The 72,089-nt window shown below is 41.7% G+C and overlaps 3 protein-coding genes across 10 annotated transcripts in view; 1 reads left to right on the top strand and 2 right to left on the bottom strand.

Annotated features, from left to right (window-relative positions):
• Positions 1 to 1,303, bottom strand: part of PPP4R2 (protein phosphatase 4 regulatory subunit 2) — a 44,161-nt gene extending 42,858 nt beyond the window's left edge. Inside the window, exon 1 of the mRNA XM_042451347.1 lies at positions 1,022 to 1,303. Coding sequence (XP_042307281.1) covers positions 1,022 to 1,055 — 34 coding nt within the window. The 5' untranslated portion in view covers positions 1,056 to 1,303. The remainder of the gene's footprint in view (positions 1 to 1,021) is intronic.
• Positions 1,304 to 17,095: 15,792 nt separating this feature from the next.
• GXYLT2 (glucoside xylosyltransferase 2) lies at positions 17,096 to 52,850 on the bottom strand. Of its 2 annotated transcripts, none has more exons than XM_042451706.1 (7): positions 52,209 to 52,850; positions 32,358 to 32,550; positions 31,974 to 32,105; positions 24,479 to 24,730; positions 22,985 to 23,108; positions 21,892 to 22,064; positions 17,096 to 19,632 (listed from the first exon to the last, which is right to left on the bottom strand). In XM_042451706.1, exons 1-7 carry the CDS (start codon positions 52,505 to 52,507, stop codon positions 19,600 to 19,602), a joined length of 1,206 nt encoding a protein of 401 aa, XP_042307640.1. In that variant the 5' UTR covers positions 52,508 to 52,850; the 3' UTR covers positions 17,096 to 19,599. The 2 variants fall into 2 exon arrangements, with proteins under 2 accessions (XP_042307640.1, XP_042307639.1); XM_042451705.1 differs by having other exon boundaries at positions 17,096 to 20,078; positions 52,209 to 52,849.
• Positions 52,851 to 67,065: 14,215 nt separating this feature from the next.
• Positions 67,066 to 72,089, top strand: part of SHQ1 (SHQ1, H/ACA ribonucleoprotein assembly factor) — a 104,015-nt gene continuing 98,991 nt past the window's right edge. For 2 of the 7 annotated variants that reach the window (XM_042451702.1, XM_042451704.1), the window contains exons 1-2: positions 68,807 to 70,842; positions 71,119 to 71,302. In XM_042451702.1, coding sequence (XP_042307636.1) covers positions 71,160 to 71,302 — 143 coding nt within the window. In that variant the 5' untranslated portion in view covers positions 68,807 to 70,842; positions 71,119 to 71,159. Of the gene's footprint in view, positions 67,204 to 68,802; positions 70,843 to 71,118; positions 71,303 to 72,089 lie in introns of those variants that run through there. The other 5 variants (XM_042451698.1, XM_042451700.1, XM_042451699.1 and 2 more) reach the window with 5 other exon arrangements.

Genomic DNA, 72,089 nt, shown 5'->3' with positions numbered 1-72,089 from the left:
TCTGTCCAGGAGGAATTCCAAAAGACCCTCCGTTCTGATCATGACTAAGAAGGATGAAGGTACTGTGTATCTATATGAGTGTTTTTAGTTTTTCTTTGGTCACATCCAACACTATTCTTCAATGTTCTCCATTCTGAGCATAACTTAGAAGCATGGATTTACATTTCCTTTCTATGAAGTATCTTGGCTTTCTCTTTAGTCATGCCCTCCCTTTCTCTTTAAGGTCCTCCATTTTGAGCCTGACCAAGAAGCATGAGTTCACATTTCTGAGTGTGCTTTTTTAGCTTTTATTTGGCCCTGTCTTTCCTTTCTCTTTAATGTCCTTTTTTTGAGCATAACTAAGAAGCATGGATTTACATGTCTATGAAGTGCTCTGAGCTTTTCTTTGGTCATGTTCTATATTATCCTTGGGCGTCCTCCACTCTGAGCCTAATTAAGCAGCGTGGGTTTTAATTTTACAAAGCGTTTTGACTTTTTTTAGTCATGTCCTCCCTTTCTTAATGTCCTCCTTTCTGATCATGACTAAGAAGCATGGATTTACATTTCTGCGAAGTGTCCTTGGGCTTTCATTTGGTCACGTCCTGCGCTGTCCTCCATTTTGACCAGGAAGCATGGGTTTACGCTGAGACAATGAAGCCTTTTGACCTTTTTATTCTTTCATTTAGCCATGTCCTCCCTTTCCTCTGGAACGTCCTCCATTCCTGATCTTGACCAGGAAGCATGAGTTTACATTTCTGTGAGTGGTTTCTGCTCAGGTCCTCCATTCATTTTCTCTCGAATGCCTTCCCTTTTGAGGTCCCTTGTCCTCCTCTGCATGTCTCTCTGTGTATATATATACACACACACACACATATAGATCCATATCCATACACAGTCACCTATATATATAGATACACACACATATATACATACATACATATATACATATATATATACACATAACCCCTCCCCAAAAAAAACCAGAAGCCCAGAAGGCCTGCCCCATTCCCCTTCCCCCTTCCAGGCCCCCCAAATCCTCCACCTTTCAGCGCCTCCTGGAGCCTCTCGACGTCCATGGTCTTCCTCCTCCTCCTCCTGGGGCCCTCTCAGGGAAGAAGCCCTCCAGGTGCCCCTGCGCCTCAGCCACCCGCGAGGGCCAGCAAGGGCGACCCAGGAGCCTGTGGAGACGGAGACGGCGGAGGGAAACAGAGAGAGACTGGGAGACACAAACACAGAGAGAGAGAAAACCGAGCGGCCGGGCTCAGCAACCTTCCAACATGGCGCCCAAGCCGTCGCCGTGCGCGCCCCCGAGGCCGCCTGGCTCCAGCCTCTCTACTAAGCCTCGCCTCTTCCCGCCGGCCGCGGGGAGGGGGGCGCGCGCACGCACGCAGAATCGGGAGGTGACGTCACGGCCCGAGGAGGAGTCGCTGCTCTGGATTGGGCGACAGGCTCCGCCTCTTTCCTTCCTCGGTTCGCTCCGCCCACTCCCAGTGACGTCATGGCCCGGCGGCTGAAGGAGTCATTGCTCTGGAGTGAGCTGCAGGCTCAGCCTCTTTCTTTCCCCTCGGCTCGCCCCGCCCACTCCCGCTGACGTCACGGCGTGGCTGAAGGAGGCGTTCAACCCGGCTTCTCCATTTCCCCCTCCTTCGGTCTGAGGGGAAGGAAGGGAGAGGTTGGGTGCTACAGCTCATCCCTCCATAATTAGGGCTTTGATATTTGCGTATTTGATTATATGTTCTCTCTAGGAATATCTGGGTCCTCCTAGATTGCAACTCTATGGTCAACTTCAACTAAAAGTTACTCTGAAAGACCTAGAGAGAACACTGCAAGGCCTTTGTAGCTCCTCCAGTGCAGTTCTGTGGTCAGCGTCTGTCAGACATTGAGCATAGAGTTGCACTGGAGGACCTGGAGACTCCTAGAGGGGCGTCCTCTCAGGTTAAAAACATGTCTTAGTTATTTGCGTTTTTTGCATATTCGCAGGGGTCCCATAGCCCTAGCCAATATGGAGGGACAAGTCTAATCCAGTTTGACACCACTTTGACTGCCCTGGCTCAAAGCTGTGGAGGCCTGAGAGAATTGTAGTTTGTTGTGGCGCCAGGGCTCTCTGACAGAGAAGGCTAAATGCCTCATGAAGCTACAAACCCCAGCGTTCCTTAGTTATTATTGAACCCTGGCAGTTAAAGCAGTGCCAAACTGGATTATTTCTGCAGTGCGGATACAGCGTACGTGCTTCAGTTATTTATCCCCAGGCAAGGAGGTCTGCTTCTCTCGCTCCTCATCCTCCCTTCCTCTGCGCTGGAACAAAAGAAAACAAACAAAATGACAAAAGTTATTCATTTTGACTACAACTCCCAGAATCCCCAGCAAACAGAATTGTTCTGAGAGCTGTAGCCTGAAATGTCATTTTTGACCAACCCCCCAATTTTGTTTCTGTGGCCCTTTTCCGGGACGCGTCCTACATGTCCACCTTCTGTCCAGGAGGAATTCCAAAACGCCCTCCATTTTGAGCATCACTAAGAAGAATGAGTTTACATTTATATGAGTGCTTTTATTATCATTATCATTATTAATAAGAATAAATAATAAATTTTATTTATATCCTGCCTCTTCCCATAGGATCAAGGCAGCTTACAGTCGCAATAAGATACAGTACAGTAATACAATAATAGAATCCAATACACAAAATACAATACAACTGATAAATTCATACAATATAAATAAATCCCCCTCCCCTCCCTCCTTACATATACAACATAATTTCTAATATAACAATAATGAAACATAAAATAAATCATTAAAACCATTAATTAAAAACAGTCGAGACAGGAAGAAGCGGGTGTGTTAGGTAACCAATAGGGTGGACCCTGTCGCATGGACTTACATTTCTATGAAGTGTTTTGAGCTTTGCATTTAGTCATGTCCTCCCTTTCTCTTGAATGTCCTCCATTTTGAGCCCAACCAAGAAGTAATTAGGACATCTGGTTGCCCTGGCCCTGGTTGGCCTGTCCACCTTTCTCCGCTTTTTCTCTCTCACACAAGAGGAGGGTGCAGTTGCAAAACCCTTGCAACAAGGGATGTTGGAAGCATTTTCAAGCTTTTGCCCTTACTATTTACTTGATAGGAACGTTTCCACCATCATCATCACTGATTATTCGCTTGTAAATGAATAGATGCAAGGGACGGGGGGATTATAGTCAAATGTGCCTTCAGCAGCTGGACACAAGATTACTTTGATAATCCTGGTAAACTGTAACTCGGTGTGTGTCGTGTGCCTTCAAGTCGTTTCCAACTTACAGAGACCCTATCATCGGGTTTTCTTGGCAAGATTTGTTCAGAGGTGGTTTGCCACTGCCTCCCCCTGAGGCTGAGAGTATGTGACCTGCCCAAGGCCAAGCTGGAAATTGAACCCTGGTCTCCAGAGTCCTAGTCCAAGACTCAAACCTCTAAACAGTTTAATTTCAGGGTTGTTGTTTTTTTCATCATAGTTGCAACACAAAGCTTGCTGCTCTTCTTTTAATGGTGTGGGCTACTAAATGGTAACCCTCCTATTTCTTTATTTGAGGTTTGTGTTTATTTTTGTACCCATTTTCTGACAATGCTGTCAAAGGGCAGTGTTGGAGAGCAATGCAGTTGGACATAACAGCAGCTAACTCACAGGCTGGAAAGTTGCGCCATGTAAACATTTTGTACTGATACAAAGATTGTTCTGTCCCTATATTGTTAATACAGGAGGATAATACGTCAGGCCCCAGTCTGTCTGCAGTGATATAATCCAAACACAGGTTTACCACTATGCCCACTGTTGTTTAAGAATTAAGCCTTAGTTTGCCCACATGTATATACATAGTGTGGAATTTCTAAAATTACAGCTACAGAAAGAGCAGTTTGAGAGGAGATCATATCTCTTCATAAATAAATGATCTTAATATGTAAATTGGCTCGCAAATGGACCGAAGCGTGTGAGGGTGGAATGTAGCCTCGTAGCATCCAGCAGCTGGACGCAGTAAGATTGCCTTGATAATCCTGGTAAATTGTTAACTAGGCAATGCAATTTCAGTTTTTTTCATCATAGGGCAACATGAGGTTTGCTCAACTTTTAAAAAATCCTACTAGCTGCTGAATGGAAATCATCCTATTTCATTATTTGAGGTTTATGTTTACTGCCATCCCTTCATAATAGCGGGGAATCTGTTCTGTGGAACTTCAGGTCCTGTTGTTTCTTATGGTTGCAAGACATACGCGTGGCCACTGGTGCAGCTGTGTGCACGCTCATTCATTAAAAGCAATGGGGCTTACAGTCCATGGAAGCTCAATTCCACAGATAATAAGAGCCAACTATGTTTTTGTATCTATTTTCTGATAATACCATTAAAGGGAGGTGGAGGAGGGAAATACAGTTGAACATGATGATGTTTAAGCAGCCAGCTCACTTGCACAGGCAGGAAAGTTGCTCCATATAATCATTTTGCACAGGTTTAAAGATTATTCTGTTCCTGTATTGCAACAGCGACTGCTGAAGGGTTGTTTTGTGTTAGGAGGATAATAGGTAAGCCCCCACATTCAGTCTTCAGTGATATCATCTATGCACAGATTAACACTATTGTTGTTGTTAACTGCCCTCGAGTTGACCTCAACTCATGGCAAACCCATGAATGAGATGTCCCAAGTGAGAAAGGGTGCTTTCCTGCTCACCCAGGAGCTGCACTGGACCCTAAATGGGCTACAGCGCCCCCTTTCTCGGTGGCTGCTGGTGGGGGGGCAGGCATCTTGAGGCCTGAAGGCTTTTGAGGGGATGGTTGTCTCAGCAGCAGTCTGGACAGGCGGGTGTCGAGGGCAAGACAGTTGCCCCTTTAACACTGGGTGACACCAACCTCAGCATTGTCTCGGCTTCCAATTTTCTGACTGCAGTCTCCATTCTGGTCAATGTTTGATCAAAAGTATGGGAACTCATGACTATTTCAATTTTCTGTAGAATGAATTCTTTTAGATGTTCTCTGTTCATTATTTTGTTTTCTTAGGGCCCATTCAAACTACAAAATAGCCCAGTGTGGAAACCAGGTTATTTCCATGGTGTTCATAATAGCACCAAGTGCACTCATTGCATTTGGGGGAGGGAGGCTGCCTGAAAACCACTTACCCTGATATATTTGATACCATTTCCCTTGGCTTAGCATCGGAAGGCATATTTATACATTTATACATTTTTTGTTTTCAGGTTAGAACTATTTGCAGCAACAGAAGCAGAATGTCGTCACCAACAGTGAAAACGGAAGTGGAATGACAAAGATGTACATCACTTGATTGACATTAAAAAAACCAGCAAGAACAATCAAATGCATTCAAAATGGAGGCTCCATTTCAAATTGAGATGATGGCAGTGTGAATGGCAATAGGGTTGAAATGCCACGGAGAGATTCGATCTTGGTAAATGTAGTGGGAACTTTTTTCCACCATCATCCAGCCTCAGAGGGGGAGAGAGGCAGGCCAGCTCCATCAGGCGTAACCCAAAGTAAGAAGAGCTCTTTCTTCTTCGTGGTCTCTGCGAATCACAATTGCCAAGACCATGGCCCCAGGGGGAGAGAAGAATGATCAACTCAATCCCTTCCACACCACCATTCCCTTCTCCTTTTGTTTCCTGTCTTTTTAGATTGTAAGCCTGATGGCAGGGAACTGTCTAAAAAACTTTTGTAAGCCACTCTGAGAGCCTTTGTTGCTGAATGGAGTATGAATACTACAAACAAACAAACAAACAAACTTTTGTTTGTTATCGCATCACCACAAAGATTCTGTTTCTCCGTCCGTACTGAGTTCTGTCGGCATCCTCTTGTTCTGAGTACAGGTTATGCATCAGGATAATCAAATGTAATAGTACTCCCATTACTACTTTGTGAGCATTCATTGGCGGGTTACACACCGCCATTTAGTACGTATTCTATACATACTAGGGTTAGGAAGGGGCGGTGCTTCCGCACCCCCCTAACCCTAGTATGTATAGAATACATACAAGATGGCAGCGCCTTGTTCATACGGGCGCCGCCATCTTTATGTATCGGATGCTGTGCGTCCAGACGTTGCGCGGCATCTATGACGTCGCGAGTCCGCCCCAGGCGCCTCGCGACGTCATAGAGGCACCGCAAGAAGAAGCTCCAAAATGGAGCTTCTTTTTTGCTCCGCGCGGGAGCCGCGCGGTGTGGCTGCTGCGGCTCCCTCACGGAGCAAATGGCGCTGGCGGGAGACCGCCTCAAAGTGGCGGTCTATAACCTGCCATAGTTTTTCATGGTCTATGCAGTAAAAAGCTTTTCTGTGATCAATGAAGAACATGCAAGTTTTCTTTTGTAACTAACTAGTGCACTCCATTATCATATGTTTGCAATGTGCCTCCTTTTTTCAGATGCCCCTTGCACTTCTGGAATTTCTCATTCCATGCATGGTAGGAGTCTTTTCTGCTGAATTTTGAGCATGACTTTGCTTGTGTGGGAAATTAGTGCAATAGTCCTGTAGTTACTGCAGTCTTTTGTATCTCCTTTTTTTGTGAATACATATATGAATGTATATTGATCTTCTAAAGTTTGTGGGTCACTGCTTTGTTTTCTGTATTTGTTGCAGATTTTAGTTAGAAATGAACTTGATTCTGTGGATTCTTATGTTTTAAGAATAAAGCCTTAGTTTCCCTACATATATGCATAGTGTGTGCGTAATTTTTAAAATGATAGCTGCAGAAGCTGGAGTTTGACAGCAGATCATATAAGTACACTGCTCCCTCGGGTTACGAAATTAATTCGTTCCGCGGCCGCTTTCGTAACCCGAAAAGCCTTCGTAAGCCGAAATGCCATAGGCGCTAATGGGGAAAAGCCGCGATTCCGTGCGAAAAAGCCGAAAAAAGCACCAAAATTTTTTTCGTAACCCGAAAAACATTCGTAACCCGGAACAATTATTTCCTATGGGATTTTTTCGTATCCCGGAAATTTCGTAACCTGGGTATTTCGTATCCCGAGGTACCACTGTACCTCCATATTCGCAGGGATCTGTTTCAGAACCCCCCTCCCCCAGATATGAACATGCTCAAGTCCCATTCATTTTAATGGTATGCACACCCCTGCTAGTGCGGTTGCATGCATGCAGCGCCATGAACAAAAATGGGGGCTTGCTGTCTGCAGATGGTTAACTACACTGATGCCAAGTCCACCGATAAGGAGGCTGAACTGTAAATCAACTTTGCTTAATATTTAAATCCTCCTAACAATTCCAAATGTGTTAGACTGGTTGTTAATATTCAATCATAAATGGAAGGCAATCCAAATATTATTTTGCATATTTGAGGACTCATCAAAGTCCCAAAATTAAACCGTAATGTGCCTTAGGGTCTAATTAATTATTTCTTACAATACAGGTCTTGTTACAGGGATGATAAAGTCCTCTTGACCAAAAAAAATGAACAACAGACAGCCAACATTCCACAAGTGACCACATGCCTAGCATGGTAAGTTACCACATCTTAAATGGTTTCTTGCACTTAAGGACACACACAAAAATCAGTTTGTGGGAATAAACTTAGGTTAAGAAACTTTACTTGACTGCAACCTTCTTCAACTTTTAATTCCTCATATAGAACAGTCTTTTCATGCAGAGCTTTCAATTAGTAAATTACTTCAGTGAAGGCTCAGGCTTTTCATTAATAGCATAACAATCATAGTTTTGTTTTATGCATTTTCCTTTTAGTAATGTCATTTTTTAAAAAATTCAGTTTTGATACTATGATTTCCTCAATCCTTTCCCCTTCTAGTTATGTGCTGTTGACTACCTAGTTAGAGTTCAAATAAATCATTTTAAAGGTCCTTTAAATATTCAGCAGTCACAAAACTGGGAACTAAATTTTTCAAAGCATAAGAATCTTCAATCAAACTGCTTTACTTTTCTCAGATTTTGAATATAATTTTCACTGGTCGGTTTTATTCACCAGGGAAATTGTTTGTCTCAAGAATTATCTTTATTAAGCCCGAACATTAGACTACAGGTTTAATTCATAGAGACAGCTGCACACTATCTTTATTTCTGGCTTTTCTTGTAATTCGTGGGTAAAATTATAATACAAAATATAGGAGTCAACCCAAATGTTTGTGGTTGTTTGCATTGGTTGCCTCTCATATTTAAGTAGAAAACAAAGTTGTCACTTTTATACTCAAGATTCATTGGTTTCATTTACCATCATGAAAATGGAAAGCTGAACCTGAAGATCTGAACATTTTGATCTATGTAATTTTGAATCTGATTTCCCTCTGGAGAAACATGATAACCAGAGCTGCTGTTTTTACCACACACACACACACACACACACACACACACACACACACAAAACTGGGGTAAATCCCTCTTGACCTGAACAGTTTCACCATTCTTCGTAACACTGATCCTGACCAGTGTCACAAAATCTCATGTAAACGAACAAGATTTATAGCCACCTTGAGCATTCTGCATCAAAATGCAAGAGAGAAATGAGATAAACAGAATGGCTCCATGACAACAACTTAAGGAAAAGCTCTGCATCACCTGGCCCATCCCACTAGGTAGTGTTTTCAATAATAAGAGTCTATTTCTATTGTGAACATAACAGTTAAGTCTTGTAGAATATTAGCTCACTGAGCTCTCACTCACCTTCATTGACTGAACTGTGATTAAAAGGATGGGAGACCTGTGGTGAGCTTTGCTCTTACTAATGAAGCTCCAATTAGATATTTAGTGATCTTTGACCTGTACTGGCCTAGGGCAATTTTGTTCAAAGAAAAGCATTTGCTTTCATCATGTACACAGATTGGATTAGGTTCATTCTGAAACAATCCATTGCACCCATGTGATTTCTGACACTCTGCCTGCAGACATGGAAACAAGTAGTTTTCAGCATCAGGGTAGAATGATATTCGTACAATGAAGAGTTTGAGAATGTCCCAACTCCTCCCAGGTGCTGTCATGTGCTGGGCTATCTTCCTGTAATAGGTTACTAATGTCAAGTATCAGCTTGAAGCCCAACTCTTTCTTCACTTTTGGGGGGCAGTTCCCTATCCCCCATTCATTCCTCTCTTACACAATTGTAGTAGGAAATGGAAAAACAGTGACGAATCAATTGTCCTTAAAGTATTAATATACCTCAGAAAATGTATGAATACAATGAGAGTTAACACCCCCTCTCCAGAAGATAACTTTTCTTTGCTGCTATGGGCTATTATCATAGGATTGTAGTGACGGCAAGTTCTCAGACAACCTCCAGGCTGATAAGGCAGAAAAGAGAGAGAGAGAGCAGGAGCTTTCTCCTCCTCCTTTTTAGTTTTCAGAACAACAGAGCCAATTTGTCATTCCGTGGAGTAACTGACAAGCCTCATCCATCTTTTAACATTTTTCCTGATGGCTGTGCATATTATATTATGTCTCAGTGATGTCCAATAAGGACAGGAAACAATTGCTCTCCTGGGGACAAAAGGAGTGTGACATATCATTAACCAATCAAAGATCTTCTTAATCCAGCATAGTAACTTTAGTTACTGCCAGCCCTTTAATGGAACGGGGAGGGGGGAATATGCAGAATGGTAACAGCTAAGAGTTGCTGTTCAAGAAAAAAAAGAATGACTTCTTTGATCTCATGCAAGTGGTTTCGCTTTTCTTTGGGTCTTGGATGATATGCCAAAATCACCAGCAAATTAACAGGATTCATAACTACTGGTGTTATAATTTCTGTCTAGACTGAATCTCCATGGCTATTACACAAGAGACGTAGTTTTCCCCCTTTGCAGAGAGCTGGCCTTCCTTTGTCCTTGACTGAGGCTGCTTGCAAGTGAGGATTTTATCATGCAGAAATCCTTGCTCACAGGGAGTGTGTGTCTCCACTATACCATTATGTCAGTGTCATTCCACTGTCTTGTGAATTGACCCTGAGGGATCCTGGGATTTGTAATTTGATGAAGTACCTAATTGTTGTTGTTAACTGCCCTCAGGTCGACTTCAGCCTCTAGTGACTTTGTGAATGAGGCATCTCCAAGACCTGCTCAGATCCTGCAGACTTAGGGCTGTTCCCTCTTTGATTGAGTCTATCCATCTAGTGTGTGGTCTTCCTCTCTTCCTACTGCCTCCTGTCTTTCTGAGTATTAACATCTTTTCTAATTAATCATGTCTTCTCATGATGTGCTCAAAATATGAAAGCCTCATTTTGGTCACCCTGACTTTTAGGGAGAATTCAGATCTGATTTGTTCCAGGACCCATTTATTTGTCTTTTTATCCACCCACTAATATCCTTAACACTCTTCTCCAGCAACACATCTCAAGTGAGATCATTTTTTTCCCTATCAGCTTTCATCACCATCCAGCTCTCACACCCACACATGGTTATTTTGGGTTCATCTTCACATGATTCTTCTTCCCATGTGTCTATTGCTTCCATCGTCTTTTTACTTTATCTTGGTCATGTATTATGTTCCTCTGCTGATTGTAAAGCATCTCTCCCTTTGGTATGAAATTCCCTTTTATTTGACAAGTTAAATTGTGGAGGTCTTTTGTTGTCCTCTTCTATTTCTCTGCAATGATGATTATAATAATTCTCTTTGCCCCTACATACTAAATGCTGGACAGTTGCATTCACGAATCTAGTTCTGCTTCTGTCTCCCTTTCCTTCTCATCTGTGTCTTATTGTTTAAATTATTTTTATTCTGTCATTCACTGATTCCTCTCTTTCTTTTTGGCTATGGATAGCATCTTTCTACATTTATGTACCTGGACTCTGTCCATGGTTCATCTGGTTCCTTACCAATTAGGCTCAATAGTGCAAATCAGGGTTTGTTTGTTTTTTGCATTATCTTTAAACTCTGCTAAGATGTCCTTCAGGTCATATTTTGGCAATATGGTTGATTTGGTGTTCATCTTTAGTGTTACTCTATTTTTTTTATATTAGCAGTTGATAGTCTGTGCCACAATTTCCTCCTGGCCATGTCTTTGTGGAAAAAATGGAGCTTTTCTATCTTATGCTCCCAATTATATAGTCCCTGATTTTGTATTGACCATTTGGTGAAGTCCAAGTGTACAGTCTCCTCTCTGGTAGTATGAAGGTGGTATTTGCAATGAATAAATTGACATTGAAATAAATTGATGGCCTATCAAAACTCTATCAAAATGTCTCATCAGCTACAAATTCCTAGATTCCTTATGATGGAGCCATAACAGTCAAAGTGGCATCAGACTGATATAATGCAGATATACCCATAGTGTTTTAGGAAGGGAAGGACAAACAACATTGTCTTTCATCTTACATGTTTTCCCACCACAGTTTCCATTAATTACTATTTTTTTAACCATAAAAATCCATTATGCAGGGAAAGTACATGGTTCCTTTTCATCAGAATTATAGGAGTCCTCCATTGGTGGTTATTTGAGATTTTGGATCAAAGTTTCGGAGCAAGAGGTGCATTTCCTTTTGAGTTCCTGGATAATTTGAGATGTCTCAAGCAGCGTAGAATAAAACCACAAGTAAAATTGGCACCAAAGATAAAACAGTGTAAAGCGCAGAATGCATCTTCTTGTTGTGTAAAGAACAACATTTCAGCACAATGTGTCATGTTTGTGACCAAAACAAACTCAGTCAAAACCTATGTGTCCCATCCTACCCATGTGCATAGCTGGACCAGGAAACATAGGTCCTTATCACATGGGAGGGACTTATGTTGCCAAACTGTTGCAGAAGCGCAAAGGTGAGATAATCTGTCGCGCTTCTAAAACATAATTGAGTCTTCCTGCTTTCCTTCCGTCGATGAAGCGTGCGCAGAGAAGCCATTTTTTAAAATAATGGGCTATCCCATTATTTTTTTAAAAAAATGGCTTCTCTGAGCACGCTTCATCAACAGATGTGAAAAGGTCCATAGAAAGCCCATATGTGGCCTATTTCTCTTCATGGTTGCAGGTGGAACTCCTCCATATAATCCTCACACACACACCCTCCCCCAAAAAAGTTGAGGAAGTTTCCAGTTTAGCTTTTTATCAGACATGCTAGTTTTCTTTATACAGGATTATAATTGTTACATGGAGAAGCACTGGATGACAGTCTCCATATGGTGCCTGATGTGATGCTACTACCATCTTGGAGGCTTTTTCTAAAAGCCCCTTCCTAAACTGCAGATCCTAGAGTTTCATAGGAAGGAACCATGGCAGTTCTCATATGAGCGGTCTAAATAACCAGAGCTTTATCTAATTCTCTGGAGACCAGGGTTCGGATCCCAGCTCGGTCATGTAAACCCACTGGGTGACTTTGGATAACTCACACTCTCTCAGCCTCAGAGGATGCCAATGGCAAACCCCCGCTGAAGAAATTTGCCAAGAAAACCCCTGATAGGTTTGCCTTAGGGTTGCCATGAGTTGAAAATGACTTGAAGGCATACAGCAACAAATATCTACATTATTATTCTGAGTTCAAAGTGTCATTTTGTGTGTGTGTGTGTGCATACAATGTGGGTGTTTCCCCCCATCTGACTATTTGCCCAATTTAGGTCTTCTTTTCCTCTCTCTAAAACCCCCCCCCCCCCCCCCAGTCTGAGAGACATGTTCATCTATCTGCCCAAGGTATTTTCTTTCTCCTTACAACAGGGCAATCTGTCTTCCCATCTCATCCGGATAAAGAGTATCATGCAGTTATCCAGCAGCAATTAATTTCCCATCTTCCTATAGTATATGAAAGAGATGGGCCTTGACAGTTATAGACCTTGATAACTTAATCTCCAGTTGATATTTTAAATAGTTTAATAAGGATAGATTAACATTTGGAGCAATAGCTCGTACAATGAATGGAAGAGGGCCAAATTTATGTTTCTCTAGTATCACAAGTCTGGGAATGTTTCAAAGGCCTGTCATGTACCTCTTAAGAGCTGAGAATAGACAAGGCTAGGCAGTAACTAACAGAACTTTCCCAAGTCAAATAACAGCAGGAATGTGAAAGGTGGAGAGTAGCTTCTGACTAATATCAAGGACAGTTTTGATTTCATATATTCCACCTAGTAATAAAGAAGATGCTAGCTATCAGGATGCTGAATGGTGATACCATCAATTCACCTTTTTTAAAAGCACAGAATGCCATTGGAAATCAGCCATTAATTCTGATATAACATCATAATAATATAGTAAATACAGGTTCTCAAAATGTAAATGGGTTATGCTTCAACACTTCCCCCCTAAAATGAAAGAAGTCTATGCTGTATGTTTGCAAATGGTCTATCAGATTTTGCTTGTGAATTCTTTTCCCTTGCCCTGTTCTGTGAATCATTTGTTTACCTTCTCTTGTAGTCTACCAGTAAAAACATTTTTATTGCATATTTAGTGAAGTGATTGCTTTATATCTAACAATTTTGTGGGTCATCTTAGGCAGTATCAGCTAAAAGCATTCAACAGGAGTCTTTTTATTCATTGTAGAAAAGAAGAGAGGCTACCCGAGCTTGAAGTTTGCTCAAATGTTCATTTATTTACATGATATGCTTAAAATTTTAAATGACTTTGATATGCACTGTAATTACCTCCTTAGGAGCTATAAACATTTGGTGCATTTGTCAAATAAAAGTATGCAAGATGCTTAATTGACATGACATTGATTGCAGTTCCTTACCGACATTCTAACACTTTTGCACATAAACACAATAATTGACATTTTACTATTACCAAATTGCATTTCAGCTTGTATTGAAATCAGTATCATTTTGCCACATCTAATCATAGAGCTACATAGAACCAGTTTACTAGACACTAGTAGAAAACATTTTCAGTACTTCCCCTCATCAAATACCTTTAAAGAAACAGTTCAGGAATCATTTCCAAATGTTTGTGCTGAAGGAATGAAAGTGTATGATTGGTTTCTTAAACACATTATATAGAAGTCTTAGATCCAGATAGGAGATATTTTAGGCAAAATCTGGAAGAAATAAGAGTAAAGTATAATTCTATTGTCCAGGGAAAAATAAGAGTTTTAAGTTTTTGCTTGGTAAGTCTACATCAAGCAGTTCTGAATTTAAAATCCTATGAAGTTGAAAAGATTCTAGCTTCATATACTGAAACAATTTAACTGTGTGAGAAACCCTGTCCAGAACAACATAGTTGTTGGCAATGTTTGTTGTTGCAAAACTTGCTCGATTTTTCTTAAGATCTCTTGAGCCTGAATAATAAATCCCTTTGAGACAAGGTTCAGACAAATATTGAAATCAAACATACCTGCAGCCTGATACTATGAACAGTTAAGCACATCTAAGGTTGATTTTTTTTTGGCCATATCTAACCCTGCAAACATGTATCTATATGAACAAAAATAAATTTGAATATGTAAATAAAATTAGAACTGGTTTTAAATGATATTCTGTAGGCATGACTACAAAAGAAATGGCCACTTTATGTTACCTGTGTTACAGATGATCATGTGGCTCAGTTTTATCTTTTTCACCTAGCCTAATGCTGTCTGATCTGTAACTGGCAACAGCGCTTGAAGATGTCACATAGATCCTTTCAACTGGAGATGCCTGGAATTGATCCTGACACCTGCTCCATGCATGAGCTATAAGGCCTTCCTCAAGTGAGCCCCTGAATGCTGTACAACAGTGCTATACAAAGTGGTCGTCCATGGACTAGTGATAGTCCACTCAAGTGTTGGTAGGAAAGAAAGAAACTATTGTAGTCAGTGGGCACAAATATGGTGCTGGTTCCTGGTCAGTTGGGAAAACCCAGTAATTTCTCTTTATAAGATAGCTTAAGCAGCACTGTTGAATAATGCATTCACTGATTATATTTAATGCATCATGAGCTCATTACAGCACAAATGGCTAATGGGCAGGTAGACGATCAGTATAGCTTTACTACAGGACCAACCACAATTTATTTTGAGGGCACCTCTTCCTTCTCGGGTGCAATAGATGGGAAACCCTTCTGATGAACTTCTTCTAGGGCCAGAATATACCAATAGCATATATGGATGAGAAAGATGACAGAAAGATGTATATATATTGTTATTTAAAAGAAGTGGCAGTTATTTTTAAAGAAATCAGCAACGAGTATGATATGTTAATAACAAGCTACAATTAAATTTGAAATGCGATATAGTACCAAAGGTTGTTATGTATAAATTATTATACTTAAATGGAGAAACATTTAAAAAGCAGGGCTTTTTTAAAAAAAATCTCCTTCAGATATTAATGGGTCAAGCAGATGGGACAAAAAGAATGGTCACAGGCCGCTCCCTGCTAGATCACTCCTTGTTCAGGGTGGGACTGCACCAACCAGACACCGCAGTCCTGACGTTGGCAGCTGCGGCAATCCGCAATGGACCACCGGCAAGGAGTGCTTCTTTTATGCTCCTTTTGTCACTGGGTTTGGGACACCTTAGGCAGCCACAGCACAGCTTCGGACCAATCTGGGCGCATGTATCATCTGAACATCACACCCTGGATCGACTGAAGGTGGCACTTTTGGCCCATCTGTTTCTGGCCTGTCTTCCCATTGTTGGTAAAACACATGCATAAATACAACGTAGAACAAAAACTCTTTCTTGCATAATGCCATTAATACTATACAGAAAGGTTTTTACATTTAACTCCTTCATATATCAGTTAGAGACACTGGAAAACAGGTTTCCTTGTAAAAACAAACAAACCAAAAATATAATAATTTCTGTAAACAAATGAAACACCATGAGATAAAATCAATAAAATGAAGTCTGTTGCTTTCCTTATTATGTAGTGACCAGCCCATTTACTTTCCTATAACGGAATCAGTGGAACTCAATTTTTGAACAGGAAATTTGAATACACAGAAATACAGGTATGTATTCGGAAAGAGAAGGTAGGTGACCAGCATTGGTTGTTTTCAGATGGTCTCACCCTTGTGTTCACATCTAGGGTTTGAACTCGGCGTTTCAAAAATTTTATTACACTGGCCCAATTCAAATACTGGGTAAATATATGGTACAGTTAGTAGTGTAAGATCTACAGTTCTCTCTGTGATATGGACATCAACTCAAAATATGGCAATTTCAATTCTTGTAACACCTAGATTCACATCAGTTTTATTCTGAGATGTGGGTATGTTCTTGGGATACCATATCAAATCTTAAGGTAGATATGAAGTGTATCAACAAGAAACATCTGTTTCAGAAAAAAAGCTGCATAAGTCCTGGGACTAAATGGCACATCAGTAACTGCCAAAAGAAACCTGCGTAATTATATTGCATTTTCACACCTCTTACAGGACAGCTTGCACAGAGAAGCAAACTGAATAATTTGCCTCCATTGGAAAAATATTTAAATAAACTCTGGGATCACTGGCCTGATACCAATTCAGTGCTTTTCTAGTAATATCTGTCAATCAACTTAATTTCTAGACAGATCTACTAATATCTTTCAATCAATCAAGTTCATTATGGCACCTACACACTTGATCAGTGTGGGTTCTAACACTATGTGTGTTCCTAATGACCTTATGTCACCTATTCTCTCTCTTATACAACCTTTCTGGCTCACTTCTGTGGTCTTCATCATTCACTGATAAAACGTCATATGCACTTGCCACACAGATTACCTTACCATCAAAGTAATATTCTACATGGGTCCTAGGACTCCCATTACTATCAGACACATTAAATCTTGTCCAGAAATTCAGTTATATTTCCAAGTGCCTATACTTAGACAATGAGTAATTACATGCAGAAAGTACTGTAGGATCTCTTATATTTCTGTATTAATTTTAACAGGCATATGCTCTTGGAGTCCTAGGACTCTGTAGAATAGAACACATCACCATCAGACACATTAAATGTTGTTCAGAATCTCAGTTTCTGTATATACTCATGTATAAGTCTAGAAATTTAGGTCAAAAATTGACCCAAAAAATCTGGGTCGACTTACAGTATCAATGTTAAGTACTGTATCTGAACTCTTATTTAAAAGAAGGAACCATCCCCTGGTGATAAGCAAGAGTATAATTTGTCCTGGAAGCACTGAACCCCTGTAGTCTCTCATCCATCCAGTCTTAAGAATGAGCACAAAGAGTTATGTCTGCTGGAATTTTCTAAGTTCTTTGACATTGTTTTGCTTTGCTTCATCTTTTAGATCTGTCACTATATGCCCCTAAGTTTACCTCAACTTATCCACAGGTCATAGCAAAATACATAATTTTGGCCCCAAAACCTGCCCTTGACTTATACATGTTGTCGACTTCTAGTCTACATATGGTATATTTCCAATTACCTATACTTAGACAGTGAGGTCAGAGAGCAATTACATGCAGAAAATACTGAAAGTGGCAATCTAAACTCACTGTGTTCACTGTATGTATAACTAAAATTCTGAATGACATTTTCATGCATCTGAAGCAGTATGGTATGCAGCCATAAAAACTTATATCATCATAAATGTGCTAGTTTGCAAGATGCCATAAAACCCTTGGTTGTTTTTACTGCAATAGACTAATAGAGTTAACCCCTTTAAAAAAAATCAAATACTAGATTCCATATTTTCAGGCAAGACTGCACTGTGACACTTCTTTCCCCCTATCTGCTAACAACTACATGGGACAAATTTCTGAAGAAGAACTCTGTTAACCTATTACAAAGGTGACAAAAGGTGCAGTCCCTCACAGATACAAGCACACTGTAAACCTGTTGCATTGTGACACCTCTTTCCTCCACCCTACTAATAGTTATATGGGGCAAATTTCTGAAGATCAGCTCTGTCAACCTATTACAAAGATGACAAAGAGTGCAGTCCTTCACAGAAGCAAGCACACTTTAAACCTGTTGAGATTAGCGAATTTAAGAACACTTAGCTCTGTGTGGTATCATAATCACAGAGCCTCATGTCATCCTAACTACAGTTAAGGCCAGTCTGCACAACACATGCCCTGACTTTGTCCCATGCTGGTGTGGCAACGTGCATTGCACCACATGGCAGGCAGTGTCACAGCACTCCTCTGGCACTGTGTCTAGATGATGCAGCGCCAAAGGAACACCAAAAATCCACGGGGTTGGCAGCTATGGTGCCCTCTCCGGGGTGCAAAAAGGAGCCGCAAAAAGACTCCTTTTTACACTGCGGAAAGGAGAGATCAGGGCCGTGGCATGTAGTTATTGCGGCCCTGATCTGGCGCTAAAGGGGGAGGCTTGTTGAGACCCTGAATCTTCATAAGGAAGAAGAACTTACTTGATGCTTTACATGATCTTACCCATCCATGTTAAGGAAATAGCACAAACAGTGCCTGTTTTCATTTGCTATGTAAACACTTGCAGAGAAAAATTGTACTCCTCATCCCCCCTCCCTACCCATGAGGTAATAAATTACACAAGGTGATACTACTTAGTTGAAACACTGGAACTTATTAACACTTGCCATACATTGCACCACCACTCTTGTTGTGCTGTATTAAAACAAGCAAACTATAAGAACCTTAGTGATGGTGTTATTTTAAATGAAATGGTTGCATACGTGAGTTCCTAAAAACTACCAGCTTAACTTCCTCAGATCTGTCCAAGTTCCTGCAAATGTTACTTTTATCCATGCATTATCCCACAGGATGAACATGTTGCCAATATAAGAAGTAAACATGACTATTTAGAAGGGTTTTTTGGGGAGGCACATTGGCTCCACAGGGTCTTTGGAGGGCTGTACTGCTCACACGTCCATTTTCAGCCTTTCTTATGATTCCCAATGGATTTTGCTTTTTAAGTGCATCTTGCAGCATAATGCAGACATACTGGAAGAATGATAGAGTTCCCTTCATTTTATGTTTCCCAGACTCTAATTAATCATCAATTACTGTTTTGGCATGATTGCTACTGCAAATCTGTTTTCCTGTGGCTAACACTAAGACAGGTCCAATTATGAAAGTGTGAACCATTAAATTTGGTGGTCCCAATGGAAGACAAATGCTAGTGTGAGAAACAACCAGATCCAAAATGCTATAACATCTTAAGAAAGAAGAGGGTATTAAATTAGAATGCATGTATTTCTGTCCTCTGCCATAAAACTTAAGTGATCTCTTATATAATCATAGTCTGCGCAATTACTTTCAAATACTAAGAAATGTCTTTGAAGATGACAGTAGTCTTTTTACAGAGCTGCACAGAAAAATTTGTCATTCATCAAATATTTGTATTAGCCTACTTCAAGCCATTCATCTTCCTGGGCAGCAGAAAGTTAAAAACATGATTTAAGCAGGAATCCTATAGCCATCTGTCTGTAATTCCCACTGAGCTAAATGAGGTTTACATCTGAGTAGATATTTGTAAAATACCTCTGTTAAGGTACTAAATCAGTAGTGGGCCAATTGAGGCCTGCGGACCCACTTTTGTAGCCTCACCAGTCCCTCAAACCCCCAATTTTTTTAAAAAAATCAGTACTATCTTCAAGCAATTTTTGCCCGCAAACCACACAAAAAGCCCTCCAAATGTGTTAATACACATCTATCTTCATAAGCACACCATACCTGTTGTCATTTTGAGAGGGACTACAGAGGAAAATGGAAGTATATGGGCTTCCTGTGAGGGAGGGGGTGGCCTGTGGGGAGATCTACTGGGGGGATTAGTCCCCTGTAGTTGCCCACTGATGACCATCTTCATTCTGAAATGCCATTTATTTCAGTGGGATGCGTCCAAAATCAGTGCTCTGTAATTATCAAAGTTAAAAAATAATCAGATTATGTTATCAATAATTTCCAAAGTGTCTGCTGAAATCCAGTCATGTTGATATTCATTCCCACCAAGCTCATTAACTATGTGTGAACCATTAAAACCAAACAAAGAATACCCTGCCAGCTTTGATTAAGTGGCAACTATCTCTCTCAGCAGACATATAAGACTGCCTCTTTAAATATGCTTCAAGCAGGCTGCATGAAACTATGAAAATTGTATCAAAGTACATTGCTCCATTTACAATCTGAAGTTGGCTCCAACATTGACGATCACTCGACTTTCATACACTTTCTTCATAGTTCTCTCAATTTGTTTCAAAAAAACCTGTGGAATTCGCCCACATAAAGTATGTACAGTATCAAGGAATTTAGTGTGGAGAGGGTAGTACATTGATTGGAAGAGATTGTCTTCAAAGGAAAACTAAAAACAAAACAAAACAAAAAGACAGACAAGATTAATTTATCATTGCACTACTTAATTAAAAAAAAACCTAGTCCAGTGAATTATGGTCTTTTCCCCAGTCATACCTTCAGCCTAATTTTCTCCTTCCACTCTGGTGGTATTTTCACACTAGCCCTGTGTTGTACTAAAGAAGCCCAAGGGATTGTATTATTGCTAAACTACTGAGATTGTAATGTTGCTTTTCACATTTCAGGTTTGGCCCCATAATTTTAGCAATCTTTCATGCTACAGCTTGACCACATAGGGACAGCTGGCTGCCCAGAACCTCCCCAACACATTTCTCCACCCTTTATCCTTATCTGGCTATTTTCTGGGAGGCTTTTGCCTAGCCTATATTATATTTTATTTAAAAAATAAAATTACCCACTAGAGTGATATTCCTTCAACACTCTCCAGTGGCTTCTCTTGCTGCTACATCACTACAGAGATGGTGTGGCATTCCTTCTACACATTCCAAGGGCTCCCTTGCCACTGTGCCACTACAATGGCAGCAGCTTCAAAAGAAACAAATATACAAAATGGAAGAATTGGGGGAAGGCTTTGTCAATGGTCCATCCTTCCACCAGCAATCTTTCTGGAAATAAGGCAAGATGGGAGAGGTGGGACAAACCCACCTACTACATGTCCTAAATCCACCTACGTGATCCCCAAATTGGCTATTTGAGAAAGTGATCTTTCATAACAGTAAAAAATACACCATCAGGAGATTATCATGACCTTAGCTAACAAACTGATTGGTTTTTGGGGGGGGGGGGTATAAAGATTACAGAAGGAGGAAAACAGAACAGCGACACTGTGTGAAAAGGCACCCTGTTTGCCAATGTAACCCATCTCTGTTCCACTATAAAAGCCACATGTAAAAATGACCTAACTATTGGCTGTCAAGAGCTTGCAACACTTTTACTACCACAGTACTGTATTTAAAAATTAGGTCACAATGGCATTATCTCAAGCAAGATAGTTTTGCTCATATTGAACTGACCTGGGGCTATTCTGTCCATAACCCAGGAGAGCAAGTAGGAGCTTGTCAACAGTGTTGCCAACAAGCCTCAAAGATATTCCTCAGAATGTTTTACCAAAATATCTGGAATTCCCCAATATTTACCATAATATTCAGTCAAAATCCCCAGAAAGAAATTAATTAAATTCCCTGGATTCCGGGGAATTCCCCGGAAATTGGCAACGCTGCTTGTCAGGCTCCTGGGCTACCAAAATCCCAACCTCCTTGTGAGAGGTTCAATGTATTATAGTAATTAACAGAGTCAAATTAGAATTAGGGCTACTCAGTTTCAAAGCTCTACTCAGCTATGAAGTCCAGTAGGTGATATTCAGGCAGTCACTATCTCTCTGTTTAACCTACTTACCTATTTTTGTGAGGATAAAAAAGGAACATGCTCAAGACTACCCAGATTCAGAAGACTTGTGACAAAGGATTTTTGAGACATAATTTTGGGAGAAAATAAACAATGAATAAATAGTAGTAGTAGTAAATGTTATTGTTATTATTATTTTCCTGAAATGTGTTGGACAAATTTTAATAAACAGAGGCACTCTGAAATCACATAATCTTTCTTGGCATTGTTTGTTTTTATTGCCATTCTTTTCTTCATTCTCTCTCTCTCTCTCTCTCTTTTGTGAGAAGAGAAGACTATGTATGCTGCCTTTGGCTCTTTGGTAAAAAACACACACATGAATGTAATATCATCCAGTGCACTATATCACATGTTATAATACAATATAAGTCTTTGCCCTTTGGCAGAGCAACACTTACATCACGTATCACTTCATAGAGGGCTTTGAAAGTAGGCTGTTTATCATCATGGTAGACACCCCTGTTCCCATGGAGAATGGAAATGCCTTCCTCCTCTGCTCCTTTACAGTTACTGCCATACATACAGTGGTCTGGCCGATAGTTCCATTGGCAAGGAAACAGGTAGAGACATTCTGGAAAACCCATTTTGGAAAATAGATGAGAAGCGGGGGGAGGAGAGAAAAAGTTTTAAAATGTGACATAAAACAAAACAAAACTCCTACAAATATAATTAGAATATCTGAATTATGCAGTACAAAAGCTACAGCTCAGTCAAACATGGATATGTTTAATTGTAATACTTTTTTCTACTTACATAATTTAGCTAATGTTTTTGGGAGTGGATGAATAGGAGACTTTTAGAAAAATATGGACTGGGATCAGAAGAAACAGTTTATGGAACAAATTATATACATGAGCAAGAGACAATGGCTGTGTTCAGATTCAGCATTAAACCATAATCTAATGCTGCATGAACAAAAGGCTAATATGTTTTCCTCCTTGTCCTCTTCTGGCACAGCTACAATCGGAAGCCTGAAAACTTTCATTCTTGTTTTCATTTAACCTTTGTCTTAATATGTCCAACCTAGCGAAACAATAGTTAGGGTCAATGGTGGAAAATCAGGTGTTTTCCAGGTATTTTGACTGCAGTTGCCACCTGCCGCAATCAGCATGGTTAGTGTTGTGTGCCTTCAAGTTGTTTTCAACTTATGACAACCTAAGGTGAAGTTTTTGTGCAGTTTTCTTTGCATGGTTTGTTCAGAGTGGGTTTACCTTTACTCTCCTCTGAGGTTGAGTAAAAATGACTTGCCCAAGGTAACCCAGTGGGTTTTTATGTTCAAACAAAGGATTTAAACCCTGGTCTACAAACTGGCTCACAGCATGGAGATTGGTAAAAATAAAAAATCATGGCATTTTTAGTATGGAACATCTGGAGAGATCCAAGCTGGGAAAGGCTGCCCCAGTTAGGTCTATAATATATACAAATATATTTCAAATACACACACACACACACATATAGTACAAATATATATAAATACAATACTTCATGTACCTGGGTTAAAGTAAAAAATAATATTGAGCAAGTCCTGGTCTCCCCATGTAATGTAGTTTTTATACTTTTGGTATAAAGGGTACAACATCTCCTCCCATGTCAGGCCTGTCGGTATCATGCTGTTCTGAAACAGAGAATATTTTTTTCATTTTTAAAAACAGTAATAGTAAAAATCACAACAGACACAAGACATATCAATAGGAATCACTACTGTATACATCTTAGTACTATGACCACACTTGAAGCTTCTGTAATCTTTTGGGGTGGGTGGGGGGATGAATTCATGAATAAGGATTTGAGCACAGGAGGTTCTGGGACTCAAAAGAGTTATTGGATCTACTGTCTGAAGATTGCATGGTTCTTCTTAACTGGGTCATCAAAAAACCCACTGTGGTTAGAATGTTGCTCAAGAAAAGCTACATCAATAATGTTCTCAGTGTGGCAGCACCAGAAGACCTACAATGATGAATCTTTCACCCCAATACATGGTCATTCCAAGTCAACTTGGCTATGATATTCTAAGCCATGGAAGGAAACTATTCATCCCTGCAATAAATGCACATTTCTCAGAAGGCTTTTTAAATGCTCTATGGTGTGATGTGAGAAGTTGGAGAAGCCTGCCAATCACAGCCAATGGCGATCGGTGAAAGGGAGCCTATGGGAAGGAAAGGCTACAACCTAAAGGCTTGTCTGAGAAAGAGTTAGAGACTTATTGCCTGACAAAACAAAGCAAAAATGGAGACAGAGAAGAGTGGCTTGTTCTGTGCTTTACCACATGACGTTGCAGTACGTCAGTTCTCTTCCTGTGGGACATGTTTGTCAAAGTGAGTCTTTTGTCAAATGGGTTTTCCTGGCTAGAAAAAGAAGACTTGCTTTGACAACTGTCGCTCGTAGGAAGAGAACAGAAATGCTACAATGCCATGCAGTAAGACAGGGAGAAAGCTGCTGATCTCCGGATCCGTTTCAGCTTTGTTTTCTAGTGTGGTAAGGCTATTAGGTAGGATAGAGAAAGACAGAGTGAAGGATGATTAGGAAGAAGGGAATGGTAAGATCTGAAGAGGGTTCAGGGAGTTGTGAATGAGGAAAGGGCTCAGGGAGTTTGTGTTTCACTTGTTATATGATTTACTTGTTTATTTTCTATGCCAGTCTCAATGTTTTAGTCTAATAACTGAGAAAAAGAACTGGCCACACTTTACCACACTGAAACCACAGATCAATACAGTCACTTGACCACAGAAGTGACCACCTTGAGGCCCAAGTACTAAACTGAGGGAAGGATCTTGAGGGTGACATGACAAGGTGAGTGACAGGACTACAACAGTTGGAGCTGTGGGGCCAACCTGGGTAGGGGGTACCATCACACATAGTCAAAGGTATAAAAATGAACCAAAGTATTTGGAGTGATGAAGTTCTATATGAGCACCCAGAAAGAAAGGAGCAAAACACAATCATAAGGATTGTTTTTCCTTTCAAAAGGATCAAAACAAATCATACCTTAAACTGGGTATTTCTTATGCGGGTTAAATTCATCAGCATGACACCGGAGTTGACTCCAGTTGTTCCATAATATGGGTGGCGAGCAAACCGACTGTACCAACCAATCTTTGGTATTTCATGTTCTGGTGCCATTGCAGCCAGCTGTGTGGAATTGAATGCTGTCAGAAATCTCCAGATGTCATCAATGGGTCGCAAGAAGAGGACATCTGTGTCCACATACAGAAGGGAGTCCACATCTTTTAAAATCATCTTTGGAGATGGAACAGAAAAGTGTGGGTGTGGGGTTGGGAAACACACAACATATATACAGACAGACACAGAGAGAAAGAGACAGGAAAACCAAAATTGACAGATTAGAGGTGTATATAAGCAAGATGATAACAGGTCATATTTTTTGACCTAACCTTTTGCTCAGTATACTGTATATCAGGAGGTGTACAGTATACACACCTCACTCTCAACCTAACAAATAAAACTAACTACACTGTGGCACCCAAGAAAGTTGGCATGGGAATGTCATAAAAAAGAAAGGGAACTTGAATGGCATGGATGCCAGCAGGAATGCTCGCTGATTTTTCTTCATAGTAATTATAGCCTGGTACAAATGGGCCCAGAAGGGCGGACTAGGACTGCCTTGTGTTGCTGCATAGCAGCGCCGCAGCAACCAAATTGCACGGCGCTGCTGCACAGCAAAAAAAGAGCGCTAAAAAGCGGACCCTTTTTGCGCCGCCACAAGCAGTCTGCAGTGGCACGAACACGTTGCTGCTGTGCTGCTCCATTTGGATGCAGCACAGCAGCTACGTCTATATGGTGCTGCACAGCGATAACACTCTAGTCAAGTGCTAGGGTTGCAGGGCGTGTGGGCGCTCCACCCTGAGTCAACCCTAGAACATGACGAGGGCTTCATTTAGGGCCCGTTTGTACTGGGCCTACATTATGCTTTTTTGAAATGCCACCCCTCAAAGAAAGGTAACATGTCAAATAATAAAATGAAAAAGAAATTGTAAAATTGTTTACTATGAAAAATAAAAACAGATTTTTAAATAAATGCTGAAGAACAAGACTGATGTAAGAAGGGCTCAGCTCAAATAATCAAGCAAGTACACAACCCTATAGTTTTACTAACTAAACAGTGATTAAGGGGCTGAACAGGGGTGGGGTGGGGATGTGGCAGCCACACGCCATGACCCCAACCCAGTGAAAATAGAAACCTCAAAACAGGTGCCATAAGCACCACGTCATTTTGGCACTGCACATGACAGACATCATCATGGCGTACGCTGTCTGGATGGGCACGCACTAAGATGGCAGTGCCAGTCTGTACACCCTCTATATTATTTGGTCACATGTGAATAAGACCATCATATGGAAAGACACAGAGTAATAGGCATTTTCTAATATAGAGGGCACTTAATCAATTCATTAGTACTTAATGAATTCTAGTCACATAGATTAGTCCTAAATATGTTCACACCTAAATCGATTCTTGCTCGGTGGTCAGAATCCATGTCACCTGAAGCTTCTGAAGGAGAATGTTAACCAATACAGTCAGCCCTCTGTTTTTGCAGGGGATTCATTTTGGTCTCTCCCCCTCGCAAAAATGCGATTTTACACATATTCAAGCCCCATAGGCTTGAATGGGGGCATGTGCCTGTGAACGGCTGTGGGCATGCACCTTGGGCACGCATCCCATTTTAATCCCCACCGTTTGCTCCTCGTGAGTAAGTGAGGGTCACGGATATGAAGTCCGCAAAAACAGAGGAGCAACTGTAATTTTCTCCTCCCTTCCATTCTTAGTATCTCCCCACCATCATAACTCCAGTTTATGTCTGGGAAAGTATATTAAGCAAAGGTTTAAGCTATTAGAGCAAAAACCCACTTGCTGAGCTCTGTCTATATAGACTTCAGGATAAAATGAAATTCCTTGCTATTTATGCAGTGAGTAATGTCAAGGAAAAAGCAACATGGGTTATACAGTAAATGAAATAAAACATGTATGTGAGAGTCAGGGTGACTCAGCAGAAGCCAATTGGGAACCACACAGGTGTAAATGGTAATACAATTAACAAGTCCTGAATGCCAAGGACAAGAAATGTAAAGTGGATAATTGGACACACCTGACAATTGTTAAGTGGTCAAGGCTGAGATGATGAAATCATTAATTGTAGGATGAACCAAGAGAACCAATGAGAATGGTGTACACGCCTACTGGGTGGAAACAGACAACAGTGGGTAGTACCATGCATTGACTATAATAATGACTATGCATCCCAATGTATTGTGTGGGTTATAGTGTGGATAGTAGTAGTGGATAGTGAGGAATAGAGTATTGTTATGTTGGATAGTTTTGGAGCTGTATATAGTAGAATAAAGTAGATCTTTTATATAAGACTACTGAGTTGTCTGGTGTCTTGGGTGAAGCTACAAGAACCAGCTGGATCCTGAAGAAGGGTGAAGACTTCTGTGGAAGCAAGAGTGAGAAGGCTTGGAGAGTTTGTTGGGGTCTTCAGCCTGTTCTCTGTAACTCTGCTAAGCTATAACCACTGGCCAAAACTGGTCAGCGCGGTGCACAACCAGGTGGTGAGTTCAAGCCAGAGGTGAAGAGCTACAACTCCCATCATCCTTGACAAGTAAGAGATCCTGGAAATATGCAGATGCCTTCCTCCCTGTGTGGTTCCTAATGCAATCATGTTGTCTAAGCATACCTACTACTGGCTGTCTTGTTCAGTGACAATATATAGACAGCACTATGCAGCAGCCAGTGGTTTCAGTGAATTTATCTTACATAATCAGTCACTTTTAAATATCCATTAGTACTAATACTTGCACACAAAATATGCACATACAAAAACATACACATTCCACTCTCCACAAACCTTTGAATTGGGAACATATAGTTAAAAATATTAACATGAATCCGTTCAGATATATGTGAATGTTTCAACACATGTACTGTAGATGTGGAGCCAATGTGGTGTAGTGGTCTGAGCAGTGAACCTCAACTCGGGAGATTAGAATTCGAATTCCCACTTGGCTATCGAAACTCACCGGGTGAGCTTGGGCAAATCACACTTTCTCAGCCACAGTAAAAGGCAAAGGTGAACCCTCTAGAGAACACATCTTGAAAAGAAATAACCTGTGATAAGTTCACCTTATGGGCACCATAAGTCTGAAGGCACAAAGCAACCAGAAGACACAGAGACACAATATTAAGAATTCACAAAAGAGATTTCTTATCAGCATATGATGCTCCATTATATACGTTCAGACCTTTGATCCGTTTAGCCTCTCTTCTCCAATAAGTATTGAACCCCAAAGCCTCAGGCAAAAGCCTGTCTCAACATTTCTGCCTGGACATGTCAAGGATCAAACCGCAGACCTTCTGTCCATACAGAAAGTACTCTGTGTCTGAACTGTAGCTCTCCTTCAGTCTGGTCAACTTTGAATTTCTGGACAAAACTGCAATGATTTCCCTTGGCTATTTTCTATTTATTTCAACATCTTTATAGCAAAAGGGAGGAGGAGCATCAGTCCTTCTATTCTTATTCACAGTGTGCCCTCTTGTGGCCATCTGCTTTGTATAGATCCATTCACAATTTCATTCGTTCCCTAAAAGACAGTATAGTATTTACCCAAATGTAGCTTAGTACTGTACCTATTTCCTACTTTATTATTATCATACATCCCTCCTTTGCTTGCCTTCTTTCTCAGATTATTTTTGGATTAAACTGCTAGTATAGCAGCTTGGGTGAGAAATCCATGTTGAAACATCCACTGTGCCACAGATTTCACTAAATGGCTCTTGGGCAAGTTTCTTATTTTCCTCTGCATCCCTACAACTGGGGAGGAGGGGGTCAAGACCCACTCAGGGCCCTTGGGAGAACAATAGGATACAAATGTAAGCAGAAAATCATGTACACCTTTAAACTGACTATAAAACTAGCATGTAATAAGATATATGGTTACATTCACCACATTAAAAAGGCCCCCATGGGACATATTCAGCAGAACATATTCCTGAATGCCAGTCTGAATTGATTGTCATTTGACTAGCCTTGAGGTCTCAACTTCTAAATCTTAAATTTAATAGAAAATCTCTGGGCATGGACTATTATGTGGTCATTAGCTTACCATTCAAAATGATGAAAAAAAAATTGGGATTTTCAGAAACAAGGCATCATTTCATATCTCTTTTATAGAAATGTACTCTGGATTGTATAAATATTTCAAAAATAGCCTATTTTCCAGGGACATAGAGTGGCATTTTTATATTACTTGCAGTTCTTAGGATTAGCTATGTGGTATAATAATGAGTTAGGTTACTGTTGCATGATATGTTTTACTTCATAAAATCTCCAATTAAGAAAATATGAATTATTCTTCTTAGAATGGCAGCACTTTTGCTTTGTATTTTCAGATTTAGCACTGCACTTCTTCACAGCATTTTATGTTTTTGTAATTATTTATTGACCCATTCTCAGTCTCTCCATTGCACACAAACTACTGCAGCGGAATCTTTGTTGCCAACAACAAAATAACAAATGCCTTTTATTGTGACCTCTTCAGTGTCACGGATAAATCATCTCTGAGTATTTGTTGCTTATAAATTTCATGGTATCTCCATAAATTGACAGGTAACTTGGTACAGTTGTTTGAGCATAGGCCTACAATCTTGGAGACCAGGGTTCAAATTCCCGCTCAGCCACGAAAACCCACTGAGTGGTTTTGGGCAAGTCATATACTTTCAGCCTCAGAGGATGGCAATGGCAAATCCCCTCAGAACAAATCAGGCCAAGAAAACTCAATGATAGATTCACCTTAGGGTCACCATAAGTCGGAAACAACTTGAAGGCGAACAACAACAGCTACTACTGCTACCACTACTACTCAATGCTAACTTTTCCCATCTCTGTATAAAATTAACCAACTTCTAAATCCAATGGAGTATTACTGGATGCGCACTGCACTTCAGTTTAAGCCTAAGCATTTAAGGTGAAAATTTTCAGAACTGTTTATTACCAAAGCTTTATCAGTTAATCAAATATGTCGAAGTAGGAATTTAAGATAAGAAACCTTGAGATTTTGAAGTTTTTCATACCAGCACTTACCAGCCTGACAGACTTCTGAAACGTCAGGGAATTGTCCCCTCGCCTCTAGCGTCCTTAAATCATTCACAGAGCAGCAATTTCCGATGAACTGAAACTTTGCATTCATAGGAAATTGCTGCTCCACACACAATTCAAAGATGATAGAGGTGAAGGGATGATTCCCTGATGTTTCAGAAGTGTGTCAGGCTTTCAGACATGCACGCTTCTCTGACATTTTACCAATGTTTTACCAGCACTTACCTCATGGTAAGCGCTGATATGAAAATCTTTTTTTATACACTTCTGGAATAAAAATAGTCCTGTAATATGGGTTTCCAAGGCTTGGTTGAAAGGTGGACTCTTTCAACGGTTTATTTTGTAAACCACTTACATCAGTAAGAGGTATAGAGACATACTTGCTATTGCTAGCAGTGTTCAATAGGCTCAATTTCCCTTGTTATAGAACCTCAAAGAAAAAAGATAATTCCATCCCTGAATCTTACAGCTGTAAATAACACATCACCTTTAACTCAAGTCTCTGGTAAATGACATAAATGAGAAGATTCACTCTCATCTTTATGTGTAACTTCTCTGGGCCAATTCCCCTAAACTGGAGCAGATGCACTCGCGCAGCAGGCCCACTTCATCAAGTCTGCTGAAAGAGCAGCTCCAGTAAACTCCTCCTCTCTTGGAACTGGAACCATTTCAATTCCTAATGGCCAATATAAGAACGACCATCTAACTTAAAGAATGAGTCTGGTTTTGCTTTAATCCCTAATTGATTTTATCCTATTTATACATGTATTATGGATTGCATTATTTCAAACTGTTTTAACTGTTTTTAAATTGCCTTGTTTAAAATGTTACATGGTTTAATATGCTTATTGTCTTTTCAAATTATCCTCATTGTTTTAAACTGTTCTGAAATCATTTTACTGTACACTACCCTGGGATCCTTGGATACAGGGTGGGATATAAATATCTTAATAAACAAATGAAAAATAAATAAATCCTCTCCCCCATCCTGTTTTCTTTTAGTGTCCATTTTCTTTTAGACTGTAGGCCTGCAGGATGGAGCTGTAGGGTGGAGCTGTCTTGTTTTATTGACTGTATGTAAGGCTCACTGCGACACTTCCTAGCTAAACAGCAGGGTAAAGAAATGTGTTAAATATTTTTTGAACAGCTCTCCAAAGAATTCCAAATAAGGATCACATTGTACCAGAAATTATGAAATGGCCAACACAGCTATCCCTGCATGTTTTCTGGATTGTACCAGAAAATGACCTACTGAGTGCACTAGAACATTAAAAGTAGTTATGTGTGTCTATACTGTATGTGACTTCAAATTGTCTGTCAAATTATGGTGGCCCCACAAATTTCATAGGATTTACTTAGACAAGGAATTCTCAGTTGTCAGATCCTTCTTCTAAAATATAGCCTTGTTGCTGTTTCAAGTTGTTTCCAACTGATAGCAAATCTAAGGTGAACATGGTTCACCTTATCATGGGGTTTTCTTGGCAAATTTTGTTTAGATGGTGTTTGCCACTGCCCTCCTCTGAGAATGAGAGTGTGACTTGCCCAAGGTTACCCAGTGAGTTTCCACAGCCAAGCAGAGATTTCAACCCTGCTTTCTAGAGTTGTAGTCCAACACTCACATCAGTACACCATGCTAGCTAGTATAAAATAAAGTGTACAGCACCTGGTATTCATTGGTGGACCCAAGGATGGGTCCAAGTACTAACCAGGACTGACTATGCTTAGCTTCCAAGATCCGACAGGAGCTGATGCCTTTTAGAGTATTTAGCCCTCTACAGAAATGGTTAAGGAACAGTATATTTTAATGCTAACTAAGGGGAGGTGGGAATTATGTAGCCCTCCAAATTTTGCTTGGGTCCAAGCCACATTAGCCCTTGTCTGACTAGACAATGGTAAGGAATGAAGGAATCTGTAGAGCAACCATGGGTAGGACAAGTTTATATCCTTTCAGGAAGCAGAAGCAAGAACAGCTATATAAGTGGATGTTTAAGACTGCCACCCCTCATTATTCCTTTTTTTAGCCTTGGAACTCACACATGAGACTGACAAACTGTCTCAACCAAATTAAAAAGGGGAAGAAGCCAATTCTCAAAGAGAAAACATCCCAAACACCTGTGTCTAATATATTGCACAGAATGATATAATAGCACAAGATTTTGGACCTTATCTAAGCCAAACTTTATGGATCGCCAAGAAACAGAACTAGCAAAGTCAGATACGCTCATGAGTGCCAGTAAGGCGGGGGGGGGGGGGAGGATTACATCGTCAATGGCCTTCTCTAGTATTACTTAAGTACTTAGCCGAATAATTTCTAAACCCATTGCAGTCTGATCTTTTTCCTTGGACTTAGGGAGATGTGGTCACCTTACCGGAAGAAAGAGGCGCTGGGCAGCACATGGCTTGAATAATTTTTTCCATTCTTGAGCATTTCCAACAGAAAAGGCGATTGGGTAGACATGACATTCAAACTTCTTTGTGTAAGAGGGAGGCCATTCTTGCAACTGTAAAGCACAAGGAAGAGAGCAGAGGGTGGGTGGGGAGAAAGGCAGCTTGTGGACAAAGGCAAAAAAACCCCAAAGCAAAGTCCTTACTCAGGCTGAGCTTTAGTGAAGATCTACTACCAGAAAGAGTTTATCTATTCATTAATGTATAACACTCCAAACCTTTGTGAATCTAAAGGCTTATAATAAAAGATTTAGGTTTGGCTGGGCTTCCCACATACCCACCACAAAAAATTACTAAAGAAGACTCACTTTCCTTTCGAATTCAGGCTTCAGGGAATCCTCAGCAAAGATGTGAAATTTGATCTTCCTATTGCTGAACAGAACTGCTGACTTCAGCATGATGAGAGTTTCTTCCAGCCGGTCACCACATGCTACAACCGCCAAATGCATCCACTGTGGAGATGGGATCAGGGCTGTAGGAAGCTTCTGGTCCTTTGGTCTCCTACAAATTATAGATACTGTATGTGTGTACTTCAATCTGACAGTTATCGTCTTTGGAGTTTTGGCATCAAATAAATAAAAGATTTTGCTTTGTTTGAAGGAAGACATGTGTTACTAAGAGCTGATTGCAAAAATTTGCTAGGGTCATATTTAATCAATGAAAAGAACTTTAAGGTACTAACGTAATTATCTTCCATCACCACAATTATTTCCTTATGCAGAGTGGATTACACATAGCTCAGCTGTTCAAACAACAATTAAGGTGGAAGATTTGGAAATATATTTATGGCTGTCAACTAAAGTCTAGGTGGCTTTCAATGTTAAAGGAAGCATTCCAAGCCAAAGATGCAACTGACTCACACATCTGGTCAGCAGCCTTCCTGACTGTGGAAACTACCTCTGCAAATGTTAAACACTGGAGGGCTCTGGGTTTGGGTGGCAGGCCATCTAATACACTATTTCTTTCAATCATGCTTCTTTTCCAACAGCCCCTCTATTACCTCTGAACCAACGCATATGTTCCACACATCCCATTGCGAATGTGAAGCAAGAAGCTGGGCATGCCTGGGTAGAGCCACTCAATCACCACTCAGAAAATGCTGTGAGGGGGAGTGTGTGGGAGGACAAACATAAAAACTCAGAGGCTTGTCTGTAAAAGGATTAAATACAGCCAGTTAGAAATAGAGTTAGGGCCAATCAGGAATAGAGGAATTGATAAGATCTGAATACAGTTTGGGGGGAAAGAGAGCATAGGAAGAGTTCAAGGGGAAATGTTATTTCTTTGAAACTGATGTGTTATAATAGCCATAGCAATAGCAAGTACATTTCTATACTGCTCATCAGTGAACTAGCACTCTCTAAGCGGTTTATAATGTGTAAGCCAATTGCTCCCAACAAGCTGGGGTGGGGTACAGACTGCCGCTTTGCGGCGGCCCGCCGCCGCCGCCATTTGCTCCGCGCGGGAGCCGCAGCAGCCAAACCGCGCGACTCCCGCGCGGAGCAAAAAAGAAGCTCCATTTCGGAGCTTCTTTTTGCGGCGCCTCAATGACGTCGCGAGGCGCCTGGCGCGGACTCACGATGTCATAGGCGCTGCGACACGTCTGGACGCTGTGCGTCCAGTACGTAAAGATGGCGGCGCCCATGTAGAAGGGGCGCCGCCATCTTGTACGTATAGAATACGTACTAGGGTTAGGGGGGTGCGGAAGCACCGCCCCTTCCTAACCCTAGTACGTATTGTATACGTACTATTTGGCGGTCTGTAAACCGCCTGGGTACTCATTTTACCAACCTATGAAAGGAAAGAAGGCTGAGTGAACCTTGGAGCCCTCCTCTATGACTGAACTTACAATGTTGTGGTTGCAGTACCAATATTTAATCACTGCATGAATAGGGCTCCTTGATGTGCTGTATGTGGAACCAGCTTAACTCTGGATGTTTACGGTATGTTATCTATTACACCAACAAATTTAACATTTTCCAGAAATTCTTAGAGTAGATGCACAGAGAAGTTGTTTATACAAATGAGTGTCATTAATCTGAAGAAATTATTTTGGCTCAGAAATCTTGGCATCCTTAGTGAAAAAATGCAAATAGCCCTGGGACTGGGACTCTTCATTCATACAGTGAGCAGGTTCCTTTACCTCCAGAGACTGGAGGTAATCTCTAATAGTTGGTATTTTATATTACAACATAAATCTACTTGTGCCTCAAGGGATGCTAGCTTTCAGTACCTGACTGGTTTCAGCAAGGCAATATATTTCATCAATTGCTTAAATGTCCATGGACTTTTGTCTTAATTAAACCTCCACTTCTGCAGTTGATAAATAATGGCACGCTACACTTATGCAAATATTATTTACTTTCCAGCCAATTAAGTGCAAAATCACTGAATTATTAAAATCCATAATAGGTTGGTTGCATGGATTGGGCGATGCTCTTTTGCCTACTTCTTCTGTGCCTGCTCTTAATTGCACTGCTAAATCAAGATGAACATTCAATAATGCTCTTTGCCCATGCTGTCCAGGTGAAGAAGGTTAGAATGCCAGATCTTTATTACAGTCAGCCCACACCATATGTGGGTTTCCCTTACAGAGCTTTCAGCTTACACGGAAGCTGTGGTACAATTAAATGGATGGTGCATGTGTTGTGTGCACGCACACCATTGTTTTCAATGGAGTGTGAGCATATGCGGTTTTCCCCTTACGCGGGAGAGTCTGGAACAGATCCCCCGCATAAGGAGAAGGCTGACTGTATTACAAGGCCAAAATGTTTTCTACCACCATTATATCCTTTTAAATCCAGAAAAATTAATTTATGCCAAGCATTGAATCATGGTTCTAAAATACACCTATGCAGATATATGTACTATGTGTGTATACATACTTGCATATGTGGATATATACCAAATCTGCATGCATGTGCTTATACAAAGATGATTAAGGGTACAATCCTGTACTGAGGATATACTGGCTGAGGAGCAGGAAGATTAAGCAAAATTGTCATTGCCAAGGTGTGGCAACTGGGGCAATTTGCCACCACAAAATAAGCGCACCCCCTTCCTCAGCTGCTATACATACCACTGCCCCCCTTCCTTATCTTGCCATACTGTTCACCAGAGACCACCATATGAGAGCCTTTGAAGGGGACAGTGCAGAAATTGGAAGAAACATTTTACTTGTAATGTTGCTTTGGTAACTAGTTACCGTTTGCAGTAACAAATGGGAAGAGCATTACTTTTTTGCCCTTAACAGCCAAGGCTATAATGTACTTACTTTTTAATGTAATATGCACAGGTTTTTTCCTGTCACTGGATCTGTTCTGAACTGGGAGCAAAAGGTTCACATATGTGGCTGCCATATGCTGCTTCTTTGAGGAAAACTTATTTTATACCAGCAGAAAAGGGGCTGCACCAGAAATTCACATTCATTGGATTTTAAAAAAGAATGCTGGTTTGCTAAAGGAAAAAGTACTAGGACTGTAACAGGGAAAGGTTGGTTTAGAGTGCAAGAATGTAGGTACAAGTCAAACAGGGGGAAACGACTATGCAAAAGACTTGGGACCTTTTCACACTATAAAACTATAGCACTGGGATTCCACTTTGACTGACATGACATGTTGTGGAATTCTGGGATATGTAGTTTGATGGGGCACTGGTGCTATCAGGCTAAGATTTCTAAATGCCCCTCCCTAAATTGCACATCCCAGGATTCAATAAGATGGAATCATAGCAGTCAAACTGGAATCATAGTGCTATAATTGTGCAGTGTAAAAGGGCCATGGGGTTTTAAAAGAGAAAGGCAGACACTATAGCAGAGAGAGATGCTGGGGAGTGACTGACATACAGGGAAGGAAGGGATCCATGAATTCTGGAAAAACACCAGGGGTTGAGGAACAGAGGAAGGGTGGATTGGGTGTGGGGAGACGATGCTCTAGGAGAATAAAAAGGAAACAGAAAAGAAAAGACAAAGCTGTTTTACCCAGCTCTGAATGTTCCACAAAGCTGCCATTCTCAGCACCAACAAAGCTGTCTTTCTTGGCATCCAACATTGCTGCTGTCAAGGTTGAGTGGGCTAGAGGGGGATTCCCTGGAATTCCCCTCAGACGATTTCAGAAGCGAGTGCATAATGAGCATTCCTGCACCCCAATTATTTCTGCAAGCTGAACATTGTAGGCCCAGGAAAATCACAACAGCGTGTTACAAAAATACAGGCTGTCAGACGGCAAGGACAGACACACACAGACAGTAATCCTTGGTCTGCATTTTATTTATAGTGTACATCAAAACATGCACCACTTTTCTTTCTAGGTAGCCAGTGTAGTGTAGTGGTTTGACCATTAGACTATAACTCTGGAGAACTGGGTTCGAATCCTTGCTAGACCATGGAAACCTACCTTGTGCAACTCACACATTCTCAGCCTCAGAGGAAAGCAAAGGCAAACCACCTGAACAAATCTTGCCAAGATAATAATAAAAATAAATAAATAAATAAATAAATTGTTTATTTGTAGCCCGCCTTTCCATGAGATCAAGGCGGGTTACAACATCATAGAGCAACAAACGATAAATATCAACAATACAATATACAGTGGAACCTCGCCATACGCAGATTAAAAACCTTACAAAAACTAGCCAAAGTGCAGGTGCAAAAGGAGGGGGGGGGGGGGAAAAAGTAATTACAACTGGGGGAAAGCTTGTTCGAAGAGAAAGGTTTTGAGTCTCTTCCTGAATTGGTCAAGGGAGTGGGTCGAGCGGAGCTCTTCGGGAAGCGAATTCCATAACTGCGGGGCTGAGATAGAAAACGTCCTCTGTGCAGTTGTAGAGCATTTCGAGGGTGGAACTCTCAGAAATTGCTTCCCGGTTGACCTGAGTGTGCGGGGCGGACTATATGGGGAGAGGCGGTCCTCCAAGTACCCTGGGCCCAAGCCATAACCTTGTGGCAGGGTTGCCTTAGGGTCATTTTAAGTTGGAAACCACTTGAGGGCACCCAGCAACAACAAACAAAAGAATTGCAGTAAATGTGAAGGCTCTATCAGTGACTCAAAACTTTCAGGAACTTTCAGGAACTACTTTCAACATTTGCCTTTAAGACCCTGTGAAATCAACACACACCAGCCACATCTACAGCCTACCCATCTCACCAAGCCAGAACAGAGAGAACCTTTCAGCAACAGCCCCATGGCTGCTTTCCTTTCAAAATTAAAATGTATCATTAAGAAAGCTTTTTCAAAAGCTCATGTAGCTTATGGTGACCCCATTAATTTCACAGGGTTTTCTTAGGCAAGAAGTGCTTTTGCCAGTTCTTTCCTCTGAAATATAGCCTAAAGTCTTTGTTGGTGGTCTCCCATCCAAGTACTAACCAAGGCTGCTTACCTTCCAAGACCTAATGAGATCTAGCGCCTTTAGGATATTTATGCTGTTACAAGTACTACCACATGCTATATTTCTTATGCTTGCCAGAGACTGCAACTTTATACAGTTTACTCAACATATGGAGGACAATATTTAATGCATTATACTCTCCAGGCCCCCAAAACATACATAGGTAACTGGTTCCTATACCTAAATTTTTAATGTCTTTTCCTACTTTTAACTGAGTAATAGGTCTGTAATAGGCTGAAAAAGGCTTGTTCTGGACCTAAAATAGCCAAGGGAGGCCTAAAAACACGGCAAAAGTGCCCCCCTGCTCCTAGAAGGCATTAGGCCCAAAAACTGGGGTTTAGGTTGTGTTTTTAGTTTGTTTTGTTTCATTTTTGAAAGTAGGTCTGGGGCACAGTGCAGCCCCCAAGGTCTCCTAGGGCCGGGGCTAATGTGCCCCCTAGGTTCCCCCAATTGCCCACTCTTGCTCTGTATCCTGCCTTTCTTCCAAAAGTGAGTTTCAAGACTAAAAGGAGATTTTTTTTCTTTCTTTCAATGTGTCTTGACTCAGTTCCATGGAGAAAACTGTATTTTCCCCGAAGAATAATGATCCTTGGAGGGGAATTTTGTGAGAGATCTGCATACTGTACACCGCTGATAGCTTTGCGACATTTTCTGTTGTGGCAATTTCTTAACAGAATTCTGCCATCAGGGAACCTTGCCTAACACATACTTTAATGCCTTTTCAGTGCTGTATAACCTTTTATTTTTGTAGGATTTTACTGTCAAGGGATTGTCACCATGATTTTTCTGATTTTATTATTTCGTTGGTGTTTTATTGTATTTTCATGTCATTCTTAATTTGTATGAACTATCCTGACATAAAAATTAGACTAACTCAAGAGGGTTTATAGATGTGTTTTTGTGAGATTTCAGTGAAGTAACTCTTGCACTATTTAAAAAAAAAGGATAAGGATAAACTGGTGTTGCTCTCATGTTTCATATGGACTTTTGGGAACCAACTGGAGGTCAGTAGATACCTGGAGGTACTAACATCTGTTGTTGTGGTTTTAGCTTGCTTAATTGGGCTTCCATTAATGAGAAATTTTCTATATAGCTTTTACATTTTCCATTACCTACCTCAAGCCTTCAGGATGGCATATGAGATATATCCAGATAAGAAAAGCAAATAGATGTTATGGATCTGCTGCTTGATTAATCAAACATTTAACAGGCAGAAATATGTAAAACAGGTAATTCCCAAATAATAATCTTCATTCCTTCCATAAGCATGTCCTGCCTGTAAATTGAAAACTGGAGTGAGATGGAACCTGTATTCCTCAAGGGTTTTACAGTATTTATTTTGAGAGCCATTGGCGGGTTACAAACGGCCCTCAAGGGGCCGTTTTGCCGCCGCCGCCATTCGCTGCGTAGGGAAGCCCCAGCTGCCAGACCGCGAGGCTTCCCCGCGCAGCAAAAAAGGAGTGGCGAAATGCCGCTCCTTTTTGGAACGCGGAAGTGGCGCCGCGAGGGGTGGAGTGCGTCCTCGCGACGTCACTTCTGCCGCGACACGTCTGGACGCACAGCGTCCAATACGTCAACATGGCGGCGCCCATGTAGATGGGCACCGCAAAAAAGTATGCGCTTCGCGCGTACTGGGAGGAAGGGCTGTCAGGAAGGTAAGAACCTTCCTAACCCTAATACGGCCCTTCCTAACCCTAGTACGCGCGGAGCGCGTACTTTATGGCGGTTTGTAACCCGCCAATGTGGCGTACTGGTTAGAAAGTTAGACTACTACAACTCTGGAGAACAGGATTCGATTTCCAATTCAGTCGTGAAATCCATTGGGTGACCTTAGGCACGTCACATGCTCTCAGCTTCAGGGGAAGGCAATGGCAAACCTCCTCTGAACAAATTATGCCAAAAAAAAACCCTACATGAAGACACACAGCACACACACACATTCTTCTTTTTCTTCTTCTTCTTTTACTGATTGATTGATTGATTGGTTGATTACTTTTGTGTCCTGCTTTTCCTCCAAGAAATTTAGGGCAGTGTACATTACTCTCTTATTCCCTATTTATTTCACAATAACTCAGTAAGGTAGGTCAGACAGAGAGAGAGAGAGAGAGATGGAGAACATGACCAGCCCTTGATTTTGCTATTTAATTAAGGGACACCATTTTATTATGCCACTGTATATTAATGGGACTTGAGCATCCAAAGATTTTGGTATACATGGAGGGTCCTGGAACCAAACCCCAGTGGATACCAAGGCCCTGTGTAGTCTTTAGAAGGTACAAAATGCTTTTGTTTATTTATACAAGGCTTAACTGGCCTGGATATTGTTAAGTTTTGAATAAAAAGTTTGCTGAAACATGTGGAACTGCTCCTCTTTTTTGGTGGCCCAGGAACACGTTTTCTTTGTTAACCACATTATATCTGTACCACAACTCCCAGAGTGCCCTAGACAGCATGATCAACTGGGGGTGAGCAGTTCTAATCCCCAAAAGTAACGTTTCCAAGCTCTGATTCTGACCATCATCTGTGATATAAATGTCCAAATTTGTTATCACCTCTGCATGGTGTGTGCTTGGGAGAGGAAGACAAGTACAGATGATATTGCCGCCTATGAATAAACATGACTAGGATGAAGCTGCTGATCTCCTTTGGAATGCTGGATGAAATTGCTTGCAAAGAACTGCCTTGAAGCATAAATTCAACAAGACTGCATAAACTAGAATACATTGTTGTCCTATTCAACTCTTTTTACTAAACTCCATAAACAGAGTCTACCCGAGAAGGAGAGCTGGCCTGAAACAGAAAAGAGCCATAAGAATTTGGAGGTGAGGAAGCTTCAAATGGTTGTAGCCACGAATTAAACACAGCAATGGGACTCTGAGGAATATCTATAATACACACTATCTCCTAAGCACAAATTGGCAGCTTGCCTAAGCAACACACTGCACTGAGCACTTCAAACAACATGACACAAAAGCCTTAGAAGACTACTTGCTAAGAATACTGCTCAGTACATACCACCAAATATGCAACAGGAAGGGCCACACCAGTGGTTTCAAGCCTCAAATGTATCCATGGCTTCCAGCATCGCAGTCTGAGCCAGTATATACTTTGTAACTAAAGAACAAACATGATGTAATGCTGTGGTTTGCCAGAACGAATAGATAAACCTGATCCTTAGACACAGCGTGAATCCTATCACATTTGAGCAATTCCACATCGAGACAAAACAGTGCTTATCTGCCAAGAGACAGCCCTAGAAATTTTGCACCCTGCTGTCAACCATGTATCCCAGTCATGTAGTCCTAGGATTAAGTGTGATATAATTCCAAGAGTGTATCCTTGGGCTTTACAATACATACACCTTGTTAAATCTAAACGAAACAATGAGCTCGCAATCCTACAAGTCTGCACAGCATGATCTTTACTCAAAGTGAGATCCATTTTTTTCCCCCTGTTAAGTTATTCACAAGTAGGTATTACATTTGCAGTCTGCACAGGAAATGTGTGCAAGTTCTTCACTCCATTTACAAACACCTGCAAATAGTTTCCCAGTTGCTATTCTCTTGGGAAAGAATTCCATAAGGAAAATTGAAGTAGAGGGGGCCATGGATCTATCAGCCACTTAGGTCCAAAACACACTGCAGAAATAATCCAGTTTGAGACCGCTTTAACTGCCCTGGCTCAATACTAGGGAATTCTGGGAACTGTAGTTTTGTGAGACATTTAGCCTTCTCTGTCAGAGCTCTGGGGCCACAACAAACTACAATGCCCAGGATCCCCTAGCAGTGATCCAAGGCAGTTAAAGCAATTGAAACTCCTCCATATAAATGCAATGGGGTAAAGCTTTGGAGATCTCTCAAGGACTGTTATGCAACAAAATGTGGAGCCCAAGTAACATCAGATATTAGCAATTTGAAATGCAAAGGGCCATGCAAACACATTAGCAGTGATGTAGAGGTAAATTCTGAAGGGCAGGGTCTGATCATGGCAGTCTTTATATTAACACCTGCAAGTAGAGTCCAACAGTGCAGGCAGCTATGTTGATTTTTTAAGAAAAATAATGCATTTTTATCACTAGCATTAATGCAATAATAACAGAGACAGTGTACTGTTTTTAGTAATATTGCTTCACTGCCATTGAGTAGGCCCTAAAATGAACCCTTACTCCAATTCAATCATGTATGTCTCAGCTTCTTCTCCATCTGTATTAGTGCTGTCATTCTGTCAAAACCCAACACTGTGGAAAAGGCATCTTTAGTTAAATGTTATATATGAATATCCAAGGATACATGCTCACTGGAAAAAGGATGACAAACTGCACAGCTTTGCCTTCATTCAACTTGAGAATGCTCAGACATTTTGAGTCATACATGACAAAATCCCTACATGGGTGTCCTTTCAAGGAGCAGTTTATATGAACTGCATGTATATTTTATGATGAGTGGTGATTCTGGGTTTGTGTAACTCACTAGCATCATTATGTATAACACACCCTTCAAATGGCTCATTATAATAGAATTTTCAAACTTCTGCTCTCTTATTTCACATGAACCGCATTTTAGGATAATTATACCGGTCGCAGAGAGACAAATGAGCTGTCAGTGCCAAGGAAGTATCCGCCAAAAACAGTTACTGTGCCAATTTGTTAAAGCTTCCTTTCCCCAAAAAATCTACATCACAGCAACTTGGAACGGTGAAGAAAACTTTGAACTAAACCCAAATTGGCTGTTATCTCTCAGTATGCAAGTTCTTAATGGCTGAACTGCTGTGATACTATAGAGGTTTAGCATTCAAAGTTGCTAAAACTATAACTTCCATTAAAAAACAGTATCTCAACCTCCCAGTATTAAACATTATCTGATATATAAAATGTAAAGAGGTATTCCTTCTCTCTGGCATTATTCACAGTTTAATCAGTGGAGCTTTGGACAGAACAAAAAAAAAACAACAACTATGAAAGCTTAAGAACATAAAACTCTTTATTCCTGCTTTCTCCACTGATGAACAATGCCTGTCAATTTGAAGATGTACTTGAAGTTTCTGCAAATAAACAAAACCCAGATAAGACAAAACTTTAGAACATCAGATTATTTAAAATCATTTCTGTGGGAGACTTGAAAAAATTCCTATACTGCTCTATGCCAGGCATACAGTTTCACCACATCAGTGTAACATCTGTCATATGTTACACTTAGGTAGACCAGAAAAGGACTGCTGCTACACTGCAAAGTTAATACAGTTTGATACTGCTTTAATTGCCATGGGTCAATGCTATGGAATTCGCAAAGCGCAAAGTACATTTTCAGATCAGGCAATCCCAAACCTCCTCTTTGTCTATTGTCTTGGGTTGCATTTACACTGCAGAAACAATGCTGTTTGACACCACTTGAACTGCCATAGCTCAATGCTATGGAATCCTGAGATCTGTAGTTTCCTGTGACACCACAGCACAGCTCTTTGACAGAGAAGGCTAACTATCTCACAAAATAACAAATCCCAGAATTCCATAGCATTGAACCATGACAGTTAAAGTGGTATCAAACTACATTTGATGTAGATGCAGACCAGGAGACGGAAAAGTACTGCTCCAAAAAACTGAAGTTTGGTGATCATGTCACAGACAGGATATTGCAAAGATGCAGGGGAGATTTCATGGAGCTGCATAGATGCCTTGTGTTGGCTGGATATGGAGGGGCCAGCCCACAAATGCTGAGAAGGAGGCATCATTTCATCCCATCCCATCCCATCCCATCGCACCCTGTCTCACAACACACAACCTACCATATATACTGGTGCCACAGTAATTTTCCCTACAAGTAGCACCAAAAATAAGATACAGTGGACCCTTGTTATACGCTGGGGTTTGGTTCCAAGATTCCCCGTGTATAACAAAATCCGTGTATGCTCAAGTCCCATTAAATATAATGACGTAGCAAAATGGTGTCCCTTATAAAAAATGGAAAATCAAGGTAAATTTATACTTTTTTGGAACATTTTCAGACCGTGTATGCTTAAATCCGTGTATAAAAAATCCGTGTATAAGAAGGGCTGTGACTGTACAGGCAACAAGAAGCAAAGGCATCCCTGCATATAGAGTCTGAACACCTACATAGCTCATAACTACTGGGGTTTTTTCTTCACTGTAGCAAAAACAAAGTGAAGGAAGGAAATGCACCTAACACACGTGTGTGTGTGTGTGTGTGTGTGTGTGTGTGTGTGTGTGTATCACCGCATTAAAGACAGCTAATGTGGTGTAGTGGTTTAAGCACAGGACTTGGACACTAGAGGCCAGGGTTCTATTCCCCATGCCACCATGAAAACTTACTAGGTGACTTTGGGTGCATCACACACTCTCAGCCTCAGAAAATTCTATGATAGCTGAAACAACTTGAAGACACACAACAACATCTACAGAGTCGAAGGCTTTCATGGCCGGCATCCATAGATTATTGTGGGTTTTTTGGGCTATGTGGTCATGTTCTAGAAGAGTTTCTTCCTGACATTTCGCCAGCATCACCAGGTCACACAATACATATAGCCAAGTCCTTTCCAGGCAAGCATTCTCTGAAGATGCTAGCCACAGATGCTGGCGAAACATCAGGAAGAAACTCTTCTAAAACATGGCCACATAGTCCAAAAAACCCCACAAAAAAACATCTAAAGAACTCCACTGTGAGGACACCTACAAAGAGCACAAGGGGGGATACATTTTAAAGCCCCCCCCCCCCCAATTTCCACATTGGATTTTAATGCAGGATTTCCCCCCTCTGCATAAAAATATTTTTTAAAAAATTAACAGAACACAAATACACACATTTTTGTGCACATTTCCAGATCTGATGCAGATGTAAACTTCTGTCACTATTGCAGGCATGGGCATAATTTGAAGAGACACACAATATGTAATGTATGTCAGCTCTTCCCCTGTCCTATCCATGAATCCACCTCATTTTGTCAGGTATGCTGAGTGAGTTGTGCTGAAAAAGAAGATACAGGTTTAGCCTCCCTTAACTGGAATTCCAAAATCCAAAATACTCCAAAAATCAAAACTTTTTTATGGTTTGCTGAGAAAATGACATCTTTGTTTTCTGAGGGTTCAATGTATGCAAACTATATTTCATGCACAAAACTATTAAACATTTTCTATAAAATTACTTTCATGTATAAGACATATATGACACTCATGAATTTTATGTTTAGACTTGGGTCCCAACTCCAGGATGTGTATATATGCAAATACAGGTATTCCAAAATCCCCCAAAATCAAAAACACTTCTGGTCCCAAGCATTTCAGATAAGGAAGACTCAATGTGTACACTGATGTATCTACAGTGTGGGCTGTACCATCATCTAGCCTGTGGTTTTCCAACATTAGCCCTGTAGATGTTTTGGACTTTTAATTCTGAAAAGCTCTGCACAAACTGGCAGAGGCCTCCAGAAAGTGAAGTCCAAACATCTGGGGAGCCAACAGCTGGCAAACATTACAGTGGAAGATCCAATCCCATCAGCAGTGTTACAATAAAATTCCACACAGAAAGATACTGCAGCACCTTTGAGACTCGCCAAAAGAAAGAAGTTGGCAGCATAATCCACTCTGAGAGTGATTATATGAAATTAGATGTTGATATAGTTATTTTATTGAATTGATAGTACTGTTAAGATTTTATTGACTGTTTTTATATGGAATTGTATTTTTATTGATGTAATCCTGCCTCGATTGGCAGAGAGAGGTGGGAAATATAAATAAAAACTATTATTATTATCATAAGCTTTCATAGACTTAAAACTCACAGACGTAAAATTCCAGTTCATTGGGAATGGGAACCATCTTGCTCTTTGCTTTGGGCAACAAAATATCTGGGGCTACTGCAGCACATCACCAAGTTGCATTGCCAGATACCGTATGGTGGAGACATATCTAAAATGCCACCAATGTAGCAGGTATTCTGCTAGTACTGCAGCCTCTCAGCCAGTGTAACTGAAATGCAGGTTTGTGCCCTCATTTACCCTTTCTGGGAGAACTTTTACCACAAATAACTCCTCATTTATTTGGTTCTGCCTCAAATGTCCATGATAATCTAAGAGATATGCTCTGAAGAAAAACGACTTCAGGAGGTACAGTCGCTAATGGAAAATAATCCTGCCTTAATGCACCCATTTCAATTCAGTCCATGATCCACTCCCTGGCCACAGTAAACATCCCCTGCTCTCAATCAGACACAATGCTGGTTTTAAAAAAAAAAACAGCCGCTTTAATGGGGTAAAGAATAAGATCTCAGAGAATGGAGCAGTCTTTCATTCAGAACATCTCTGTGAAATCATGAATCAAAGACACACAGGGTTCATTTGATAGATGAGGTCACACTGAGCGGGAAAAAGGATGGGGGAGCGGATTGCCAGCCCAGAAAAACCACCTAGCAATTATCTATACTTTCCTGAATTAAAAGCCTATTATTCTCTAGCATTTCAGTTTCACCCTATTTTTGAAGGAGCATAACAGGCACAAATTGCAGTATGTTTTTCTAATTGCAATTATATCAGAAGCTCTAATTAATGTCTACATTAAAGGCATGTTGACTGCTCAGTTAATTATTCAGCTCCATGTTACTTAGTAAAGCACACACCTGTCATGACATTTTGTTTTAATTTAGATACCCGTGTGTGTGTGTGTGTGTGTTGTGGAGTGGGAGGAGGAGAAGAAAGCACAAATTGGCTTTTTATTGTTGACAGATCTATTCTAAACTGTCAAAGTAATTTATGCATGATTCATGAGAATAAACAAACTTAAGAACTGCTTTTCCAGGTGGCCTCTTTTTAATCAACATGAACTTTTACCACACATCTTTAATCCATGTGAGAAAACCGGAGTCCACTGGATGCCAATAAATCTTCCCTCACGGAATAAAGACTAATTTTAGGGACGTAGGTGTGATTTGCTCCCTTCTGTTAGAAACAGAGCTGGGAAAAGTTACTTTTTTGCTTTAAATATCTAAAAGCATTGCTAGCTGGGGAATTCTAAGGGCGGTGGTCCAAACGCTGTAATACTTCCAAGCTCTGGTCTGGATTCAAATCACTAGTCCTGTCACTTCTTACAAAAGACAGACACAGAGAGAGAGAGAGAACAATCCAGAACAAAGACCTCCAGTGTCACATTTAATTCAGATATCAGGGGTCCTGAAACAGGGAATTTCCATTGTGACCTTCAAACATTTCAACTGTGGGGAAGACACAGCTGCTTTGTTTCAATTGAATTATATTTTATTGTTGCAAAGTAAGTTTTGTAAGCCTTTACAGTGAAACAGGCCTGATGAAAAATCTTACAAATCTTTAGAGTTCAGAATGTTCTTTCGCTTCCTATTAATATAAGCATAGCCATGACTGTTCCAAAAGAAAAGACAGCCAAGGAGATTGGGGGGGGGGGGGGGGACACTAAAAAACCCTTATAAAAATTTTTGAAGCTTTTATTTGTAAAGCGATCAATCCACTCACTCACTAGACCAAAAACAAAAAAAGGGAGATAGGAGGGAAAAATTGGAACCCATAAAATCAAGGGTAAGATACAGAATTGAGAAATTTCCATTTGCTTTCCTTCCACAATTCCACTTTAGAGGTTTTATGCTTAGGGGAAGAAAATGTTCTGAACTACTGAGTAGACTCAGGAGAAGACCCTCCTGGAAATGAACAAGTGCATTATTCAGCACATAACATTCAAAAACATGTATACTGCCTACAGAACTTGAGAAAGTTACTCTTTTGATCTACTACCTAGAATATTTGTGAATTTTTGCCCCCAAATATGATCTTGGACAAGTCCTAGTCTCTCAGTCTCAGAAGAAGACAATGGCAAACTCCCTCTAAATAAATCTTGCCAAGAATCTGCCATGATAGGGTCGCCATAAGTTGGAGACGACTTGGAAGGCACATAACAAAGCTCCCCAAAGTAACTATTCCAAGCTCTGACAGCTGTGAAATGCCTTGTATGAGCTTATCTGAGCCAAATATATGGATCAAGAAGAAATACCAGATGTTGTAGGCTGTATTTCAGAGAAAGGAACTGGCAAAATTACATCTAAGTATTCCTCACCTAAGAAAACCCTATGAAATTCATAGGGTCACCAAAGGTCAACAGGGGATTTAAGACACAGACACAGACAACAAAACAGTCAATGCTAGGAAGGCTAGGGTACTAACATTCCACAATATGAGTGTCCAGTCATCTTGTGCAGTTCTTGGTTGAAATGAATTATCTAGGTCCATTTTAATCTCATTTCAGTCTTGGCTATAGGACAGAGACAGTCTTGGTTGCATTAGTAGATGATGTAGACTGGGAACTGCACAGGGAAAATATGTCCCTGTTGTTTCTGTAGACCTCTCATTAACTTTTAATACCATTGAGCATGATATCCTTATGGACTGCCTTGCAGGGCTGGAACTTGGAGATTTTGCAAATGCAGAAGGTGGTGCTGTGGGACTCCTGCTTGATCTCTTGGTCATTGGCTTGTGGGTTCAGTTATGTCCTCCTTTCTATTTAACCTATAGATGAAACCACTGGGAGCAGTCATCCAGAGTTTGGGGATGTAGTGCCATCAGTACACAGATGATAAACAGCTCTATTGGTCTTTTCCACTTAAATCCAAGGAAACTGTCTCAGTTCTAAACTAGCATCTAACATCAGTAATGGATTGGATGAGAGAGAACACACTGAAATTTAATTCAAACAAGACAGAGATGCTCCTGATCAGTCAAAAGGCAGATCGGGTAACAGGGATTCAGCCTATGCTAAATGAGGTTACACTCCTCTTGAAGACAAAGGTTTGCAATTTGGATGTACTGTAGTGAGCCTTAAGCCTGGGTGCTCTGATTTCTGAGGTAGCCAGGAGGGCATTTGAACATTGAACACCCTAGAGATGCTTGATTTGGTCTTAGTAACAAATGCCTTAAATACGTTCTGTCCAGATTACCATAAAACACTTTACAATGGGCTGCCTTTGCAGAGTGTTTGGAAACTTCAGTCAGTGCAAAGAGCTGCAGACAGATTGTTGTTAACCAGGACTAAATACAGGAAGCACACAATTCCCTTGCTGCCACAGCTCCACTGGCTGATAAACTGTTTCTGGGCCCAATTCAAAGTGCTGGTTATGACCTATACATTCCATATGACTTGGGTCCAGGATACCTTAAGAACCATATTGTCCCCTCTGTTTTGAGATCTTCAGAGGAGACCCTTCATTCTGTTCAACCACCCCTATAGGTACATTTGGCTGTTCCCAGGCTCTGAAACTCCCTCCCTACAAGAGAGATCTGGAGCTCTCCTTGCTATCTTTCTGTAGGCAAGTGAAGACCTTTTCTTTCAGCAAAAGTCTGATTGCTCAGGAGGGGAAAGCCTTTCATAACGTCCTGCACTGCTTATTTGATGTTTTCTTTTTAATGGTCATAATTTCAATTGCTTTAAATTCCACTGTAGTTGTGTCATTTCCAACTATGGCGACTCTATCATGGAGAGCGGGGGTTTCTTGGCAAGATTTGTTCAGAGGGGGCTTGCCATAGCCTTCTTCTGAGCCTGAGAGAGTATGACTTGCCCAAGGTCACCCAATGGGTTTCCCCATTGAGCAGTGATTCGAACCCTGGTCATCAGAATCACAGTCCAACAACCAAACCACTATACCACACAGATCCTCTACTCCCATGTTAGTGTAATTATGTTTTTAACTTGTTTATTTTGTGACTGGGAAAAAGGCATGATGATGATAACAATTTCCCTTGCCGATTCAGGTGAAAAAACAACTTTCCAGACAGGATGCATGCTTTTTATATGATAGGCTAAAGCAACAGATTACAGCTATCACTCATGTCAGTGTTTTAGAGTGATTCTGATCTCTCGGGGCTGCTTCTCACTTGACAGCTAATACGTATGTGAGTGGCACATGTTCTGTTATTTTTAGCCAAATAGAAGGATAGCAGTTGTGTCCCCATCTCGATACCTGCTCTCAAAAACATTGCACATCTTTGATGCCAAAATGCATGCTGTCAGTACTCCGGCTATCCAAACCTGGGGTCAAGTGGGAAATGGCTCTGAAAACAGGACAAAACCAGCAGATATTATGAAACCTGTGCTGTACACACAAAACAGACACATTTTCTTCTACAATGGCAAATCGCTGGACCCCACAAATGTATACACACAGTGTACATATGTGTGACGAGTTTGAGTTAAACGACAAATCCCATCAAACTTTGGGTCTTCTGTGTTTCTTCTTGTCCCCTCTACCTCTCAGTTCTTTTCTTTTTTCTTTTGTATGATTTAACTTTCTGAATTTCTGGATTTCTGAAGAAGTCAAAACCTTGCATAAGCTTGACCAATTTTAGTTGTTCCTCATAAGATTGTTGCCAGACTGTAGATTATGTAATTTGTGTTGCTCTTGTGGAACAAAACAGCTTTGTTGTTGCATTTATATACCGTTTGCCTAAGATAGAGATGCATTTTCTTCACATGTTGTGAGATCCATCAGGCACAGCTAATGAAGAAGCCCTGAGGCCCTTGCACTTTTTCAAAGTTATTCAGCCTTGAAATGACAGAAACTTGCATTGAATTCTTGTTTTAGGAATGGGGATGGAGACTATAATGCTAATCCTGATGAGCTGGAAATGTATTTGAAAGACCATACAGTGGTGAAGTGGCAGATATTGAAGTGCAGGTCAGGACACATAGGTACAGTCCCAAGTAGAATCCAAAAATGCAGCCGGCTTTGTTTTTCAATAGTTCTTTTAAGCAGTTTTCATCTCCACCAGGAGCAGGTCTTTCATCTAGTTAATGGCTCTTGTCCACTCAAAACTAAGCTCTTCCAAAATACTTTGGATTAAAACTGGGATGGTTCACAACAATGCATTCCTATTAGGAAAAAGAGTTTCTTTTCCCACTACTTGGGGCATTTGCAGAAAAAAAAAAAAAACCTCAGAAGAATCAGGGGACAGAAAGGGAGGTGGCACACGATGCCATGGGGAAGGGTAGGGTTTCATCCTGACAGCCTTGGCTTTACTGCACCATGCGGACCATACATAATGATGTACCCAATTTCCTTAGAAGTAGAATCAAAGAATCGCCTATTAGTATGGTGTAGTGGCTTGAGTGTTAGACTTTGGGGTGCCGTTTGGTATGATTTTCACAGCCAAGATACCATCCTACATAATCCTAGGATTTGTAGCTTTGTGAGGCACCACCCCTTTTTGGCAGAGAAGGCTAAGGACCTGGTAAAAATACACATCCTAGAGTTTCATAGGATGGAACTAGAGCAGTTTCATGGAGTCAAACTACATTATTTCTACAGTGTAGTGATGTAGTACTTTGAGTGTTGGCCTGTGATTCTAGATTTCATGCTCAGCTCTGAAACCCACTGAGTGTCCTTGGGCAAGCCACATGCTCTCAGCCTCAGGGGAAAGCAATGGCAAACCCCCTCCAAACCAATCTTGCCAAGAAAACCCCATGATAGCTTTGCCATATGCTGGAAACGAACCAGCAACAAAATCAGGTTCCTCTTTGCCAACCAATCCACCTCCTCTTCCCACCCAAGAACAACCCTATATGATAAGTCAAGGGGGTCTTGAAGCCCCTTTGAGACTAAAACTGGAAGAAAGAAGCTGGGAGCCTGAATTTTCCTAGACTTGAGTTTACTTCCTCAGGTACATGAGGTACAGGAGTGGAGGCCAGCCTCACCCCTCTTGAGCCCCACCTTTGCCAACCCAGCCCCAGGACAGCCCTGCTCCCGACCTCCCTGGCGATGGCCACTCAAGGTGACCAGGTGCCCTCACAACCCCAAAGGAGGGCAAGGCACTGCAAAATTAAAACAAAAAGAAGGCAGGGCATGACAAACTAGAAAGCTAAAAACACTCGTATACAGATAAATCCTTGCTTCTTAGTCACGCTCAAAATGGAGGACCTTTTGGGATTCCTCCTGGACAGAAGGCTGACATGTATAGGGTTAAGAAAAGGAGGATGACCTCTGGTCTCCCTGTTTTGGCCACTCCACTCCCAAAGTGGGCAAGGAACTATCAGACAAGGGAATTTGGAAGTATAATCCAATGGCAATCCGAATGCAGTTGTGGGGTTTAACGTTATTGTGTGATAGACTACCACACACAATTTTGGGCAACGGGAAGCTATTTTCAGGCAGTGGGAAGTCAGTTTGAATGCAATTTGAATTGACATAAATTCACTGAACTAGCGAATTCACATGAATGCGTTCTGGCCCCACTTTCTTTTCATTCAAAATTAAGAGAAATTCCTCCCGTGTGATAAACTCCAAAGCAAGGGAAGCCAACATTGCCCAGGAAGGAAGAAGGAGACAAGGAAGGATAGGAAAGAGGAGAGACAAGGCCATCTGTTGGGGATGCTTCGACTGAGAGTTCCTGCATGTCAGGGGGTTGGACTGGATGGCCCTTGGTGTCTCTTCCAACTCTACCATTCTATGATTCTATGAAAGTAAAGAAGAAAGGAAGGAAAGGAGAGAGAGAGAGAAAGATAGAAGGAAGGAAGGCAGGGAAGGAGGAGAGACGGAAGGAAGGAAGGATAGGAAGAAGGAGAGATAGGAGGAAGGAAGGATAGGGAGGATAGGTAGAAAGAGAGCCAAAAGGAAGGAAGGTAGGGAAGAAGGAAGGAAGAGAGAGTGAGAGAAGGAAGGATGGATAGGAAGAAGAAGAGATAAAAGGAAGGGAGGGAGGGAAGAAGGAGAGACAGAAGGAAGGAAGGGAGGGAGGAAGGAAGGGGTCTTCTTCCCCCCTTTTACCTGAGGCTGGCCCCCTTCCCCCGGGCTCCTCTCCGCTGCCCTCCGCCCTCCGCCTTGGCCTTCTTGCTGGGAGGAGGAGGAGGAGGAGGAGGGGGCGGCTGCTTCTTGGTCCGCGGAGGCGCCTGCTGCTGGGTCCGGAGGAGGGCGAGGGGCTGGCCCCGGGCCCCTTGGCCCCGAGGGGTCCTCCCTTGTCCCCGCTGCTGCCGCTGGCTGTCTCCTCCGCTGAAGAAGTAGAGGAGCAGCAGGAGCCCCAGGCAGAGGCAGAGGCAGAGGGAGCCCACTTTGCAGTAGAGTTTCATGATGGGCAGGGAGGGGAGGAGGAGGAGGCCTTCATCCTCAACGCCTTCATCGCCTGCCTCTCCTCCTCCTCCTCCTCCTCCTCCTCGGCTGGGCTTTTGGAGGAAGAGGAGGAGGAAGGGAGGGAGGAGGGGGCCCCTCTTAAGGAAGCCCAACTGGCCCCAAGAGGAAGAGGAAGGAGCCCCACAAGGACCCCGGACCCTCCGAGGGAAAGCAAGCGGCGTTGGGTGGGCTTTCTCTTCTTTTCAGCCAGGGCCACTTCGGCCAAGGACCAGGCGCCGCCTTCCCCCTCCTCCTCTCCTCCTCCTCCTGGGTCCTCTTTCATTCCCTCTCTTTTCCTTTTCCACCGGGAAGAAGAGAGGCGCCACGTCAAGGGAGCCAAGCAGCAAGAAAGCAAGGCCATCATCCTCCCCCTTGGGCAAGAGTGCTTCAGGAGAGCGTAGACTGGGTCTGGCCCAGGGGGGCCCAGGGGAGACCAAGGCTCACTTAAGAGGCCAGGTTGTTCCTTGTTAACTGCCCTTAAGCCAAGACTAACTGGTGAAGTCGAAGGCTTCCATGGCCGGCATCCATCGATTTCCTGACGTTTCACCAACAACTGTGGCTGCCACCTTCAGAGAAATTCAATGCAGGAGTAAACTCTTCTAGAACAGGGCCACAGAGCCCCAAAAAGCTCACCAAAAACTATCAAGGCTAACTCCTGGCAACCCTGTGGCTGAGACAGCGCCAAGACCCCCCGGTCCTCCACTGCTCTGCTCGGTCCTGCAAATTCAGGCCCATGATGACTTCCCCAATGCTTCCCTCCACCTTCCCCAGCATCATTGTCTTTTCCAGTGAGCCCTTCCTTCTCATGATGTGGCCAAAGTACAACAGCCCCAGTTTCATCTTCTTGGCTTCCAGGGAGATTTCTGGCTTGGCCTGTTCTAGGACCCGTTTGTTTGCCCCTTTTAGCTGTCATGGGATTCCCAGCACTCTTCTCCAGCACCGCGTCTCAAATGGCTTGAGACTCTTCTTATCCGCCTTCTTCGCTGTGCAGCTCTCTCACAGGCATACATGGGGATGGGGAAATGCAGTGGCTTGGAGGCTTCTGACTTTGGTGCTCAGTTGTATGATATACAGTTGTATTACAGGGGACATGGTGGCTCAGCGGTGAAGGTGCTGACTCTGATGATTGCAATGACTGGAAGGTCAGCAGTTCAAGGCCCAGGCACTGTCTGTTGGAGTGAGCTTCTGGCACTAGTCCCAGCTTCTGCCAAGCTAGCAGTTCAAAAGCATGCAAATGCAAGTAGAGAGATAGGTACCACCTCAGTGGGAAGGTAACAGCAGTTCATGCAGTCATATTGCCACATGATCACAGAGTCATCTTTGACAACATTGGCTCCCTCCGGTGAGTAACAGAGATGAGCACTGCCCCCTACAGTCAGGCAGAAAGGGGAAACCTTTACCTTGTATGTCTTTACTGTTTAGGATCTTATCTAGTTCTTTCATAGCTGCCCTTCCAGTCCTTAGTTGTCTTTTTATTTCTAAAGAAAGCCAAGAAAGAGAGCACTAAGGCAGGTTTACTGCTCAACTTTAAGAAAATAATGACCATGGATGATTTACATAACTTTAAAGTAGCCGATGAAAACATTGAAATAGTGAAAGTTTTCCCATACTTGGCTCAGTCATTAATCAGAATGGAAACTGCAGTCAAAAAATCAGAAGAAGACTAGATTTTGGAAGAGCATCTATGAATAAACTAGACAGGATCCTGAACTGCAAAGATATGTCACTGAATACTAAAGTTAAGAGTGTCAATGCCATTGTATTTCCCATCACACTATGTCTGGGCGTGAGAGCTGGATGGTGAAGAATGCTGATAGGAAGAATATCAAGAGTCTTATCACATTACAAAAGAAAGACAAGCGGCAGCAAGAATGAAGCAGCTTTCTGCTTGCCTCTCCCCATGATGTCTTAGTACTTCTGTTCTCCCTCTAGAAGGAGATGGTCATAAAAGTGTGGCTTTTGCCAAACTGATTTTTCCAAAAGGCACACATTTATAATTGTCTCCATTGGAAACAGAATGGATGTGCTTCAAGTACATGTGGCAATGTAAACAGAAAGCCACTTCTGTCTCACTGCCTCTCGGCTTATTTTGTAATGCAATAAGGCTCCAGCTCATCTGAGATTTTGGTGCTGGAGAAGAATTCTGTGGACACCATGGACTGCTAAAAAATCAGACAGATGGGTCCAAGAATAAATGAATTCTGAATTCTTCCTAGAAGCCATGATGACTAAACTGAGGCTGTTGTACTTTGGCCATATCATGAGAGGACTTGAGTCACTAGAAGAGACTTGGTAAGGCAGAAAGCAGTAGGAAAAAGAAGACAACAGGCCAAAACACATAGCCAGAAAAGGGTGGATTGGGGCCGCAGTAACCATACGCCATGGCTCCAATCCACTCCTATTTGAGACAGTAAAGGCAATCCCGCCACAACCCCAGAGTGGCTTCTGGGCATTCTGGCAGCATGTGATGTGTAAACGCCACACCACTGGAGCATCTTGAAACCACTCCTATGTAATTGGCCGGGGCAGCTTCTGGACATCTTGAGGGCATGCAGTGTGTAAATGCCACACTCCCAAACCACTCAGAAAGTGGCTTTACGAGGCGCTTGTTTTGGCCCAACATTTTAGTTGGATAGTCTCAGTCAAGGAAGCCATGACCCTGAGTCTGCAAGACCTGAGCAGGGCTAATGATGACAGGGTGACTTGGAGATCTCACATCCACAGAATTGCCATAAGATGAGGTTGACTTCAGTGCAGTTATATAAAACAAACAAACAAACAAAATATGTTACCAAGTTGCTCTGCTTTTGTTTCACCCTTCTCCTGACTGCCATCACAGTATGAGACCATCTGTTCATCAACCACAGTATTCTCATACCTGACTGGCATCACTGGCCCTCTGAGGTTTCAATAGGATTCTTTCCTTACCCTCCTCCCTTGAGAATAATTCCCTGGTGATCTCCAGTACTAAACAGACCATACAGTCTCCTTTCAGGTTAGGTAGGGAAAAAGGAAGCAGCAATGGCAAAAAGAACAGCAACAAGATTTTGGGGGCTGGGCTTTGATGCCCAGCTGTTTAAAGCAAGCCCTTTGGCAGTGACTTATGATGCTGACTCCTGATGGTACTCTTGCATCATTTTATTTTTACATCACCTACCAAATATTGGTCCTGGATTTACATGTCGGATACTGTAAGAGACACCAGCTCAGGTGACTTAGAAAACAGATTGGGTAAGTTAGCAGAGCTAGGCACAGGGTAATGCTATTCCTGTTCAGCCATAAACCACTGGGTGAACTTGGAGAAGTCACATTCCCTCAACCTCAGAGGATGGCAATGGCAAACCCGCTCTGAAGAAACTTGCCAAGAAAACCCTGTGATAGGTTTGCCTTAGGGTCAGCATAAGTCAGAAATGTCTTGAAGGCACACAGCACATGCACACACTGCTGAATAGGGTTTGTGGTGCTAGAGGAGAATTCTACAGATACCATGGACTGCTAAAAAGACAAACAAATGGGTCCAAGAACAAATCCTTAAATTTCAATAGAAGCCAAGATGGCTAAACTGAGGCTGTTTTGCTTTGGAGATACCATAAGATGATGCGACACCCTGAAAAAGATAGGAAAAGAGGAAGACCTCACTACAAGTGGATTGATCCTGAATAAGCCATAGCCCTGAGTTTGGCAGCCCTGAGCTGGGCTGTTGATGGCAGGGAAACTTGGAGATCTCGCATTCATAGTACATCAAACTCCACTTGACAGCAAACAGCATCTACAAACACTTTTGGACACAAAATGTGCAACTGGGAACTGAAAATGTGCAGTTAGAAAAATGTGAGCGACTGTGTTCATTAAGCGCTTAAATGACAAAGTTTATCAGGCAATCTTGGTGAAAATAGGAGAAGCCCAATTTTGGAGAGGTACAGTATTAGCAGTATAAATTTTTTGAGGCAGCAGGAATAGTTCTTAACTAGTGCTAGAAAGGCGTTATAGGTATATGGTAGGTGAAAGCTACTGATTCTTGTGGAGAAACTGATTGATACAGGGTGCAAGTGAGGGTCAAAGCATGCTTTGTGTTCTTTCCTCCTTTTTTATTTTTAGTGTAGGGGAATTTGTACAATTAGAATACCTTTAAAACACACACACACACACTCCTGCTGGTAACATCAGTGAACTGAAGACTGCCATATTACAACAGCTATCAATTCTTTAAAAATAACCAAAGGAAAACTCTTGCAAATTCTTAGACACTGAGGGAAAAACAAGGATCTTACTATAACGCCCTGTTTTGGTGAGTTTGATAAAATAAAGAACTAATGTTTAAAGATAACTTAGCTTGTACTTTAAAAAGACAGGACTTGTATCTGAATAAAAACGTTAACTGCTCTCACATTCAGACAGAAGGTGAGACAGTATCTGTAGTTAATAATTTAAGTCAATTTCTTCGGCTCCATAGTAGGTAATGCATCATTAATACTGTATTTGCAAAATAACATTCGTGACACACTTGCTTTTTTTTCATTAAAGACACTCCCAACATCTAATTTCTGAAAACATCTGGAAAATTTGGATGCTGTACAAAAGGAAGGCATTTAGTAGTTCACCAAAATCATAACTTGGGCTTATGCTATGTCCTGTCCAGTCTAGTGCCCGATCTAGTGGTTAAATCAGATTTAGAGAATCATCTTATTTGTCCAGTGACTCACTGCATCACTTAGAGCTGAATGTATGATTTTTCTGGTTTCCAAAGACATTGGGTGCTTAATTAAAGTATGATTGTTTATTCTTCCTGGAAAAAATGAGAAGAAGATGACATAAACAGTAAGTTGTCAGTACAGTTGTAATGAACTAGGAAAAGAAAGTCCATCTAGCTGGGATGCATTTGGCCTCAGCTCTCCAGAAAAGAACAAAAAAAGTAGATTGCCTCCACTCTACTCTTGTTGTGTGTGTGTGTATTTAAAGTATTTCATTTCTACATGCATGCTGAGGAGACTGAGTTCCACGGAAGCTGTCTTAAACATGGAAAGAAATAAAATTTTAAATATTTAAAATATTTAGGCCCTGGAGGAGAAGTAATGGATAGGTGGTAGCTTGGAAAAGGCATATTTTTGAACTACAGTACCAACCCCACCTCCAACCAGCCTCACTAGGCTGGCTGGAGAATATGGGTAGGCTTGCCATATCCCACCTGGGGGTGGGACTTTCCCGTTTTGGGGCAGGTCCACACGGTCCCGCCCCGGTTTGGCCCCGCCCCCGGGATTCCCCCCGGCAGCGAGGCCCTGGAAGCGGCTCCGCGATCGCGGAGTCCTCCAAGGCCTCACTGGGGCTTGGGAGACGCTCTCTCCCAGGCCCCAGGGAGGCCTTGGACAAGGTTTTAAAATGTAGGACCTTTTTTTTTTAATTTCCTAACGAGGAAATTTTTAAAAAGTCCTACATTTTAAAACCTTGTCCTACATTCTTCCCGGTTTGGAGGGCCTCAGGGATGGCAACCCTAAATATGGGAGATGTAGTCCAATAAAGGAACTTCCCCATGGTATAGGTAGCAAGAGAAGCCTTGGCCAATATGTGGTTTTCCTCAAGGATGAGACAGAGTAGTAGGTGAATAGTGCTGGAGATGCATAACTGTAAGATATGTACAGAGCAGGCTGTCACTCCTTAAAGTTCCAGGGTCAGCCAACCCAGTTAATTTTGCAAGGTTCTTGACATTCTGCTAGTGCCTCACAAAACTACAAATCCCAGGATTTTGTAGGATGGAGCCAAAACAATTAAAGTGGTGTCAAACTGCATTATTTCTACTGTGTAGATGCATGCTAAATAGGAGCTTCACACAGCTGGAGCTTACAGATGACTAGCTCATAGTCGGTAGGCTCACTCTGCTTCTTAGAAACAAATGATTAAGAGGAAATCTCCATAGTTGTAGAGCTTCTTGTGTCTATTCTTTTCCTGTTCTGCAAAAATGGGAATCATGTGGTTGGCCCTCCAGATTTTGTTGGATTGCAACTCCGAGCAGCTCTAGCCAGCATAACCAATGGTGAGGAATCCTAGGAGTTGTAATGTTTGGAGGGCTGCATAATTCCCATTCCTGTTATGCCATCATTCACTCTTCTTACTTACTTCTTGTTGCTCACAAATTGCTACAGGCAGAAGGGGACAGTAGACAATAAGAAGCGGGAAGTGAACAGCCTACTCTCTCTCTCTTCAGTGTTATAGTTATTTTTAAGGCATTGGCAGGCAATTATGACCCTTCAGATGTTGTTGAACTGCAACTACCATCAGCCTTAGCCAGAATAATGGATGTTAAAGGATGATGAGAGTTGCAGTCCAACAAAATCCTGGAGGATACTGCTTTAAAGAAACAGAGTAATTTACAAGGCCACGATTATGATTCTTATGATTAGAATTGCCAAGTGGTACGTCTTCAAGTAAAGACCACAAGTTAAATACAGTGGTACCCCGGGTTACGAAATTAATTCGTTCCGCGGTTAATTTCGTAACCCGAAATACCTTCGTAAGCCGAATTCCCATAGGCGCTAATGGAAAAATAGCTCTCTGCTGCCCTCCGGTGGCGGAAAATAGCGCCGCGGTTTTTTCGTAACCCGAAGAAACCTTCGTAAGCCGAAGCAATAAATCCCTATGGGATTTTTTCGTATCCCGAAAAATTCGTAACCCGGCGCATTCGTATCCCGGGGTACCACTGTAATTGATTTCACCCTGTATTGAAAGTCCCATTGAGTTAAATGGAATTTACCTCTATATAAGGCCGTGAGCTAATAAAGTATATTTATGTGGAAGCAAGCTCTACTGCAATAATTGGGATTTAATGCCAAATTAAAGTATTCATAATTGGACTATAAGTATGTTTCTGCATATTGGCATTGAAAGCTTACACTGGAAAAAAATCAATTAAGTTTTCATTTTAGAGTTGTAGCACATTTGGAAAATGAATGTAATTGGCACATTTATGATAGATGAAAGAAGTGAATCAATTGCAACAAAACTCTTGTTGCTCCAGATTAAGGCAGCTTGCAACCACATATTCATTAATTGAGGAGTAAGTTCCACTGAATTCAGTTGGACATACACCTTTCAGTAAACAAATTCAGGACCGTGCCATTTGGCTGAAAACATAGATTGGTGTTATACTACCCATGGAGAAACATCTAGCAGAATGTAAAATGTGCCAGAACCACGACTAGAGATCTCATAACATAAAGTATATATTTGTTTGATTCCCAGAATCCCTCAGCTAGCATGTCCAATGATTGTGGTGGCTGAATGATTCTGAAAGTTGGAATCAAAAAAGCAACTGTTCCAAGTACTGCATGAAAGATTTCCTAGCAGAAACTGCAAAGGAAATATCATAGGAACACTCTAAAGGTGGAGCTGTTCCACTAGCAAGGATGCATCACTGCAAAAGTATGAACTTTAAAATATCTGGAGGATCAAAAGTTGAGAGCCATTGGCCAGAGCAGTGGTGGGCAAAGTGTGGCCTACAGACTGTGTGCAGTCCCACCAACAGGGACATAGCCAGGATTTTAGGAAGGGGGGGGGTCCAGACTAAGTGCCACCATTGTAATGGGGCTTGGGCGTGGCGGCGCAGCAGCACGCACCATTCATTTTTCTAATGGAAGGGAGGGATCCGGACCCCAAGAACCCCCCCTTGGCTGCGTCCCTGCCACCAAGGCAGTTTTTGTGGCCTGCTAGGACCTTTAGCATTAGCATTTACATTTCTATACCGCATAATAGTGAACTCAGCACTCTCTAAGCAGTTTACAGCCTGTAAGCCAATTGCCCCCAACAAGCTGGGTACTCATGTTACTGATCTATGAAAGGATGGAAGGATGAGTCAGCCTTGGAGCCCTGGGATCCAACTCACAGCATTGTGGCTGCAGTACCAGCATTTAACCACTGAGCAACCACAGCCACCAGAAAGCAAAGATTACTAAACTGAGGCGCATTACAGACCGCCATAAGGGACGTCCTCAGGACGTCCTAGGTTTAAAAAGGGGCATCACTTCTTGACGCCCCCAAGCCTAATACGTCCTGAGGACATACAAGATGACAGCGCCCCATCTACATGGGGGCCGTCATGATGGCGTCACGAACGCGTCGCCTCCAAACGAGGCAGCACGGACGTGATGCCGTCGTGCCGTGCGAGGGCGCTTAGTGTGCCCTTTCGTGGGTGCAGGAAGGAGCTCCGAAACGGAGCTCCTTCCTGGTCTTGCATCGCTGGCGCAGCCTTTAGATAGCTGCGCCCAGCGACGCAGAGGAGAAAGGGGCCAAGCGGCTCCTTTCTCCTCCTCCCTGCTGCCGCGGGTTGTCCCTGGGGCTTGAAGCCCAAGGACACCCCTTTCCAGGCCTCGGGGAAGTGGCCTTTTGCCGCTTCCCCATGGCCTGGAAAACAGCGGATTGGGACCTCAGCGGCTGCCGTTCTGGCCACTGAGGCCCCGATCCGGCGGGGAAAGGGGAGGGTGCAGGCTGCCACTTTTTTGGCGGTCTGTAACGTGCCTGAGATTATCATATTTTGGCCATATCATGAGAATACAGAACTCACTAGACAATATTATAATGCTTGGTAAAGTTGAGAGAAATAGAAAAAGACGAAGACTGCATTCCAGACTGATAGCTTCAATTAGAGAAGCCACAACCATGCATCTGAAAGAGTTGAGCAGGGTGGTTGAAGACGAGGTAATTGTGCTAAATCCACACTGTAGAAATAACCCAGTTTGCCACCACTTTAACTGCCATGACTCAATGTTATGGAATTCTGAGAACTGTAGTTTGTTGTGGCACCAGAGTTCTGTTACCACAACAAACTACAGTTCCCAAAAATCCATAACTTTGGTGCTGAACAGACAGGCCAAAATAATGCTGCTTCGGGTCACTTTGGAGGTGTGCTGTATAAAGGATGCATGCATCCTAAGAGGCCGGAAGCCATGCCAAAACCACACTCCAGTTCTAAGGACTGGTGTGCAGCTTTGACACAGCTTCTGGCCTCTTAAGATGCGTGTGTCATTTAAACAGCATACCTCCAATGTGACCCAAAGCAGCTTTATTTTGGCCTGTCTGTTCAGGCCCTTTGAGCCATGGCAGTTAAAGTGGTCTCACACTGGATTATTTTGGCAGTGTGGATGCAGCCTCTGCGTTCTCAATGATAGGGGCACCATATGTCAAAGTCAGCTTGAAGGCAGTAAACAACAACTCATTTGAAGATCTTTATTTAAAAGTTCTGTCTACATACAACAATACATCTATCATTGCCAGGAGGTTGGGAGAAACTACAGTAGAGTCTTGATTATCTGACATAAACGGGCGAGCTTATAGTCGGATAGCTGAAAATATTGGATAATCTGGACGGTCCAAGAAAAGCCTTGAAATCACTATGAATTGCAAACGTATTGAAGTTTTACTGCGGTAACAGTGAAAGTAACATTGCCGTAACGTTACAGTAACAATATTGTAACGTATAAACAGTCCTCTGAAAATGTAAAGAAATCACTGATCAACATTGTGATGTACAGTGCGTACTGTATAAACAGTTCAGTCCTCTGAAAATGTAAAGAAATCACTGATCAACATTGTGATGTACAGTGCGTACTGTATAAACAGTTCAGTCCTCTGAAAATGTAAAGAAATCAATGAGCAGCGATGTAGGATAATCCAGAATGTCGGATTATCAAAGGTTGGATAATTGAGACTCTACTGTAGTTAATTATACATTATTAGGAAACTGCTGGCATGAGAAACCATTTGCACCAGAACTAAATTCTACAACATTATGCATGGTTGTCTGTGTAGGTTTTATTGACCACAGGGGAATTTTCTTGTGAATAAGACGGCTGTAAACTATGGGTACCCATTAATACCCCCTTTGGAGCCACTGGTATGCTACTTTGTATGTGAAATCCTATCCTCAGACTACTTTGTAATGATCTGGACATTTTTGTACACTTGATCCTTTGTGCTGTTTGGGAGCTATACTCTCCTACTTTCTCCATATCATTTCCTGAAAGGGAATCAAGCAAGCTCATGCATGATGTAAAATTCAAAGATTTAACCATCATCCTGGGCATGGGGGAGCACAATGCATGGATGGGAGTGCTGTGGACTCCCAAGTGCATACTGTACTGTAAAAATCTGTTCCAGATCTAGACATAGGAAGCCTCTAGCTTTCCAGATGTTGCTGAGCTCTGGTTTCCATTAGCCCCAGTCCATATGGCTAGTGATTAGGATGATGGGGATTTTAACATATGGCCACGTTGCTCCTCTCTGGTTTCAATAAATTAGGTTCTACTCTTTCCTCTGAAGTGGCATAAAATTATCCAAATGGTTGCATTTAGAAGGGAAGTGTCTTAGTCTAATAGTTATGAATCACTTCTATAAAAACTGAGTAAACCATCATCTTTCTGCAACATGCAATGGATGGGGTTAATAAGAATGAAGTTGGTTGCATCTTTTTGTTTTTATGTGGACTGAAGAATGCATGGCAAGTGTTGTCTGGAAAACTAACTAACTCCAGATGCTTTCTTCTCTGTAATCAAAGGAAATAAAGTTCAGTCCCAGTATAAACATAATATTATTCATGTGGAATCTTTTGCATGGATTATTATGACTACATGTGCCAGGTTTCCTATCATAATGCAGCTACATACCATTGTTCTTTTGCAATCAGTTTTATGTTGTGATGGTGCTGATGTGTCATGCAATCTTTGCTGACTTATGGTAAACCTAAGGCAAAGATGTCATTAGGATTTCTTTGCAAGATTTGTTCAAAGGTGACTTGCTATTGTCTTCCTCTGAGGCTGAGGAAGGGTGAATCTACACTGTAGAAATAATGCAGTTTGATACCACTTTAAGTGCTGTAGCTAAATCCTATGAAAACCTGAGATTTGTAGTTTTACCAGGTAAAACTTCTATTCTTCTCTGACAAAGAGTGCTGATATCTTACAAACTACAAACCCCAGGATTTTGTAGAATGGAGCCATGGCTGTCAAATTGGTGTCAAACTGCATTATTTCTACAGTATAGATGCACCTGGAGTATGACTTCCCCAAACTCACCCAGTGGTTTCTAGGGTCCAGAAAAAATTTAAACCTTGGTCTCCCAGAGGCTTAAGCTGCCACACTGCAGAAATAAAACAGTTTGACACCACTTTAATTGCCATGACTCAAAGCTATGGGTGTCCCCAACATCTGTAGCTTGCTCCACCTTTCACTTACACCTTCCCGGTGAGGCGCCCCTCACCTTGTCATCAGGATCTTTAAGCAGAGGCTGGATGGCCATATGTCGGAGATGCTTTGATTTGGATTTCCTGCATGGCTGGGGGTTGGACTGGATGGCCCTTGTGGTCTCTTCCAACTCTACGATTCTATGATTCTATGATTTGCGAATGAACTATTCAAAAGTACATTCATTGTTTTAAGACAAACTAATCAACTTAGTTGGTTTCTGGACCCCAGCCAGTAACATAAAACAGCCATAATGATGTAATGTAGGCATTGTTATGAATTGACAGTAATGATTTTATCATAATCAGAAACAGGATGAAAAAGTCCTTAACATGGGAATCAGTCCAGCATGAAAGCCATTACAATACATCATTTTTAAAGATAGCTGATAAAGATGATTAATCTCCCAATTAAGTTGTTAGTCTCTTTCTACAAAAGCAGAAATGAGAAATGGATGACTTTTTCATGTTACAGTAACAATGTGGGTCAGTTTAGACATGGCACTAAAACTGAGAGTGCCACCAAAAATGGCAACTACTTGTCCTGCTCTTCCCCTTTGCATCCATCCCACCCTGTAACATCTAGACCAGTGTGGTGTAGTGGTTTGAGCATTGGACTATGACTCTGAAGACCAGGGTTTGAATCCCCGCTTGGCCATTGAAACCCACTAGGTGTCCTTGGGCAAGTCACACTCTCTCAGCCTCAGAGGATGGCAATGGCAAGCCCCTTTTCATGCAGGTTGCCAAGAAAATCCTGGATAGGTTCACCTTGGGGTTGCCATTAGTCAAAAACAAATTGAAAGCATACAACAACACCAACATCTAGTAGGAACTGGGTCATAATCTGATCTTGTGATTGTCTGTATTTCCCTACACCAGTGCCATATCATTGACTCTCGGAGGGTGAAAAGTGAGAAATATTAAGTTGTCTGGGCATTAGCATGTTTTAATTAATTGAAATGAGAAAACTGACCCATCATTGCCTGGACTGAGACTGAGTTGAATGAAGCAAATGTTTGGCTGGCCTGGTACCCCCTTGTTGTTTTGCGCCTTCAGACAGACTTTGACTTATGGGGACACCAGTGTGTTGTAGTGATATGAGTGTTGGAATACAACTCTGGAGATCAGGGTTTGATTCCCTGCTCAGCCATGGAAACCCACCCAGTGACCTTGGTACCTTTATTGGTCAACCAAAATGTATATGTTGCAAGCTTTCAAAGCTTCACTGGCTTCTTCATCAGGCGAGGTGTTACAAACCAAACAAGAGGGGAAAAAATTGAGCATGTTAGTCATAGGCCTGCATTTTGCTATTTCTGTTCTTAGTTAAGATGGTATGCAGGGGCATATCTTGCAGGCCCCTCTTCTTTCTGACCTGTTTGGTTTGTAACACCTTGGCTGATGAAGAAGTCAGTGAAGCTTCGAAAGCTTGCAAAATATATATTGTGTATTTTGGTTGGTTAATAAAGGTGTATCACTGTTCGGTGGATTTTTGACTGGATTTGGTAAATGGCCAACACATCTATCCATGGATGTTTTAGTGACCTTGGGTGAGTCACAAACTCTCAGCCCCAGAAAACCTTATGGCAAGTCATAAATGAGAAATGGCTTGAACCCTGCAGATACCATCTGAACTAAGACCAGTAACAGAAAATGCAGGCCTATGACTAACATCCTCAGTTTCTTTCTCCTGTTTGCCTGCTGAAGAAGACAATGTGACTTTGAAAGCTTGCAACATGTCATTGTGCAATTTGGTTGTCCCAATAGAGGTATCATTGTTTGGATGTTACAGAAATGAGCGTGATCTGACTTTCCATATTTTTTTTCTGCAGAGATTAAGCAAGGGATTTAGATGAAGACTGAGCTAGGCTTGAAACTGTTAAAAGCTAGGGGGGGAAATTATCACTGGATGTTCGTAACAGTATTATGAATGAAGCTACTGCAGCCTCTAAAGTCCTGAGAAATTAAATCAATGACCTGGAAAACAAGATCATGTTAAGGAACATTAGATTAGTGGGGCGTCCCTCAAGGCATACGAGAGAAGAAGTACCCACTGAAATACACTCATTTACACTGATTTCTAATAAGCCGTATAAGTAAAGAAGAAAGCTGCATCCGCACTGCAGAAATAATCTATAGCAGATTGCACCAGTTTCTAGTAATCAGAAGGACACAGATTCTATGTTTTTTATAGTGTTGGGGGGGGGGGGGTGTTCATAATATTTTTTTATATTCTCGAATAATGATTGGTCCTTCAGAGTCATTCTGGCTGCATCCGCACTGCAGAAATAATCCACTTTGGCACCACTTTATCACGACACATCTCTTCAGGCAGGCCTTCCTTCTTTTTTTTCCTTTTACTGATTTTATTTATATAAAACATTTACATATAACTTTGAACTCAAGTTATATTAAAGTCTTGTTTCACCTATCCTTATTCTATATCCTCGCTCTCTTTCTAAAGAAAATGAGTAATATTTTACTCAGATTTTTGTAAACTGTACCTCCTTTTCTTATTGGTTAATCTGATATATCTTTAATTCATCTTGCGCTCAAAATACCACATTTGGTTACAAAAATCAGTTATTGTGGGTGACCACTCTTTATTGTCTCCATGTCTTTCTGATTTAAAACGGCTGTGATTGTTGTTTTAATAATTGATGATTTAAATGTATTTTATTATTATTGATGGGAAGGTTAGGGTTATAATATCGTCTATGATATTGTATTGATATTGTATTTATTGTAAGCTGCTTCGATCATTCGGAGGAGCGGGATATAAATACATTTTATTATTATTATTATTATCTGCAATGGCTCCCTGCTATGGAATTCTGGGAGTTGTACTTTGTTGTACGTTGAGCTAATGATGCTTTCCTTTCCTTCTCTCCCAGAATAGAAACACTACAGTACATCTACACTACAGAATTAATCCAGGTTGATACCGCTTTAACAGCCATGGCTCAATACTAGGGAACTGTGAGGGTTTGTACTTTTGGGAGGCATTCAGTCTTCTCTGTCAGAGACCAACAAACCCACGAGATTCCATAAAATGGAAACATGGCAGTTAAAACGGCGTCGAAACTGGGTTAATGCTGCCGTGTAGACAGCCGTTATTATCAAAGCGGTTCCATCCTGAGGGGAAAAAGGGGGCGCATGCGCAGAGCGACAGTGACGTCACTCCCCGCCTCCATCTTCTCCGCTTATCACTCTCACTCACTCCTCGGCCGCGCTGGCTCTCTGGGTGACTTAAGTTCTGATTGGACGAGATCCGCCAATGGGCTGGAAGCACTACCCGGCAGTCGTAGCTTCCCGGGAGGAGAAGGTTTGAATTGGCAGCTGGGTATAGCCAGTAGAAAGCCGGTGCCTGGCGGAGGAGGGCGGGCCGTACGGCTGAAGGGGGCGGAGACTCGGAGTGGCAGCGTGCGTGGAGAGGTAAGTGCGTGTCTGGTCTGGCTCAGTCTGAGAGTGGAAAGGGTCGAGAGAGATTGTTTTGCTGTTTGTCTCCGGGGGTCCATAGAGGAGCCACCACTGCTGCAGCAGGGGCAGCTTCTCCTCTCAACCTCTAGCTTTGAGCATTGCTTTTGGGGAATACAAATCTCAGAATCCCCCCAGTTTCTGCTTCTTGGGGGATTCTGGGACCTTGTTGTTGTTGTTGTTGTTGTGTACCTTCATGTCGTTTCTGTTTTTATGGTGATGCTAAGGTGAGCCCATCATGGGTTTTTCTTGGCAAGATTTGTTCAGAGGAGTTTTTGCCACTGCCTCCCTCTGAGGCTGAGAGAGTGTGACTTGCCCAAGGTGGGTTTCCATGGCTGAACAGGGATTCGAACCCAGGTCAAAGTGATCCATGCTGTAGGTCAGACCACTAATAACACATGTATCTGGTACCATACCATGACAAGATCTTCTGGAGGCTGGATATTATTATTAATAATAATAATAGATGTTATTTATATCCCGTCTTTCCAAAAGGATCAAGGCGGGTTACAAGAAAATGGCACCCCAAAGGCGTCTATATGAGGGGTTTTCCTTGCCATGTTTATTCAGAGGGGGTTTGCCATTGCCATCCTCTGAGGCTGAGAGAGAGTGACTTCTTGCCCAATGTCACCCAGTGGGTTTCCATGGCTGAGTAGAGATTTCAGCCTTCATCAAAGGAAGTCATATGATAGAAACAGAAGAAGACCACATGCCAGATGGATGGACTCAACCAGAGAAGCCAGAGGACTAAAGTTCAAAACACACTGCAGAAATAATCCAGTTGGAGACCGCTTTAACTGCCCTGGATCAGTGTTAGGGTTTTCTGGGAACTGTAGTTTTGTGAGACATTTAGCCTTCTCTGCCATAAAGCTCTGGTGCCACAGTAAACTACATTGCCCAGGATTCCCTGCCACTGGGACTGGGCAGTTAAAGTGGTCTCAAACTGGATTATTTCTGCAGTGTGTTTTGGACCTAAATTCGCAGGACCTGAGTGGAGGACAGGGTCTTGGAGTTGTCTTACCCAGTTGGGGTCGACTCAAGGGAAGCTAACAACAACAGCAGGTTTTTAGGCAGCCAGTGTGGTGTAGTGGTTTGAGCCCTTATTGATCATTGGAGAGCAGGGTTCAAATCTCCACTGGGCCATGGGAACCCACTGGATGACCCTGGGCAACCCACACTCAACCCTCTGAACAAATCTTGCCAAGAAGACCCTGTGATAGGTTCACTTTAGGATTGCCATAAGTGAGAAGCTACTTGAAGGCACACAGCAACAACAACAAAGTCTTGAAATATGCAATTTAGAATTCCTCCTGGCAGTTATCTGTTGTGACTCGTATGCCTGGATGCCTTTGCCTCTTGGGGTACATCCGCATTGCAGAAATAATCCAGTTTGACACCACTTTAACTGCCATGGCTCCGTGCTATGAAATCCTGTGATCTGTAGTTTGTTGTTGCACCAGAGTGCTCAGACAGAGATGCTCAAATGTTTCACAAAACTATAATTCCAAGAATTCCATAGCATGGAGCCATGGCAATTAAAGTGGTATCAGACTGGATTATTTCTGCAGCGGGGATGCAGCTGTAGATCTCTGAATTTCAGGTTTTAAGGCTGGATAACAGTATGCTAACCATTGCATCCTATTTCTGTTGCAAAGGTCAGGTTGGATAAAAATAATTTTAAGATGTATGGACATGCTAGTTGTTGTGTGGCTCCATGTCGTTTTTGACTTATAGTGACCCTAAGGTGACTCTGTCATTGTTTTTTTGTGGGATCTGAGAGTGTGTGAATCTCCCAAGGTCCCCCAATGGGTTTCCACTTCTGATTGGAGGTGCGAATCCTGATCCAATGTTCACGTTTCTATGCCACTATAGCTCTCACATGGAAAAAATGAAAAAAAGTATGCAAGTTATTAGTATACATTATGTGTTGTAGCTCCCAGAGGAATAGTATACCATTTGGAGACAAGACTCATTCTCTCTGGCCCTTTGACAGTATACTTTTATAGCATTATGATTCCATTTTAACTGCCATGGTAACATCCTGTAGAATCCTAGGATATGCAGTCTAGGGTGGAGTACTCTCAGCCAGTGTGGCTTTGTTGTTTGATTTCCCACTTAGCCACATAAACCCACTGGGTGACTGTGGGCAAGTCACGCTCTCTCAGCCTCAGAGGATGGCAATGGCAAACCCTCTCTGAAGAAACTTGCCAAGAAACCCCCTGATAGGTTCACCTTAGGGTCGCCATAAATCAGAAACAACTTGAAGGCATACAACAACAAGAAGCGCTCAGCCAGAATGCTCTAATGTCTTGTTATCTATCTTCAAGTCACTACTGATTTATGACAACCGTAAAATAACATAACATAGGGTTTTCTTGGCATGATTTGTTCTGAGGGTGTTTGCCCTTGCCTTCCTCTTAGGGTGACAGGGCACTCTTTTCCAGCACCACATCTCATATCTGTATATGGTGATGTGAAATACAGTTGCTTGAACAATCCTAGCTGTGGTATTCAGTTTTTTAATTTTTGTACTTTAGGATCTTGTCTGGCTCTTCCAAGGCTGCCCTTTCCAGTCCTAATCTTCTGATTTCTTGACTGCAGTCTCTGTTCTAATAGCTACAGGGGAAAGGTTTTGGGGAGAGGTGTCCGGAAATGTATATATCTGCCTGTGTCTTAAGATCCGCTGAGCAGAGTGTAATTAACCATTCAGTGCAGCTCAGAGGCTGGAAAAATTAGGGCTTGGGATCACAACTCCTAGAATCCACTGGCTGTGCTAGTTGGAGGATCCTGGGAGTTGTAATTTCAGAAAGTAACTATTCCAAGCTCTGATCTAGATGTAAAAGAGGGTCTTCTCCATTGTGGTCTCTGGCTATGGAATAACCTCTCTCTGGAAGCCTGGCTAGTGGTGATACTGACTTTATTTTAGAGCTTCGTTAATAGCCAGCTGTATATTCAGGCTTTGAAATCTTAGTAACCTCATGGCTTTATCTTGACTAATTCTTGCTTTGTCCTGGAGTGTGGGGTTTTGGTATGATTTTTCTTTCTGTCTGATTACATCCCACTGTGAGACATGGTGAGATAGAGCATGCTGTTGCTTTTATAAAATATTGGCAGGAGGGAAACCTGGAGCAGAATTTATGTACACTCATTTCTGCTATTAAAGTGTGATTTCCTAGGTTCAGCATATGCTTTGAATCAACCTGTTCTTGAATTTGAAATGTATGGAGGCTCCCACTCCCACCATTATTTTTCACCTGCCTTCGGTTTTATCTTACGTTTCTAGTAAAAAAAGTAGAACTGGGAAGCATGATGTCTTGCCTACCTATGTTCTAGATTAGTATGAAATGTGTGCCTGTGTTCCTGCACTCATAGATGGCTAATATTTCACCCATGTGGAAGTTTTGAAAGTAGGCCTTCCAAATGAGAAACAAAATTTATCTACATTTATTTATTTAATTTTATTTATTGGATTTATATCCTGCCTTTCTCCTAAACGGGATTCAAGGTGGCTACATAATGCCCAGTTCAGTGGGTTGGATCCAGCAAAAGACTTGTGTGGAGTGTTCTTCCTTTCAGCAGTAGTTTTTTGGTCAAGTGGTGAGTGTTTTTGTGGGATAGAAGAAAGGCGGAATAATAACATATTTTATTAATACATCCTGACAGTTATGCTCCAGAAACAAATTGACCTTTGAAAAAAAATGAAACAAGCCTGGCTTTAATCTCAGCCCCACAAATTAAAATTCCTGATCAAAGCTGAGGCCCCAAGTTAATCATTTTAGGCTTTAATTAACAAAATACAATTACCATGCTCATGTGCCATTTACAGTCATTTACGAGTACTGAGATGATCATTCTTTTATTTCCATGACACAGTTTTATAGGAGGTGTTTCTGATTTTTCCAAGAGTGTTCAGCATGATAACTCCAGCATTTGAACTGAGTCAAGATCCTGATTTTCTTACCATAACCATCCGAGTACCATATGCACGAGTTTCAGAGTTTGATGTCTATTTTGAAGGAACGGAGTTCAAATTTTATGCAAAGCCTTACTTTCTCAGGTATGTGATGTCACCTCATTGAATACAGTTTTTATTGCCTTGACTGGAACATTAATCAGCATTTCTACCAGTCTCTGGAAATGAATTCTCTCATGCACATTATGGCAGAAAATCCTTAACAAATGATAGATTGTAGCATTGCACAAACTAAACTCAGATGTAACAACAGACTGTGGCTTTTAAGGGGATGAAGTACAACAAGCCTTGGAATCAACTCTGGTTTCTTAACAAAGTATGGACTGTACAAACAATGGTATATTATATTTGAGCGCAAGTAGGAAGCAGTAATTTGTTGCCACCCATAAATGGAAATTTCAGATTTCCTCCTCTTATGCATGAAGGATGAAGAAGTGAATACATGAGCCTAACAAGCACTCTGGTACTTTGATTTGTTTGAATTTACCAAGTGTTTCCTTACTATTGATAGCTGCTTGTACCAAGGAATTTTTGTGGATTCACCTTATCAAATATACTTACCATTTGTATATAGTTGTCACTCAGCTCTGTTAAAGAAGTTGTAGTAGAGCTAGCAGTGCACGTGTCTTTACAGTACATATGGTTGTCCTATTGTATGCTGCTTTCATGATCCATTTTTAGAGCAGGCATTTTTTGGCATTAATGCTTGACAAATCTATTGAATGAGTAGATAGTGTTTCTTAAATGCTGGGAAAGAGGAAGAGAGACTGGGAAGGAATTCAGAGGAGATGTGGCTTTGGTCTGTGATGTTCATAGTGTGCTGAGCATGTGAGAGTTACCTCTGGCTGATCTGATCTCAATGTCTGTCAAT

This window comes from Sceloporus undulatus, chromosome 2, assembly GCF_019175285.1.
Source record: "Sceloporus undulatus isolate JIND9_A2432 ecotype Alabama chromosome 2, SceUnd_v1.1, whole genome shotgun sequence".
In the NCBI taxonomy this organism is placed as follows: Eukaryota; Metazoa; Chordata; class Lepidosauria; order Squamata; family Phrynosomatidae; genus Sceloporus; species Sceloporus undulatus.
Note: the sequence above shows the minus strand (reverse complement) of the source record. Positions and strands in the feature narration are given on the sequence as shown.

Coding starts and splice junctions, on each gene's coding strand:
- GXYLT2 (XM_042451705.1), bottom strand. CDS start 52,507: ATGAAACTCTACTGCAAAGTGGGCTCCCTCTGCCTCTGCCTCTGCCTG. Junction 32,106..32,357: donor AGCCTGAATTCGAAAGGAAA/GTGAGTCTTCTT, acceptor TGTGCTTTACAG/TTGCAAGAATGGCCTCCCTC. Junction 20,079..21,891: donor TCTATGAAGTGATACGTGAT/GTAAGTGTTGCT, acceptor TTTTGTTTTTAG/TTTTCCTTTGAAGACAATCT.